The sequence below is a fragment of the Onychomys torridus genome, chromosome 23 (genome assembly GCF_903995425.1).
Source record: "Onychomys torridus chromosome 23, mOncTor1.1, whole genome shotgun sequence".
NCBI lineage: Eukaryota > Metazoa > Chordata > Mammalia > Rodentia > Cricetidae > Onychomys > Onychomys torridus.
The window spans coordinates 59,362,384-59,431,686 of record NC_050465.1 but is presented as its reverse complement, the minus strand read 5'-3'; the positions used below and the strand labels follow the sequence as shown (position 1 = coordinate 59,431,686).

At 49.0% G+C, this 69,303-nt stretch overlaps 3 protein-coding genes across 9 annotated transcripts; 2 read left to right on the top strand and 1 right to left on the bottom strand.

The window, feature by feature from the left end:
* Window positions 1–19,585: 19,585 nt before the first annotated feature.
* On the top strand, window positions 19,586–25,264 carry Resp18 (regulated endocrine specific protein 18). The gene is made up of 6 exons (XM_036173693.1): window positions 19,586–19,819; window positions 22,130–22,234; window positions 23,572–23,704; window positions 23,886–23,925; window positions 24,048–24,137; window positions 25,103–25,264. Exons 1-6 carry the CDS (start codon window positions 19,714–19,716, stop codon window positions 25,151–25,153), a joined length of 525 nt encoding a protein of 174 aa, XP_036029586.1. The 5' UTR covers window positions 19,586–19,713; the 3' UTR covers window positions 25,154–25,264.
* Window positions 25,265–33,498: 8,234 nt separating this feature from the next.
* Window positions 33,499–49,931, top strand: Ptprn (protein tyrosine phosphatase receptor type N). Of its 4 annotated transcripts, none has more exons than XM_036173133.1 (23): window positions 33,499–33,763; window positions 35,526–35,576; window positions 35,760–35,873; window positions 37,548–37,644; window positions 39,434–39,692; window positions 39,776–40,130; window positions 40,809–40,940; window positions 41,730–41,764; window positions 42,398–42,672; window positions 42,874–42,960; window positions 43,256–43,335; window positions 43,475–43,539; window positions 43,989–44,207; window positions 44,672–44,872; window positions 44,972–45,119; window positions 45,241–45,314; window positions 45,538–45,615; window positions 45,714–45,833; window positions 46,168–46,334; window positions 48,239–48,292; window positions 48,785–48,849; window positions 49,038–49,111; window positions 49,331–49,931. In XM_036173133.1, exons 1-23 carry the CDS (start codon window positions 33,631–33,633, stop codon window positions 49,400–49,402), a joined length of 2,955 nt encoding a protein of 984 aa, XP_036029026.1. In that variant the 5' UTR covers window positions 33,499–33,630; the 3' UTR covers window positions 49,403–49,931. The 4 variants fall into 4 exon arrangements, with proteins under 4 accessions (XP_036029026.1, XP_036029025.1, XP_036029023.1 ...); XM_036173132.1 differs by having other exon boundaries at window positions 40,806–40,940; window positions 42,350–42,672; XM_036173130.1 differs by having other exon boundaries at window positions 33,558–33,763; window positions 42,350–42,672.
* Window positions 49,932–51,494: 1,563 nt separating this feature from the next.
* Dnajb2 (DnaJ heat shock protein family (Hsp40) member B2) lies at window positions 51,495–60,312 on the bottom strand. 4 transcript variants are annotated; one of them, XM_036173492.1, is made up of 10 exons: window positions 59,486–59,698; window positions 59,087–59,196; window positions 57,265–57,318; window positions 56,976–57,098; window positions 55,828–55,920; window positions 55,549–55,651; window positions 55,322–55,392; window positions 53,558–53,761; window positions 52,617–52,644; window positions 51,495–52,413 (listed from the first exon to the last, which is right to left on the bottom strand). In XM_036173492.1, the coding sequence occupies exons 1-10, from the start codon at window positions 59,626–59,628 to the stop codon at window positions 52,338–52,340; spliced, it is 1,005 nt and encodes a 334-aa protein (XP_036029385.1). In that variant the 5' UTR covers window positions 59,629–59,698; the 3' UTR covers window positions 51,495–52,337. The 4 variants fall into 4 exon arrangements, with proteins under 4 accessions (XP_036029385.1, XP_036029387.1, XP_036029384.1 ...); XM_036173494.1 differs by lacking the exon at window positions 59,486–59,698 and adding exons at window positions 59,762–59,859; window positions 60,115–60,312 and having other exon boundaries at window positions 52,346–53,761; XM_036173495.1 differs by lacking the exon at window positions 52,617–52,644 and having other exon boundaries at window positions 52,353–52,413; window positions 59,486–59,695.
* Between the last annotated feature and the right edge of the window lie 8,991 nt (window positions 60,313–69,303).

Here is a 69,303-nt window from a genome sequence, read left to right as displayed (position 1 = left end):
GCTAGAAACTGAGGATGGGACAATAAAAGAAACATTCATGTCCTCTGCTCTCTTGGAATTTAGACTCCAGCCAGGAGACACAAATAAATCAACAAGGGCATAAGTCAGTACTAATCGTGATAGCAGGAATTATGATATGATAGTGATTGGTAAAGTGGAATTTGTTGCTGTACAGGTGTGGGTTCACGTGGGTCCGTGGAAAGAAGACAGCACACTTTCAGGATGTCTCTAGTCTTTCCAGCTGCAGGGGTAAGCAGCCTCTGCAGGACTGAGACACCTTCCCTTAGCCAAGGGCATTTTTATTCTCCAAATTTACACTTTCAGCAAATTGACTTTCCCCATATCCCCAAAACGCCCTAATGAAACTTCCAAAGGGATCAATGCCAAATACAAGTTCTTGATTAAGGAATATCACAGTTTGCTGGATTTTTCCCATTCAAGTTTTGCACAGGCTTTGTACCCTTGGGAAACTCTCAGAGAAGATTCACAGAGGGAAACAAGAGAAACAGAAAAATGGATTAAGGCTAGGTGCTAGCAGCCTGGAGCCAGACCAGGTGTAGTCCAGTGGGAATTCTCCCACAGGACTTGTTGGTGATGCAGAGATGGTACTGGAAGGCAGAGAGAGAACAGGGAAGGCTGGAATGGAAAGCAAGATGACTGTGTGTTGAGTCTTTCAGGTCAAGGTCAGGTGGTGTCTTAGTCACTATTCTGTTGCTGTGGAGAGACACCACAGCCAAGGAAACTTATAGAAGAAAGTATTCAGTTGGGGGCTTGCTTACAGTTTCAGAGGGTAGTTCAGAATCACCATAGTGGAGAGTATGGTGGCATGCAGGCAGGCATGGAGCTGGAGAAGTAGCTGAGAGCTTTACATCCTGATCCACAGGTAGGCAGAGAGAAAAACACTGGGCTCATCTGGTAATACACCTCTTCCACCAAGGCCACACCTCCTAATCCTCTCCACATGGTTCCACTAACTGGAGACCAAGCATTCAAACATATGAGTGAGTCTATGGGGTCCATTCTCATCCAAACCACCACAGGGGGTTAACAGTTAGTGGAGTGTTAAAAAAATTCTTGAAGAGTGTTAAGCAAGGAAATAACGTGCTTGGATTGATAGTTTAGAAAGCTTCCCCCTGGTGCTTGTGAAATCATAAGGAGGCAAGGGTTGAACAACAAACAATAAATATTTTAGGCCCCAACAGTGAGCCAAAAACTATTCTAGGCTCCTGGCACAAGTTAGTAGCTGTTCCAAGTGTTTCAGTAGATGCAATCTCAGCAACAGGTAGAAGATGGTGGGTGAGGGCTGGAGAGATGGTTCAGCGGTTAAGAGCACTGGCTGTTCTTCCAGAGGTCCTGAGTTCAATTCCCAGCACCCACATGGTGGCTCACAACCATCTGTAAAGAGATCTGGTGCCCTCTTCTGGTCTGCAGGCTGAACACTCACTGAATACATAATAAATAAATCTTTAAAAAGGGGGGGGGGCTGGGGATTTAGCTCAGTGGTAGAGCGCTTGCCTAGCAAGCACAAGGCCCTGGGTTCGATCCTTAGCTAAAAAAAAAATGCTTTGCCGGCGGCGGTGGTGGCGGCACATGCCTTTAAACCCAGCACTCAGGAGGCAGAGGCAGGCAGATCTCTGTGAGTTCAAGGCCAGCCTGGTCTACAGAGTGAGTTCCAGGAAAGGCGCAAAGCTACACAGAGAAACCCTGTCTCGAAAAAGAAAAAAAAAAACAAAAACAACAACAAAAAAAAAGATGGTGGGTGAGACGAGGACGGTAGTACTGAGTCTGGAAAAATATGGACTGATAGGAGGAAATTTTTCAGGAAGAAATAATAACAATCTGTAGGAAATGCCAATAGCCGCAAAGAATTGGAGAAAGTAGACATACCTAGTCACTAATGTTGAGTGCTTACCATGTGTCAGTCTGTTGTGACAGACGTTATCAGTCTTATCTTATAGATATGGAACTTGGGCACAGAGATGCTCCAATGCTGTTGATAAGTATGTTCTTAATTGCACATGATCTCACCCCAGCACACCCTACTATTGTAAAACAGTATCCTCAGAGTTGCATTTCATCTCCGAGGGAAGTCCATTAAGACTCAGGAAGTTCTAATGGGAGGCTCCTTAAGACTCAAGATCTAAAGGAGTCTAGTTAAGACTCAGGAAGCAACCAACTCAGAAGCCTCAGGAAGTCCTGGAAACTTAGCAGATCACAAGGCCCTCCTTTGTGTTAGTAAAGCTGTGAGGACTATTTAGGAAAGGCATCTAGCCCGTGGAGCTGCCTGCAGGTTGAGCACAGGGCTCCAGAGTTGCAGCTCTCACAAGTTGTTGGGTGGCTTTAGTGATGCCACTGTCTCTTGAGTCATCCCTGCTCCTGCCACCTAACCCTTCACCCACTCTCCTGTAAGAAAACCCGATAAAAGTCACTGATTCGTCACGTTGGATTTCTGTGGTGTGGTTGCTTTGGTCTGTTGTCAGCTCCTAACCCAGGATGAGTAGATGTTTGTTCATGTGTCCCCAAAAATAGTGTCACACAACACCCCCTCAACAAGTGAGTGACTCTGAACACTGACAGCAGGAGCCATCACTGATATGGAGCTATGGATTTTATCAAGGACTTCCCTCACATTTTATGCTTGGTGATATAAGCAATTGTGGCAGAGAGCATTGTCTTCAGCAGCCTAAAGAGTTCTTTTCCTCTCTCCCACTCAGGTACAGCCAGATCCCTGACTTCATTATGTAACACAAATTGCTAAATGGTCTTATTAATTTAAAAACAAAAACAAAAACCAGAGCCAGTTATTGGGGTGAAAGCTAAAGATCAGAGAGACAGAACAAGCCACAGCTAACCTCACCTCGCTAACTCCTCAGACTCTGAGTCCTCACCAGGAAGGGATCTCAGTCAAACTGCTTAAAAGCCTCTAGTTCCTGGTCCTCATGCCTTATATACCTTTCTGCTTTCTGCCATCACTTCCTGGGATTAAAGGCATGTGTCCTTCCCAAGCAAATACATGAGATCTCAAGTGCTGGGATTAAAGGTGTGTGCCACCATGCCTGGCTCTGTTCCCAGTGTGGCCTTAAACTCACAGAGATTCAGACGATCTCTGCCTCCCAAGAGATAGGATTAAAGGTGTGTGCTACCATTGCCTGGCCTCCATGTCTCATCTAGTGGTTCTGTTCTCTGACCCCAGATAATTTTATTAAGGTACACAATATATCAACCACATCATTACAAAAAAGAATTTCAGGACAAACCAGACTGAAGGCAAGTTAGCATGTTCATTGTGATAAAGAGTGCCCACTTTTCAAGCTGAAGTCATGTTTTAGAGAGAGGGATGTGTAGGAAAGGAGAACACACAATCTCAAGACATCAGTGGGCTTCTCACAGGGGAGAATTGAAGTTAGGTATCTGTGGCTTTCTTTTTACATTTTCATTACATTTTTGGTGTGTGTGTTTGCATGTGCATGATATATTCATGGAGGTCAGAGGACGACATATGGGAATTGGTTCTCTCTTTCCACCTTCCATCTCAAAGATGCAAACGTGTTGGTCCTAGGGAAGTATAATGCATTCATTGCTTTTAACATGGAGTTGCAGGCAGTTGTAAGCTGTCATGTGGGTGCTGGGAATTGAACCCAGGTCCTCTGGAAGAGCAGCCAGTACTGTTAACCACAGAGCCTCTCTCCAGTTCCCAGTGCTGTATTTCTTAACAAAGTTGCTTGCATAAGTCATCAGCTTGTGCAAGACTTCCAGATCCCAACTTCCCTAACGTCTTATCTTCTCATCCTCTGGCCATCATTCCCCTTAGGTCCCTGTCACTGAAGGATGAATGACCTGCTGGTCCAGATCAGACCCACATTCAGGCAAAACACCCATACACACATAAAATAAAAATAAACCTTTAAAAAAAAAAAAGAAGCTGATTTCAGGCTGGATGTGGTAGCACTCAACTTTAATCCCAGCACTTGGGAGATAAAGGCAGTTGGATCTCTGTGAATCTGAGGCTAGCCTGGTCTACAAAGAGTAGCAGTCTAAACCTTAACAACAAAATAAATAAACCTGTGCTCTGACAGGTAGGCAGAAGAGCAGGTATTCCCAACCTGCTTACTACTGCCATTGATGGGACCCACTGTGGGGTGGGGGAGGTGGCCTTCCTTGGGGAGGTCCAGGTCCTGGAACTACTGCTCCCAGGAAGACTGGAATAATGCATCTGATTCTCTTAACTCCTGTCAAGCTCCTGGACATGTGGAGGCGACTGGGATTTTCCCTGCTCCCGCCATGAGAAGGGGTCCTGAGTGGAGGACACGGAGCTATCTCCAGGGATGTTTGGCAGGATGGTGGGTGTCCTTAACTCTGAAGCTCTGGGAAAGGAAAGCTAGTGGGTGTTGTGTAGGCCAAGGTTTAAAATAGGAAGATGAGTGTGGGAACTAAGAGAAGTGAGTTCAGGTGATGATGAGGGGTTCAGCAGGAAGGGTAGAGGAAGGTGAGACAAGGGACTTGGAACCAGACCCCAAGGCCTTGGAAGGAGACAGAAGAGTCGCTGAGGCCAAGGCGAGATCGAAAGGAGCAGGAAGCCCTGAGTCCAGTCCGTTTCAGGAAGGTCCAGGTTGCAGACTCTTCGAAGGGATGGGCCCTTAGTGAGGACACAGCATCGGTGAGAGTTCTAACCATCCCCACCCCTCCCCATCCATCCTGATGGGCTCGCAGGATGTAGATGACAGAGCATGCATACAGAAGAGGGTCCGTTCATCTCCTACGGGAGCCACTTTCAGACTGACACCCATCCTTCTGGAGTTTTTCTCTGCTGGTGAGGAAGGGGTGGTGCCTCGGATCATCAGGCTCATTTGCTTCGTGGACCATTGTCTTAGGGACTTGGCTTCCTCCCAAAGCCCTATGCCTTATTGCAAGTTGCTGGGAATACACTGTTTCTTATGATGTTAACTTTTAGCTTCCATTCATGTTAAGAGACACTGGGTTTTCTATGTGCACTGGCAAAACTGTCTTTAAAATAGTTTCACTAGGCCACGCTAAGGCTATCTCTCCACAGCGTGCCTCTGCCCCATGGCTGTTCTTCTCCACAAGTCTAGACCCAAGCAGTGTGAGGGCCAGGGAATCAAGACACAAAGGGTGGACAGGAAGGAAGAGAGAGGAGAGCTCCTGGATGGGAAGTGAGAGAGGAGACTGGGATCAGCAGGACAGCGAGGCTTGCTGGTCCAGGAGCCATAGTCAAGAGCATGCAGCTCCTCAATAGCCAGGACTTTTTAAAGGCTTTTGGCCCAAGTTTCTGCTAGGACAATTCATATACTCTTTTTTTTGTTTGTTTGTTTGTTTTTGTTTTTTAAATTTATTTTTTTCAAGACAAGGTTTCTCTGTGTAGTATTTTTGGAGCCTGTCCTGGATCTTGCTCTGTAGACCAGGCTGGCCTCAAACTCACAAGAGACCCACCTGCCTCTGCCTCCCGAGTGCTAGGATTAAAGGCGTGCGCCACCACCGCTCAGCTGTATAATGCACCCGGAAGTTCTTGTACTCTTAGAGGACAGACCCAGTCCTGGGACCTGAGCATAGCCCACCCCTCCAAGAGGTCGTGAACTCTATCTTTCACATACCTGGTGAAGTGTGTGCCTGCATTTATACCTCAGGGTAAGTGATGCCTGGGAGAGCCAGAGGAGAGGGGAGACTGACTTTAGTCTGATACAAATAAAAGGGACTGTTAGCTTGTCCTTGAAAGTTCCTTCCTAAAACCTCTCTGCCTGTAACTACCTGATCACCCCCACCTCTGGAGCCTCACCTGCCAGGGCCAGCCAGAGCAGGACAAGACAGAGGCCACTGTACTACCTCAGTGGAATGTTATTCTCACTTGAGTTAGTAGAGGCTGTGAGAGGTGATGGGGAGCCTCGGTTGTAAAAACAGGATTCCTATGGGATTATACAGTTGACCTTGCTCAACCATCTTTAGTCAGCCTGCCATCTCCAGGGAGCAAACAGTCTCAGGAAGGAGGACCACAGGCTGGCACATAGCCCCTGAAGATGCATCAACTCCCTTAGTTCCAAGCTCCTTACCTGACTCTATAAAAGGTCCCAGCTAGCTTTCTGCAGGACCTCCAACCTGAAGGAGAATGCCCATCCTTTGCTGTTTGAAATGAGCATTCTCCTCTGTTGAGGCCAGATTCTGTCTCTTTCCTCTCTCTCTCTCTCTCTCTCTCTCTCTCTCTCTCTCTCTCTCTCTCTCCCTCCCTCCCTCCTTCCCTCCTTTCCTCCTTCCCTCTCTCTCCTCTGCACTTGAAATAACAAAATCTATCTGCTTAGGGAAAACCCATCCCTGGTGTCATCTGGCTGACCAAGAGCCAAGAGTCATGGAGTTTTCAAATCAGACACCCCCCCTACACACACACACACACACACACACACACACACACACACAGAGAGAGAGAGACAGAGAGAGACAGAGAGAGACAGAGAGAGACAGAGAGAGACAGAGAACTCTGAGTTGGAGAAACTGGGCCACTCAGAGTATGGCAAGTTGCATATCTTCATGACAAAGTTGGGGAGCAAGAGGTGATGTCCTCAAGCTTATGTGCCTCTCAGCACACTCAGCAGCAGTATTCAAAACCGTGTTTAATTGCTTAGAACCAAGTGTGAAGCTAATAAACACCTACACATTTCATTTCCTTATATTCTCTCCATGATGCCACGAAGCTTAATAATCATCACACGGGTAAGAAAACTGACACTCTGCAAATTTAAGTTTCCTGGGTTCACAGAGCTTTCAAGAGCAGGGACTCAAATCCAGAGCAGAAGGGGAGCTCTGGTGCCCCAACTAGTCTCTCTGATGGTGCCAAATGCCCCAACAGTGCGGGACCGCAGTTTGGGGAAGGGAAAATTCCATCTCTCTCTCTCTCTCTCTCTCTCTCTCTCTCTCTCTCTCTCTCTCTCTCTCTCCCTCTCTCTTTCTCTCTTTTCTTCCCTCCCTCCTTGTTGTTGAAACAAGGTCTCTCTGGCTGTTCTAGAACTCTCTATGTAGACCAGGCTGGCTTAGGATTCACAGAACTCCTTGCCTGTCCCTCCCAAGTGCTGGGTGTGTGCCACCATGCCTACAGGGGGAGGAGAAATTATAATCCCACTCTAGTTTCTGGCACGAACCTAGCAGATTTCGACAAGTATCAGTTCTTCCCACCCTTTCATCCTGCAGGACCCTTCTGGAAAGACATCACTCAGAAGTGCAAACCCAGATAAGTACATGCCCTGGTTTCAGCCCCAGAGGGATGGGATTCAGGGATCCACAGGCCCCTTTCCCCCACAGAACCACCTGGGTGAGTTCTGAGGTCTCTGGTTGGTCCATGCTGCACATTCCCTGACAGGGGATTGGAAGGAAGGTGGGCATTGCTGATAGGTACTTCCAGGAGCTCAGTGACTAGACCAATGATGGTGTCTCATTTTAACCAGGAGCCTTTGGTCCATTCATGATATGGACTGGAGGAGTGGGCTGAGAGGTATAGCTCCTGTTGGCTGCTTTTGTCCTCTAGGGACAATCACAAAAAGAAACCTGAGCTCTGGTGTCCTAAGGGGAGATTACCTATCAAGTTTGAGAGCCTTCATTCAGGCCCAGCCCTTACTTTTTGAACTCAAAAACCCTCTCAAAGCCCTGTCAGTGGGTGACATCTGGGCCTTGCCTGTTTAAAAATGGATGCAGAGAGCCGGGTGGTGGTGGCGCATGCCTTTAATCCCAGCACTCAGGAGGCAGAACCAGGCAGATCTCTGTGAGTTCGAGGCCAGCCTGGTCTACAGAGTGAGTTCCAGGAAAGGCGCAAAGCTACACAGAGAAACCCTGTCTCGAGAGAAAAAAAAAAAAAAAGAAGAAGGACACAGAATGAGGGAAGAGATTTGATTTTGGCTCAGGAAAGAGTGATAGGTACTCACTGAAGGCACAGCATAGTGGAGAACCTTCTGGAAAGGGGGGGTGGTGCCTGGTAGGTAGGCTCTATATTTCCACCCAGAGGGAGGCCATTCTGGCTCTGCTGAGACCATGGACATAAGACTCCAGCTTTTCAAGTCCTCCTCCACAGTAAAGTGGATACAATTGCCTACCCTGGCAGGATTAAAGATACTATACAAAAAATGCCTGTCTCTTGTTGACTGGTTCTGGGCGGAAGGAAAATTCCTCATTTTCTGGGCGGAAGGAAAATTCTTCATTTCCCCACTGGAGGGCTCCCTACTTCCTCTGCCTCTGCGTAACTTGCAATGGTCTCTTTGGGAAGAGGAGCGCAGGCTCTGACTTTGGAGAGACCACGGAAATCAGCCTCTGAGGTGCAGATTGAAAATGTAGTTAGGCCTACTATGGTTACGTTTATGCTGAACACACAGATTTTCTTACCATTATCCCCTAAACAATACAGTACGACAACTATTTACACTGTATTGTCTATTATAAGCACCTAGAGATGATTTACATATAAAGGGAGAATGTGTAAAACTTATATACTTACATACAAATGCTGTGATTCATGTAAAGCATTTGAATATCCTTGGACTTTGAGCTCTGTGGGAAGTCCTGGTGTGTGGGTGGAGCTGATAAAATGCTATCAGTTTGGTACCTTCAGCCCTCTTTATAGAAGGGAACTGATGGCAGGCTGGCCGAGGGTAGAACTGGATCATGTTTCTTGTCTTCTGATGCCCTGCTTCTTCTCAGCACAGCCACATCCTCCTCTCAAGGAGCCCCAGTAAGAGCAGGCTGGTTTACACAGTGGACTCTTCCACACTTGCGGAGGCTTGAGACGTGACATCTGAATTTAGGCAGCCAGGGGAAGATCCAGAGCAGGAACCCCCAAGGGAATAAATTTCAATGTAGTTGTTTAGGTGAAATTCTAGGCCGTGTTTACTGACCTGACAGAGAGCTGGTGTGGGAAACGGGCTTGCAGACCCCCCGCCCAGTTCTGTTTAGGTCTGGTCTTTTGGGGGATCTTTTTGGGTGTGTTATTTTTATTTATTCATTTTTAACTTTGTTTTTGTTATTGCTGTTGTTTTGGGGGGACTGAATTTTTTTTATTCAAAGAACTCTGGCCAATCCTTGGTGGGTATTTAAGGGACGATATAAAATATTATATGAAGATACAGTGAGGCAGCCAGATAATGGGCTACAAAGCGTAAACAGTATAAATAAGTAGACATATAGGAGGCTCTGGAGTTATCCAGGAGGAACCTGCTGGATCCTGGTCTAAGATGAGAAGGACACAGCTGGAGAGCCAGCTGGGCTCTGTCCAGGTCAGCCTGCTCCTCAGAGGCACTCCCACCCCCACTTCAGAGAACCAGTCCCCAGCCTTGTCACCATGGCAGCTGGTCTCCTCTGCTGGGATTGGTTGCTGGGTCACATCATCAGTCCTGTGACTGACCCTGTGGTGGGAAATGGTTGCCATGGTACCGTCAAGAATGCAAACAAGCAGCTGCCGTTCTCCAGGCTCAAGAGACATGACCGGAGTCCAGCATAGCTAATGGAAAATCCTGGAAGAGTTGGAGAGGCCTGAGTTATTTGTCTCTGGGCTCATTTGCCTGTGACTGATACTTGTTCTATAGGGGATGGAAGAGGAGGGGAGGGCTGACAGTCCTGCCTCTCCATGCATTAGGTGCCTTGTTTCTTTTTTGTCCCGAGCTGGAGAGATGGCTTGGTGGCTTAAGAGCACTTGCTGCTGCTCCAGAGGACCCAGCTTTTGTTCTCAGAACCCACGTAGAAGATAGTAACCATATATAACTCAAGTTCCAGAAGATTGAGGACCCTTTCCTGTCCTCTGAGGGCCAGAAGACATACACATACACACATAGACTTCCGTGCAGACAAAACATCATTACACATAAAATAAAAATAAATCTTAAAAGAAGAAACTTCCTTGCTTCTTCCCATTTTAGGACTTCTATGGTTACTCTAAGTCACAACCTCAGTTGATGAAGGCTGCAATGGAAGCCTCTTCCTCCTCCTCCTCCTCTCCCTCCTCCTCCTCTCCCTCCTCCTCCTCTCCCTCCTCCTCCTCTCCCTCCTCCTCTTCTCCCTCCTCCTCCTCCTCCTCTCCCTCCTCCTCCTCTTCCTCCTCCTCCTCCCATTCTCTACTTTCCTGATACTTTAGTGTTGGTGTTGATTGTGTGTCCATCTCTCTGTTGGTTTTTGAGACAAAGACTCATGTAGCCCAGGCTAGCCTTGAACCCTATTCCTCCTGCTTCAGCCTCCCAAATGCTAGGATTGATTACAAGCATCAGCCACCACAGCCAGCTGAGGTTAGTTTTCAAGCTCGCTCTTTCACAGATGTCTCTGGAGGCAGCATGGGTGATCTCTGGGCCTAGCCAGAGTCTCTGAGAGGCAGGAGAAAAGACGAGGAAGACGGGACAGGGACCCTGAGAGCACTATCATGGCAGCCCAAAGACCTGTGTCATATGCCCTTTCCTCCCTGGTGTCTTTGCTAAGATGGTGAATGGCAAGATAGACTCACAGCTGGCATGAAAGAACCCTCTGCCGCTTTCAGAGGTGCATTTTGCTCTTCTCTTTGTAGAAGGCAGTCCTTCCTTTCAGATCCTAGGTCACATTCGCTCTGCCTTCTGAGATTCACAGTCCCTCATCATTAATGTTCTCTGCAGGACAATCATTCTGGCCCTGCCCCTAAGCATGTACCAAGAGAATTACGCACTAAAGACTATGGAAACTTTTATATTTGGTAACTACGAACAGCTGCCCATGCAAAAGGAGGCATCCAGCTATCGATGCACAAACCCAACCAAATTCCAGCATGTTCTGGGCTTCTAATTTCATGTTGCTCAGAGCACCTCCACACTCAGCTCAGCTTGTCCTCAAAAACCAGAGCACACAGACATGTGCCCGGCCCACCTACTCAGGAAACAGAAAAAACCAAAGCTAGGATTCTCTCGTGGGCAGATACGATCACTACACATCCTCTCCCCTGATACTTGCTTGTAAGGACACAGGTAAAGATAACAGTCAGGAGTCACATTTATTTACATCTGGTTCTTAGCAGCTACATCGACCACTAACACCCACCTTCCTCTTCACATGTTCTCCTCCGTTATTCAGCATGCTTGGTAGAGACCCATGCTTTACTCTGTCTGGCCACTGCAATGCATGGCTCCTGCCTCAAGGCAACTGAAAGCTCACCACGGAAGTTGAAAACACACACGGTGAACATAAAACACATGAACTCAACAGGTATTAAGCACCTTTGCGGCAGACTCCAGAGGTGCCTGCCTCATGTGCCTTGGCTGACTCTCAAGTCGCCTGCAGTAACAAATGGACCCTCTCAGTACAGGTCATGAGTTTCCCATGCAAGTCTTGGGAACACTCCACTGTCATCTTGCCCACTTTCTGGAATATCAGACAGCCCTGCATTACCTGGGATTTAGTGTCCTTTGTGGTGGTGTTGGGGTGGGAGGAGACAGTCCTTGACGAGTTAAAGGCTAGGTGAATGAGGAATACATTTTCCATATTTTCCTCCCTTGGTAGGCAGGTTTTGCTGGTTTGTTTTTGAGACAGGGGCTCCCTATGTAGCTCTGACTTGTTATGTAGATCAAACTCACAGAGATCCACCTGCCTCTGCCTGCTGAGTGCTGGGATTAAGGGTGTAAATCATCACACCCAGCCACCAGGAAGATTGATTCTCAAATGCACACAGCAGGGCCCCTTACCAACGTGCCCCTCACTGGCTTTCCTTTCCCTCCCCTTTCTTCACCTGCAGCCAATCCTTACTTCAGAACTCCTGCTGGAGGCTGGGGAGGTGGCTCGGTGGATAGAGCTCTTGTCATACAAACATGGCATGCTGTTGAGAGCTCAGGGCCCCAGCACCAACATAAAGACTGGGTGGATGGTTGTCTCCTAATGCTCAGGAAGTGGAGAGTGGATCCCCCAGGGAAAGCTGGCTAGCTAGACTAGCCCAAACCGCAGAAATCCAGTTTTAGCAAGAGACCTGCCTCAGTCAATAAAGTGGAGGGTGACTTCTTAATAAGATGCTTTTTTGTTTCCCTCAAGACAGGGTTTCTCTGTGTAGCTCTGAACCTTTCCTGGAACTCACTTGGTAGCCCAGGCTGGCCTCGAACTCACAGAGATCTGCCTGGCTCTGCCTCCCGAGTGCTGGGGTTAAAGGTATACACCACCGCTGTAGCTAGAGTTATTACCTTTTAACTATGTGGAGTGGCCTTAATAATTTCACCAATACCACCACCACCCAGCTCAATAAGACACTTTTAAGGGGTGTGTGTGTCTCATAGCTGACGTGGAAAGGCACCTGGTGGCAGGTGATGACGTAACTGCTGCCACCGCCAAGGCTTCGGGGGAGCTAACACTATCTATCCAGTTTTTTGAGGCAGGGTCTCAGGTAGCCCAGGTCAGACTTGAACTCACTAAGGAGCCGAGGATGGCCTTGAACTCTTGATCCTCCTGACTGCACTTCATAACTGCTGGCATTCTAGGCAGGTGCTGTAAGGGCCCAAAGTTGGACAGAACGAGAGAGCAAGTGGAAAGGAGAGAGGTGAAGTGTGAGCTGATAAAATGTGGCAACTGCCTGCATTCCCATGGAGACAGAAGGAAGGGGAGCTGGACCTGAGCTTAGAGAACTGTTGGCTTCAGAGAGAACTGTACCACCGGCAGAAACAGAAGACTGGAGAGATCTGGGAAAGGTTGTTTACTGCTAAGAAGCAAGGCCACAAGCAAATTCAGGGCCACAGCTCTAGCAATCCTCTCCTCTCTACGATGCTTTCCTGAGTTGTTATCTTCCTATTGGCACCCACAGCCTCCATAGTGTGCAAACACATTAGAACAGTTCCCATATTAAAAAACGAAAGAACAAAAGGCTTAGCTTTGCAAGCGGTAAACTTGGTCATTTTATAGCAGCCCTCTTGCTGAAGACTTGCCTCCCCTTGTGTTTAATTTCCCTGCTTCCCGGAGGGTTAGCTTTGAACACAGGTAGTTTATTGGGGGCTAGTACCCTAAAGCATAGGTGCAGAGGCCAGCACGCAGCTTTCAAGAGCCCCAGTAACCATCGCTGGCCACGGGGTAAGTCTTTGAGTGCCTGCTCTTGGGTTGCTTTTCTGTACTTTTTCAGGCTTTGATTTTTCCAGTTCTGTTGTTTCTTCTGCTCCTCATGCACATGGTCTCACGTACTCTCGTGAACCAACTTTAAAAGCCACAGACGAGGGCTGGAGAGATGGTTGAGAGCATGGGCTGCTCTGCCACAGGTCCTGAGTTCAATTCCCAGAACCCACATGGTGGCTCACAACCATCTAGAATGAGATCTGGCGCCCTCTTCTGGCATGCAGGCATACATCAGACAAACACTATATAATAAATAAATGAATCTTTAAAAAAAAAAGCCACAAACAGCGAACACTCACCCATGATAAAAATAAACAACTTACTCCTAACTACTAAAGACATGGAATTCATATTAAACTAGTCTCCAGGCCAGGATGGTTCTGTTGGCAAATGCTACCAAATATTTGAAGAAGACGTAACGTAGGGGGTTGGAAAGAAGGCTTGATGGTTGTAAGCATGAAAACCTGAGTTCGAATCCCAGCACCTGCATAAAAATCCCAGCATGACTAGATGTGCCTGTAATGCCACATCACTGGAGGCAAAGACAGTCAGATCCCAAGAGCTCACTGGCCAGCCAAGCTAGCCAGAATGACAAGCTTCCGGTTCAATAAGAGACATTGTCCTAAGACAATAAAGCAGAGCAATGGGACACTGACGGCTTTCTCTGGCCTCCATGTGTGGGCACAGGCATATACACCTTTACACTCATGTGCATGTATCACACACACATACAAAATAACAACAACAATAAACACGCATTTTAAAAGAAGAAATGATGCATCTGTACAGTCTCCTCCAGTAGAAGAGGGGAGAATATTTTCCAGCTCATTCACTGAAGTCATCAGTCTTGACCCTACACCAGAAAAGGCCAGCACAGGGATACGAACCACAGAGGGACATCTTCCATGAACACGGAGGTGCACAAAGATCCTCTCAAATAAACCACTTTGCGTTTCAGCGATTCTTCTCTATTTTTCCATTTCTGGTTTTATTGATTTATGCTTTTATCATTCATTTGAAATAGAGTGTCTTTTATTTAGTCTTTGACAATTTCATATGCGTAAACAATGTACTTTGATCACGTATACCCCACCTCTCCCATCCCCAGGAGTCCCCACCTCTCCCTCCAGGTAAGCTTTTCTCTAACTGCTCCTGATGACTTTTCCTATACAACCACTAATGCCACGGGCTTCACTCCGGGCACTCCTTTACGTGGTCCCACAGGTTCTGACATGCTTTTATTGTTGTTCTGTTTAAAAGACTTTTAATTGCCTTTAAGACTTCCTCTCTGACCCATGGATTATTTAGAAGTTGTTTATTATTATTATTATTATTATTATTATTATTATTATTAGTGGCTAAATGTTTGGAGACTTCACTGCTATGGATTTTTTTTTGCAGTGTTATGGTCATAGATCATTTTGTATGGTTTGCTTTATAATACAGGATAAGGATAAAATTTTGTTGTGCACTTCTAATGAATTTATACTCGCTGTTGTTAGGTGGAAAGCTCTACAAACGCCAATTACACACTTCGATGGTATGACTCAGTTGCCCGCATCTGCAGGGTTTGTGTCTAGTACTGTCTCTTGGCTTCTGAGAGGAAAATGATTTGGGCTCCAAACAGACTGCGGTTTGTCTACTTCTCTTCAGCAGTGTTCATTTTGTGTCATGCCCTTCAAGGCCCTGGTAGGAACAAATACATTAAGGGAGCATGTCTTCTTAATGAGCTGATTCTTTTTTATTTTATTTTATGTGCGTTGGTGTATGTCTGCATGTGTGTCTGTGTGAGGGTGTCAGATCTTGGAGTTCCAGACAGTAATGAGCTGCCATATGGGTGCTGGGATTTGAACCCAGGTCCTCTGGAAGAGCAGCCAGTGTTCTTAACCACTGAGCCATCTCTCCAGCCCCCTGGTTCTTTTATTATTAAGCAGTATTCTTCTTTATCCTTCTGATTTTCTCTGTGTTGAAGTCAATTCATCTAAAATGAATATGAATGCCTCAGTTTTATTTTGTTTTGTGTGAGCATGATCTTTTCCTATTCACGTATGAGTTTTTGGTTTATTTGTTTTGCTTTTCTGAGAAATGCTGGAATTACAGGCCTGCACCACTGCTTCCAGTTATGAGGCACTGGAAGTCAAAGCCAGGGCTTTGCTCATGCTAGGCAGGCACTCTACCAGCTGAGCCACATCAGCAGCTCCTCACTTGTGTATCAATTGTTTCTCTCACTGTTCTGACCAAGAAGCAACTTAAGGCGTGGGAGGGTTTACTTGGTGCATGATTTGAGAGTACATTCCACCATTGGCAGAGAAGGCATGGCAGCAGCAATCTGTGACTGCTTGCTCACATCTGGTGAGATCAGGAATCAGTGTGAAGACAAGAGGTAGGGCCAGGCAATGGCAAACCTCAATGTTTGCCCCTAGTAAGCCACTTTCTACTGTGAGGCTTCATTTCCTAATCCTCCTAAACCTTCTAAACACTGGCACCAAACCAGGTGTGGTGGTACATGTCTTTAATACCAGGACTTGGGAGGCAGGAGCAGACAAATATCTGTAAACTTGAGGCAGCCTAGTCTACACTGTGAGTTTTAGACCATCGAGAATGACGTAGTGAAACTATCTTTAAAAACTAAAAGAGAGCAGGGCGGTGGTGGTGCACGACTTTAATCCCAGAACTCAGGAGGCAGAGCCAGGCGGATCTCTGTGAGTTCAAGGCCAGCCTGGGCTACAGAGTGTGTTTCAGGACAGGCTCCAAAGCTACGCAGAGAAACCCTGTCCTGAAAAACAAACAAACAAACAACAACAACAAAAAGAAACATGACCACCATCTGGTCACCAATTATTCAAGCATATGAGCCTAGGAGCATGTTTCATATTCAAACCACAGAAAGGTATTTTTTTCTTTATTATATGTGTATGTGCATTTTACCTACATGTATGTGTGTACACCATGTGTGAGAAATGCCTGCAGAGACCAGAAAAGGGCACTGGGTCCTCTGGAACTGGAGTTACAGGTGGTTGTGAGACACCAGGTTGGAGCTAAGAACCAAACCCTCGTCCTCTGTAAGAGAAAGTGCTTTTAACCACGGAGCCATCTCTCCAGCCCCTATTTTTCCGTTCTTAAATGGCCCCTGAGAAGAACAGACAGACCAACTAGTGGGGAGACAGAATTTGGGAAATAAACCCAAAATGACCATAGAGGTCCTTGTAGGGAATAGCAAAGTGCATAAGAAAGCCACTGGGGACCTGAGGGGAAAGAACAGAATGCCATAAACAATTTCAAGGCTATCTTAGCATTGTTGGAGAACGCACCAGTAAAGGCAAGAGTGGATAGATCTGTTAGAGGGCATTGCCTTGGCCAGAAGATGACTGTGTGGCTTGGAGTATCAGTGTGGGTGCAGCTGAGCACCGTGTGCTTTACTCAAAACATCCTCAGTTTCCAGGGAGGGGATCCAGACCCTCCCGAGTTCAAGAAAATTGCTTCTGGCTTCTGTCACCATGGCAGATAGGCTGCTTCTGCCTGGATTGGTTGCTGGGGAGATATTAACAGCACTGAGTGACTGATTTCCACAATGATAACTGGTTGTCATGGAGCTACGAAGTATGTTAATAAGAATCTGCCAGGTTCCAGTTTCGCATCTAACTCTGCACAGGAAATCAGGAAGGATGAGAGGATCAGGGCGTGAGAAACATGGGAGGCATGCTGAGTCACTGTGCCTCCAGACCTGCCCAAATCAGTACTCTGTGATGTGGAGTGGGAGAGGGAAGCCCAGCACAGATTCACAGAAATTCCAAATCCCATTTTCCTCTCATTTTAAAGCTTCTTTGAACCATTTTCTTCTCTGAACAAAACCCTATAGCAGACTAAGGCTTCTCTACCCTTCCCACCCTCTCCAAATCAGTCATAAGGTAACCTGCTGCTAGATATTTTTTAAAAAGAAGTTTTCAGCAAGGCGGTGGTGGTGCACGCCTGTAATCCCAGCACTCGGGAGGCAGAGGCAGGTGGATCTCTGTGAGTTCGAGGCCAGCCTGGTCTACAAAGCGAGTTCCAGGACAGGCTCCAAAGCTACAGAGAAACCCTGTCTCGAAAAAAACAACAACAACAAAAAAAAGTTTCCAGAACCTCTGAAGTGAAAAACCTTAAGGTCAGTGAAGGGGGGCTAGGGGAGGGGCAATCTGAGGAGAGGACAAGTGTGCCGTTCCCTGGTACAGATGGAGACCAGGTTTCTGAGCGCTACCTCCTTCCAGACATCATTCCTAACAAGGATGCAGGACAAGGAAGGGACCAATGGCTTGTAACCTTCTCTCGCCTGCTGCCCACAGTCAAGTGTTATGATACCTTTCTTTTCCCCTTGGGGAAGAAAGTTCACCCCTGTGAGCTCCAGGTTCAGTAGGCTTGAGCTCCTATGGGTCTAGGGGCATTATTCTCAGCAGTAAGATCCGGAACAAACAGTGAAAAGAAGTGTGCATGCTTATGCACATCTCTCTTTATTTAGATACAGAGCTTCACTATATTGCCCTGGTGGGCCTAGAACTTGCTATGTCAACTAGGTTTGTCTCAAACTCACAGAGGTCACCTACTTCTCCTCCCAAGTTCTGTGATAAAAGGCATGTGCCACCACACATGTCATTTTTATAGCAAGTCCCAGGGAGACGGGAATCTTCAAAGGGAGAAGAACACACCCACTAGTGCTCAGACTAACAGGTACCCTTTTTCCTGTGTGTTATACCTCTCAAAACAGGCTCACATTCATGTGGTCCTATGCCTAAAGCTGTTTTATTTTTAATTACATTTGTTTGGTATGTGTGCACACATAGATGAATGTGGGTCAGAGGACAATTTGCCAGAGGCAATTTCCCCCTTCTGCCACGTGGGTATGAGCAGCTCCTCAGTTGTCTCTATTGATTATTTAACCTCAGAGAAGGAGGGGCCTTGTGCATTTGGTCATTTTCAGGGACTTCCTGGAGTTTTTAAGTTGTTTATTCCCTGAGTCTTAAAAAGCCCTAACTCTCTGAGTCTTGTGAATGTGATTGATGGTGCACGCCTTTAATCCCAGCACTCATGGGGCAGAGGCAGGCAGATTTCTGAGGTCAAGGCTAGCCCAGTCTACATAATGAGTTTCAGGACAGCCAAGGGCTGTCCTACAAAACTCTGTCTCAAAAAATTTAAAAAACAAAACAAAATAGAAACCAACAATCGAGCTCTCTGAATCTTAACAAGCTTCCTTTTACTATTTCCTGAGTCTCATAAGGTTCTCTCCAGGATGGAATATAGCAATTCACTGTTTGATGACATCCCTCCAATTGCTTCTATAAATCTTTTGAGAATAAAATGTCCAGCACATAATCACAGATAACAAGATAAACTTTCAGGTCCTGGTATGGTAAAAAAACAACAACAACAACAAAAAAAAACCAAAAAAACAAAAAACAACTTGTGCCAGACCATCCTGTTATCACTGACTATACATTACAAAGAAATGTGGAGTCCAAGCAAAAGGAAGAAAAATGAGTGGGATCGTCATCCTTGAAGAATAAAAGCCGGGCCAGGTGAGTTCCACATTCAACTGGCGTTTTCCAAGTCACTTCACCATTTCCTGCAGCACAGAGGGAAAGTAGGCTTGGACGGGAAGTGATGGTATCACTAATGTAAACTGTGCGATCCGGGATGGCAAGACAGCCAGAAATTGAAGGAGAAATCTGGGGAATGGGTGGTCTACCGAGAGGGAACCTAAAATCTAAATACAATCTGCTCAAATTCTTAGCTAACTTCTAAACGGCACATGCACAGGGTAAGGTCTCAAAGAGCCTAAAGGGTTAGGCAAATATCTGAACAAGGATTTCGGCCACTGCCACGGTTCTAGGGAGGCAAAGCCTGGAGTTTAGAACCCACAAAACTAGAGGGCCTACCTCCACTGAAATCCCCAAAGAACCTCAGCAGTAATTACTAAAGAAAGATAATGTAATCCAGAGAATCCACAGGGCACCAACCCAAAACATCCAGTTTACAACAACACTCATACCGCAGCTTAGAAACGTGCCACACTGTCCGATTACAAGAAGCAGTGGATCAGGTGGTTAGTTATTGAAACGATCTATTTTGAAGAGTACCGTGGTTTGGATTAGGGCAACCGCAGTGGCTGTGGGAAAATGAGGATGGGCGTGCAATATTTTGCGGGTTGAACCCATATGGTTGCTAAAAGATTTTAAAAGGACGGGGATAAAGCGAGTGTCAAAGGCAATAAACATTCATCACGCTGAGTGCTCACTCTTCCCTCGCAGAAAGTATTTAAACATCACAAGCAAACCCATGAAGTTGGTTCCGTTCCCACCCCCATCTTATAAGCAATCAGTTTCTCCCTCCCTGGGGACTGAGGGCGGGTGTGTAGAGGGTGAGAGCAAAAACTCCAAAAGGTCAAACGGAGAGAGCCCTTAAGGGGACGGCGCACTTGAGTAGGCGGCTGCAGGGGCAGAGCCCGCTTGCGATTGGCCGAGTAGCAGAGGAGGGCTCTGCAGATCCCTAGTCAGGTCGCTAGCGGGTGGAAAGTGACATCCTGGCCCAGCCCCCTGGCTGTTGTTGCTACTTCCACAGCGACCGTGCCCGGGGGGAAGCGAGCGCTCGGATCCAGGGAAGATGCAGAGCTTGTTCAGGCTCGCGAGCTCCGGGGGTCTTCAGCTCCTGGTCTGCTTCCTTCTCCTTTACAGTCGTCCAGGCAGCTGCAGCGGCATACGTGCCCACGGTCAGGAGGAAACCCGGGGGGTGCGAGCAGGGCCACAGAGCAATTCTGAGAGCAGAGGCTCTGGCCTTCAAGGCTGAAACTCAGGAGGAAAACCGTTTGGGATGAGAGAGGAGAGAGATGCAGAGAGTCTCAAAGACAGGTCTCTAGACATAGAAGGAGCGGACGCAGGGAAAGGTTGGGGCTTCAGAAAGAGTGGGGGAAGACAGATGAGCCAAGGGTGGCTGCGGTACTCGCCAGACGCTCCTGAAGGGCCAGGAAAGAGATGAACAGGGCTCGGTATAGGAACAGGAGTACTTGTATTTGGGTATCTAGTCCGGGATCAAGGTGGGTGGGGTTGAGAGAAATCAAGGCTCAGTCGTAAGTCCGCAGAGCCTAGGGGCTGGCATCCGGTTTCAGGACCGGGGTAGGGGTGGGGGTAGCTAGGTTGGAAGGGGAAGAAGACCATTCTCCTTCCTCCGGCTCCGTTCTGCACCATCCTGGATGGACCTGACGCGCACTCACTTCGCAACAGTCGGGGACAGACTGCGCAGTCTCAGAACACCCTGCATACAGTCCTAGGCTGATGTCCAGTCTCCCGGAGGGATTCTTGGGTTTGGAAGCCAATGCAAGGCATTCGCAAAGCACTGTGGGAGGAGGCCTGGTGTCAGAGAGGTGGGGTGGGGGAAGACTGAGGCGGCGTGGGGGATGGGGTAAATGGAGGTGGGGTGTGAAATGCAGAAACTGAGGTGTCTCTCATTACCGCCCACTGTGACTGCTCCTGGCCCTCAGCACCATGGATAGCTCCATCCATTCTCTGGATTCTGGTGTAGCTTCACGCCTCCACACCCCATTACCGCCCTGGGGAGGCTGTCTCAGACAACACCGCCTCTCCCCTGGAAGTTCTCTTTTTCACCAGGGCACTAGAAAGTTCCACTTCTTTCTGGGGTCGAGAAATTGTATTGGGCATCTATCTGAATGGAGTGAGGGGGGAATTGCTCTTTCTTGGAAGACCTATGATTCTAGTGAAGAGGCTGAATCAGGATTGAGACTTCCAGGCCAGCCTGAGAAGCATAGCAAAACTCTGTCTTTCTTTTATTTTCCTTCTTATTCTTTTTAATTGGCTCAAGTGGGGTAGGGAGATTTTTCTTTAGCTCTACTCATTTATCTGGAACAGGACCAGGAGTTTCTTCACCCCTGCCCTTCTCTTACTCACAGTTGGACAAACGGGGTTTTAGGAAAAGATCCCAACCTTCAGACCTTACAGACAAGAACACAGTCAGCCCTCCCTGCCCACACATTCCTCATCATGGAATTCTGCGCCCTCGATTCTACCAACTGTGGACTGAATGCAGAGTTTCCCCTGTCATTATTCTCCGAACAATGCATAAAACAACTCTTTGCATTATATAGGAACTATTATAAATAACTGGGAGATTATTTAGACTGGATGGAGGATGCAGCAGGTGAAGACATTTGCCACCAAGTCTGACAACCTGAGTTGACTCCTTAGGGCCCACACAGTAGAAGGAGATAATTGACTTTGGAAGTTGTCCTCAGATCTCCAAACTCATGCTGTGGCACATACTTTTATGTGCACATGTGCATGTGTGTGAATGCACACACACACATACACACACAAAGTGCAATTGAAAATAAAGTGTGTGGGAGGATAGTTGTAAGCAACATACAAATTACAAACCATTAGGGTCTTGAAGATCTACAGATTTTGGTATGGAGGGTAGTCTGAGACCCAACCCTCTGAAGACACTAAGGGAGATGGTATTTTCTCTTTCTATGGATTGCAGTTCTTTTCCCTAATCCCTCCTGCCTTCAGAATTTTCCTTAAGGTGCAGCTTCTCAGCTTCTTCAGACTCCACCTGTCCATCTGATGGCCCACCACATGTGGGTAGCACTTCAAGATTCTTTGCACTTGCACCTTCACAGGATTTTTTTTTTTGCCTGTGTTCTTGGTTCTTGCCTAAATATTGATGCCAAGAGTGAAAGGAAGCCAGGTGTGGTGGCACACACCTTTAATTCTAGAGCTCTGGAGGCAGAGGCAGGTGGATCTCTGAGTTTCAGGCCAGCCTGGTCTACAGAGTGAGTTCCAAGACATCTAGGGCTATTTAATAAGGCCCTATTTGAAACAATAATAGAAAAAGTGAACGGAGTTCAGGGGCTGGTGATAATGAAGGAGAAAATGACAAAGGGGACTCTGATGGGGAAAGGACCTGGCTTTGTGTTCACAATGGGGAAAGGTAGTGGCTTCTCTTCAGCTGGGATCTGGAGTGATGCAGACCAAGGTATTTGCTGACAGCACTATTTTGCCTTTAGATGGTCAGGCCCAAGCAGCATCGGGGCAATCCTGGTCATTCCAAGGATTTATTGGTACAGTCTTCCAGTACTTACAAGTTATACTTCACCAGATTGTACCCCAAGGTAAGTAAAAGTCAGAGAACAGAGGCGGGGGCCCAGTCAGATATGGGGGAGAGCAGTGAGGGACTATTGACCGGAAGGTAAGGCTTCTCTTGCTTGTATGATTCTACTTTCTTATCACCTTAGCGGGGAAGGGAACAAGAAAAGAGTGAGGTAGACTCTAGATGGAGAGGCTGTGAGCACTTGAACACCCTGAAAGAGGACAGCATACAAGTCCTTAGGACTAGTCCCAACCTCCAGCACTACCTGGATTTTTCTAGAGGCAGGATTCCTTAAGTGCTCAGCCAAGAGACCAGCAGCACACCTCAGTCTCTGAGTAGGAAGCAGGGAAACTATGTAATAGAGGAGACAGATATGCAGCCCACTAGAGAGGGATGGCTGACCCTTCTGTAGAGTTTCACATGAGTGTAGGTGGGCTAGAAAATCTGCCTTGAGTCCACATTACTATAACCAATTCTCTAAAAAGTTCCTAGACCAGCAACACATGTATCATCATCAGGGAATCTGTCAGAAATATTAAATCTTAGGTCTGGGGAGGTGGCTCAGTTGGAAAATGTCTGCCATCCAATTATGAGGATGTATCCCCATCATCCACATAGAAGCCAGGAGCATGTAAACCTGTGCTTTTACATAGAGAGGTGGGGACATAGAGACAGGGAGCTAGCCTAAGAAATTCAATAAAAGACTATCTCAAAAATAAGGTGGGGAACCAATGGGATAGCTAGTGGGTAAAGGCACTTGCCACTAACCTGGATGAACTGAATTCAAGTTTCAGAACCCATGTAAAGGTAAAAGGAGAAAACCAACTCCATAAATTTTACTCTGACTACCAACAACCATATGCATACATGCACACACTCGTTTGGACACACACTCACTCACTCACAATGATGATGATGATGGTGATGTTGATAATGATGAATGGAATGAGATGAAAAGTCAAGAAAAAAATCACAGTCTCAAAAAAAAAATATGTGGGAAGTGGCTGAGGAAGATACTCTGGTGTACACATGCCTGCTGGATGTGGATGTGGAAAACAGCAATCTGGTACTAATGAGCCTAGCAAGATACTCTGATGCACACCAAAGTTTGCATGACTGCATTGGAGGGTTTTTGGTTGTTGTTTGGTTTGGTTTGTTTTAGGTGTTGGCTTCGCTGTATCCTACTGTATCAACAAGTGAATCAGTAGCTTCATTAGACATCACGTGCCAGGGCTGTGCTCAGCAGCCTCTCTACACCACCTCACTTAACTTTCCCCATTCAATATGGTCTTACACATACTTGAGGGAGAGTCCCCTCTAGTCTCCGGTGTCAATTCACTTCGTCCTTTCACCCTACAGGCCTGTTCTGGACAGATGACTTAGCCCAAGAAGTACTGAACAGAAAGGTGGAGCACCTCAACAGACTCCACCTCCAAAACCCATGCCGGAAGGAAGGGAAGGCAGTTTTCTCCACCGCAACCACTGGGGTGAGGTATGGAAACCTATGGTCAGCCCCTGCTATTTAGGGTACTAGAACCGTGCATAGAAGCTTCCAGAAGTACTGTGCTCTAGCACTCGTCTCTAGGATCAGTGAGGATAATAATTGTACTTGAAAAATGGAGGGGGAGATATTGGCAAGCCTAGGTTCTACCTGGCATCCCTTTGCCTTCTAGGGATAAGCAAGCGGAGAAACTTGGACTCTTATACCCCAAGGTGAGACCATTTATCTTCCCTCAAACTGTGAAGCCCTGGCTTTGGATTCCTCTGGCTTTCCCACTCAGATCATCTCATCCTTCCTGCCTCCTTCCTGACTCCTCCCTTCTCTCTCCCATTAGACTCCAGCAGTCAAGGTGAGCAGGGACCGATGCTTGGCCACCAAAGTAGTTCCAAAGGCCCCCAAACAAGAAGCAACCCACCCCACCAAGGTGAGGGGCTCAGTTCTCCTAAGGACACTAGAAACATCAAGGACGTGTTTAAATGGGGGGTGGGCAGGTATAAAAGAGGGATGAAACAAACTCTTGCACCCAAAGGTTAGTCCTGCTTGCTTATAGACTACTCTCTAGTTGTTCAGATGAGAGAGGAGGGGTGGGGCACCACACAGCTTCTGGGAGCTCCTAAAGAGGACAAAAGCTGAAAGATCGTGCATCAGGTTTGAGTCTAAAACAGGAACATTGAGGTTTGAAAAGGCCACCAGAGCTGTGAGGCATGGAGGCTGAGGTGGCAAGACTATAAGTTCAAGGCTACAGAGCAAAACCCTGCCCCTCATTAGAAACAACAGTATACCTGCTACAGTGATGTTGGGTCATGGGACAGTAAGGAGCAAGAACGAAAATGGAGGCGTGAGAAAGGGACCACTGTGGTCCAGGGAGGTGGGAAGGGCTTGGATTTGGGTAGTAGCGATGGAGTTGACGATTGTCCCCTCCTGCTTTCCCCTATACACACCCTCCATCTCCATTGAGAGACAGCCTGTGAGAAGTGGGTCCCCAGCCCCCCCCCCCATGCTTTCCAGGAAAACAGGCTCCCATGCCTGCAGCATGGCGGCCAGGGTTTCTAAACCCGGGTTAGTTGCTGGGGTAACATAATATGAGCTAAATGACAGAGACCCACCTGTGTGGAACTGGTTGCTGTGGTGTTTCCAGGAACACGAACAAAGCTTTGTCATTCTTCTCCAGCACCCCCCCCCAACTAAAAGGGGAAAATCACAGTGGTGGGGGGAGGAGCTGTATGTGGGGGCCAGGGGCTTACTTAGCCTATCAGCTCTTGGGCTGAGTCACCATGAGGAAAGCTTAGTCAAACCGAGCAGTTATTACATATTTGAGGAAGGAGGGCAGGCACAGAGGCACCGTTGTCTTTCCAGCCTGACTTCAATTCCCTGTTTCTTCTCTTTTAGGGCTTCTTTGGGCCATTCCCCACTGTGGGCCTCAACCTTGTTGCTGACTGAGATCTCATTGTAGCAGGTCCCTTTCCCCAGGACCCTCCTCACTGCCCTCAAAGGGGCAATTCTTGGATGACCCAAATATGGATAATTAAAGTTGACTTTTATGCAAACACATTCTGTGAGCCTGTCTTGAGGCAGGGCCCATGGGACATGAATCGACCAGAAGTTTGCAGGGGAGAGAGTGGCGGGGGGGGCGGGGGGCAGGGGGGGACACGGGACTCTGAAGACTTGGTCGGAGGTTGGTTTCTGTCTTGTGTTCCTTCCTTTCTGAAGTAGAGAGTGTGGGGGGTGACCACAGCTGCCATGGTAGCCTTTTCCATGCCCCCCCCCAGCCATGTTGTATGATCTGGTTACCCAGTCTTTCATGTTATGAGGAAACAGAATCCATATTTGCCTCCAGTCTCCTCTTTCATTTGTCCCTGGCATTCATCAAACCAATTAACCCTTGCTGTTCTTCCAACCCTTCCTATACCTTTCTTCATGTTTAACCCTGAGAACCATTGTACCAAGCTCCTGTGACTGTAGGTAGTTGGTTCTCTGTGAATATATTTTATAATCTCAGAAACCCCGAAAAGTAGTCAGGGAAAGGACAGATTCATTCAAATGTCTGAAGGAAGCAAGCACGGTGGGCATCCCATCCCTCAGCTCCTGGACCACATCTTCACCCAGCCACTGTGAGTGGATAGTTCCCGTCTCTGCTAACATCTTCCCATCCCAAGCCCTGGAGTTTTCTGCTTCTCATCTGGAAATGCATAGAATGTGCCTTCTAGTGCTTTAGATTGTCCTGAAGGACCTGGGATTTAACGTTCCTGAGGCAACCCCCAAGGAGAGAAGGATTTTATTAGTTTAGTACAAACATATCTGATTCTTCCATCCTTATGGACAGTTCTAAAGAATATTCAATATTCCTCAGAGGATGCCCAGTGACTGTCAACCCAGTGGCCACCAGCCCCCAGTGGTAAACTGTTCAACACCATGCTTCATACCATAGACCTTTTCTTTTCTTTTCTTTTTGTGACAGGGTTTCTCTGTGTAGCCCTGGCTGACCTAGAACTTGATCTGTAAAACCAGGCTGGCCTTGAACTCAAGAGATCTGCCTGCCTCTGCCTCCTGAGTGCTGGAATTAAAGGCATGTGCCACTACTGCCCAGATTAGACTTCTTTAATATGATTGAGTTTTCCAGTTCTAATTTGTGATTTCCAGGATTATTATTATTATTATTATTATTATTATTATTATTATTATTTTAGCTGAGGATCGAACTTGGGGCCTTGTGCTTACTAGGCAAGTGCTTTACCACTGAGATAAATCCCCAACCCCTCAGGATTATCTTATACACAAACTATGCACCCAACTTCTTGTCTCTTTTGAGTCAGCTCCTACCAAGTCTACTGTGTGCTACACATTCCTCCAGGCCTTGATGGGCCAGTTGTGAATGAAACGAAGTATTCACTATTGGAGAGTTTGGTTATAAATAATTGTCTAGGGAAAATCTAAGCCATTTATCTGGCCCACGGCGTAGTTAGAGTCTTGCCAATCCCTAAGGCCAGCTCCTCTTTCCTTAGATGTACCATCCTATGTGCTCTAGCAACTTGGCCCTAATTGTGATGAGCAAAACGTGCCCAGGACCCATGCTTCCAGATCCTTGTATGTGCCATTATTTTTACATATAGGAGCCTCACTCTCAACACACCTTCTCCATCATGTCCTAAAAACCAAAGTTGCCTTCTGTGGTCCATTCCCTGTCCCTTCTAATAGTTCCACTCCCAGGAAAAAGTGGCAGAGGTTAGAAAAAAAAAAACAGCAGTGGAAGTTTGAACATCTGGTAACTATGAGACAGAAATATGTGGGAAAGGTGGGAACTTTTCAAGATTTATATATTTTTATTTTATGTATATGAGTGTTTGCCTGTATGTATGTATATGCACCACATGCATGCCTGGTGCCTTTGGAAACCAGGAAAGGGTGTTGGGTCTCCTGGAACTGAAATTACAGATAGGTGTAAACCACTGTGGGAGCTAGGAACCAAATCCCAGCTCTTTGCCATCTCTTCAGCCCCACAAAGAAACTTTCTTTTCTTTTGTTTGCTTGTTTTGACTGAGACAAGGTTTCTCTGTGTAGCCCTGGCTGTCCTGGAACTGCCTTGTAGACCAGGCTGACCTTCAACTCACAGAGATCCTCCTGCCTCTGCCTCCCAAGTGGTGGGATTAAAGGCGTGCGCCACCATGTCCAGCTCAGATAGAAGCTTTTCAAGGGTGGTAGGCCCGATTTCTGTTGCAGAGGATCAGAACACAGCTTGGATCACACCTGACAGACAGGAATCACTGCAGGTTTCTGAAAGAGGGCAGGGCAGTGAAAGTTGTAGGAAAGTGAGTCTCAGGTTTCTGCAGAATGGTGGGTTAGGGCCCAGGAAGAGCATGAACTACTTCTGACTGAAATATAACCCACAAGAAAGGGAGCGAGAACGGACAATTCTAGAGATCCTAAAGATGAGTTCATGGACCTGACAACTGCTATGGTTTGAATTTTGTCTCCTCCAAACTCATCTTCAAATCCGAATCTCAAGAACCTCCAGACACCTTATTTGTAAATAAAGCTGTCAAGTTAAAATGAGGTCATCAGAATGAACTTTAGCCCCAAATGGCTGCTGTCCTCACAAAAAGAGAATTTTGAAGACAGACAGACACAGAGAAAAGATATTAACAGTTACTAACCCGCAAAAAGTAATAATAATAATAACAATAAACGAGGAGGAGGAGAAGGAGGAGGAGGAGAAAACAAACAACTGACCGATATTTCCACATATGCAAAGAGGGGGAGGAAGCAGATAAAAATCAGGTAACGGGTGAATCTTCTCTGCTACTACAAATGTCCCTTCATTAGTCTCACCTCCCTTTCTGCCCCAGGGGCGTGCTGTGAATGACTATCTCTTCCTCTGGAATCTCATTAGGTTAGCAGAATGGGAATCCTGGAAGAAGATTACAGGGGAGTGGAGAGGAGAGGCTAGGGTATTCACTTCCCCAGTTCCCCACCTCCCCGTGAGGTTGTTTGAGACTTCCTCTGATACAAGTGCAATAGCAAACGTGCACAGGGCATACACAGTCACTCAGTTCATAACCCAAGGCCACCCCCAACCCACCGGCAGTTCGTGCTGCCATGCTTAGCTTTAAGCCATACGTGAAAGCAAAGGTACACAGTCACTAAGGGAGTGCCAGTAGTTAGCTTTGGGAAAAGGTAATGCCTGGGGCTCAGAAAGCCTTCTGGGATGCTGGAAATGCTTTACTTCTGGAACTGGGTTTCCTAGATGTTCATGAAATCAAGATATTTTCTTTTGTTTTACATGTTTACCTGTGACATTTAACAATTTATAAACTTCAGAAGGGGAAACAAATGGAATAAAATGAAAGGTGGCTGGGGTATGGTAGAAGTCAGTAGAAGAGTTCTTCAGGTACATCTTCTTACCTTACATAGGTTTGCAAAAGGCTCAAAATAAAATTGTATAAAGACTATAAGGCACCACCCTAAAACTAAAAATAAACTGAAACAAACAAACAAACAAACAAAAACTAATTATACCGGGAGGTGGTGGCGCACGCCTTTAATCTCAGCACTCAGGAGGCAGAGCCAGGCAGATCTCTGTGAGTTCGAGGCCAGCCTGGTCTGCAGAGCGAGATCCAGGACAGGCACCAAAACTACACAGAGAAACCCTGTCTCCAAAAACAAACAAAAACCACAAAAAACAACCAACCAACCAAACAAACAAACAAAAAGACCAATCTAATTATATGTCAAATTGCCAACCATAATTATGCAAACAGAAGAGCTGCTTGAAATAATCCTAGGACATAGTGTTCTGATTATGTATCCTTAGAAGTTACATTTAAAGGCAAAGTTTAGTCAGGTGTGTATGACAGTGCATGCCTTTAATCCAGCACTTGGGAGACGGAGGCAGCAGGTCTCTGAGTTCGAGACCAATCTTGTCTACATAAGAGCTCTATGCCAGCCAAGGCAAGATGCTATCTCAAAAACATGTACTCATTGTTTCATTATTTTAGTGTATGAGTGTTTTGCCTGAATGCACCACATGCATGCCTGGTGCCTGAACCCTCTGGAAATGGAGGTACGGTACAGATGGTTGTGAGTCTCTTAGGGGTGCTGGGAACTGAACCCTAGTCCTCTGCAAGTACAGTAGGTCCTCTTAACCCCTGAGCCAACTCTCCAGCCTTCAGTGTTGTATTAGTAGGATAATATTTGTATTATTCTATGTGCATTGTTGGATGTTTACTGGATTAATCATACAAATGGTTGGTTATATTAGTGTCCCCAGGAGCCCATTCAGCATAAGAATAAAGAAGTGTAAGTGTAGAGAGCTCAGTAAAAATTCATTATGAAATACTAGTTGGAGGGCTAAGCATGACTCAGTGGTTAAGAACACTGGCTACTCTCCAGCACCTGAGTTCAATTCCTAGCAACCACATGGAGGCTCATAACCATCTATAATAGGATCTGATGACCTCTTCTGTTGTGTAGGCATACATGCAAATAGAGCACTCATATACATAAAATACATAAACAAATGAATCTGTAAATACTAGTTGGTGTGTGTGTGTGTGTGTGTGTGTGTGTGTGTGTGTGTGTGTGTGTGTTGTATCTTAATATCCTGGTTCTGCTCATAGACAAGGTCTAGAGTCAGGGCCTTCCTCAGTAGCCATTATCACCCCTAACATCCAGATTATGTCTAAAATCAGCCCTGACTAAAAGCTACCTCATCTCTTTAGATGAATGGCTGCTTCCATATCAGCAGAGAGAATAAAAAATGAAAAACCTGGTACATCTTGGAGTGACAAAAAACAAGAGCAATTTAGCGGTTTATGGGATGTTTCAAAAGGACATTGGAATCTAATTCAAGGACCTGTCACTGGCTTGTTTGGGGATAATTTGAATTTCAAAAAGTAATTATCGTGGCTAATTAATGCACATTGAATATATAAATAGTAATATTCAAAAAAAGAAAAATCACAAAAATACTCTAATAAAACTCACAAACCACTATTGAGGTAACTATTACAATGACTCCTTAAGTCTGCACATAGGTAAAAACAAAGGTTAAGAATATATTCTAGGGATTGGGGGTTTAGCTCAGTGGTAGAGTGCTTGCCTAGCATGTGCAAGGCCCTGGGTTCGGTCCTCAGCTCTGAAAAAAAAAAGAGGAAAAAAAAAAAAGAATATATTCTAAGCTGGGCAGTGGTGGCACACGCCTTTAATCCCAACACTCGGGAGGCAGAGTCAGGTAGATCTCTGTGAGTGGGAGGCAGAGTCAGGTAGATCTCTGTGAGTTCGAGGCCAGCCTGGTCTACAAAGAGAAACCCTATCTCGAAAAACAAAAACAGAGAGAGAGAGAGACAGACAGACAGACTATATTCTACTTTCAGTTGTCATTGTATTTCAGAGTAAAGACAGAAAGCTGATAAATGCCAAAAGAATGAGGAAAAAAAAAAACAACCACATTTTGCAAACTGGGATGAAATACTTTAGTCAATAATCACCCTGGGGACTAGAGACAGCTCAAGTCTCTACATAGTTGGTATAGAGCTCCACTTTGACTACATTACTCTTTTGCTTTCTAGTTGTTTTTGTTTGTTTATTTGTTTTGTTTTTAAGACAACAGGGGTCTGGTGAGATGGCTCAGCCATACTACAAACAATGGTATAGCTGCCTTGCATGTCAGAGGGCCTGAGTTTCATTCCAAGCATATACAAAGAGGAGGAGGAGGAGTAAGATGAAACTAGATGAAAAAGTTGATGGTTGATGGGGAGCTAAATGTTCCCATAGTGCCAACATGTCCCATGGATTTCATGTTCATGCTCATCACATTAGGAACGATTCGGCTGCCTCTACTTTAGACCAGTTATCAGTTTTAGCAGCTGGATGGTGGTAGCACATGCCTTTGATCCCCGCACTTGGGAGGCAGAGGCAGGTGAATTTCTGTGAGTTCGAGGCCAGCCTGGTCTACAAAGTGAGTTCCAAGAAAGGCTCAAAGTTGGTCCATGTACATGACTTACCATTCAGTTTTAGCATCCCCATGTAGTAGTATAACCAGATGTTATGCATCTCCTGGAATGAAGCAATTGAAGGTATTATGTAGTGGGTAGCCATCCCAGCATTGGCCTGGAAGTTCCAACCCCCATTGAGGCTTCGGTAATGGTCACGCCCATGCTGGGATGGCTATCCACTACAGTATTATTCTGTTTACATAAAAAAAAACACAGTCCAACTAACACTTCAAGTATAATTTCTACTTTACAGAAGGAAATACAGAGGATATATGTGAGATACATAACAATGCAGGGAAATCCACCGTAAGAAAAATCTAGAAGATGAGGAGTTCAGAGAAAAAATGACCTGCTTTCTATCCTACATGACAATGTTAAAAATGGAGGAAGGGTGATGGCTGCATATCTATGCTCAGCTAAAAAGAATTAATAACGTAAGTATATTCTGTCAGGCAGGGTGGTGCATGCTTTTAATCCCAGCACTCAGGAGGCAGAGGGCAGGTTGATCTCTGAGTTTGAGGCCAGCCTGGTCTATAGAGTGATTTCCAGGACAGCCAGAGCTACACAGAGAATCCCTATCTTGAAAAACAAAACAAAAAGAAAGAAAGAAAGAAAGATTATAATTAAATGCAATAGTGATCCTTGATTGACTCCTGTTTGAACAAACAGCTGAAAAGACAAGTTGGAAACAATTTGAGATATTTGAATATGAATTGAGCTCTAAATAACATTATTGTACAAAAGTGTCCTTATTTCCTAGAGATGCATGTTGAAATATTTATAAGAGAAATTTCATGTCTATCATTTCTATTTAAATATTAAAAAGGAACAAACACACCCCAAATGTCAATAACTGTGAAATTTAGATAAGTGTTTTTTCACCAAACCATTTTGTCTTCTTAATTCGTTTTATAAAAAACTCCTCTCTCTCTCTCTCTCTCTCTCTCTCTCTCTCTCTCTCTCTCTCTCTCTCTCTTTCTCTTTCTGTGTGCGTGTGTGATGAGGGAAGCTTGCAGAGGTCAGAAGACCACATCATTAGAGTCGGTTCTCTCCTTCTATCTTTAGATTCAAAGGATCAAGCTCAGGTCATCAGATTTGGATAGTGAATGTCTTTACTGGCTTAGCCATCTCACCAGATCCACATTGTCTTAAAAACAAAACAAATAAACAAACAAAAACAACTAGAAAGCAAAAGAGTAATGTAGTCAAAGTGGAACTTTGGAAAGCTCACTCTATAGCTTACTGAGTAAATCAGAGTAGTATCAAAATGTCATGGAGGAAATTCCTTTGACAGGCTTGAGAAAATGGTCTAACCAGAGCAGTGAGGGTGGAGAGAAGTGGTCTGATGTGATGTGTACCTTATGGTAGGAACCATGAGATCATTGATAAGCTTGAGACGGGAGAGGCTAAGGGACAGTCAAAGCTAATAACAAATGTCAGTGCTTATGGGGTGCAACAGCTGATATTTTGTAACACAGTGGGATAACCATAGGTGGCCACATTGAATTGACCATTTCAAATTAGCTGATAGAGAAGATTCTGGGTGTTCCCAGCACAAAGAAATTATGAATGTCTGAGGTAATAGTTAAGCCAGAGATGTGGATCTGATCATTACACATTACATACATGCATGTGCATATACTGAAATGTCACACTGTACGTATGTGAATGGTTGCTATATATCAACTGAAAGAAAACAAATACTAAAGAAAGAATAAAATTCAAAAGACAGATGAGTAGATTGCAAGAGGAAAAGAAGTTAATGCATAAGAGTGTTTGTGGTGTGCAAGTCCAGGTCTTGCCCCAGGGATGAGTTAATGTATAAATTCTCACCACCACCTGGGGGGCAGGGGTTTTTGCCCCTCCGCTTTACCAAACAAGGTATGCCACTAGCTCAAGGCTGTGCCAGCATGCATGCCTAACCATCCCTGCTCTTCGGGATGACGCCAGTAGCTGTAATGGAGATGCATTGTGAGTTTCTATTCTGGTCTCTTACGCTTCTTGTCTCAGGGTGTATACTCGCTGGCCCACGTATCTTTCCTGTTTCCCACAGAACTGGAGTCCCTTCTCACCAACCCTGAGCCAGAGAGACAGAGGCGGTGGACCTGAAAAATACAGGTCAGGCGTGGGTGGACCCAGTGGGAATTCTAGTGAGGAAAACTACTATATGGAGGAAGAGGTATAGGTTGAGTAGGTCCGCGGCTGAGAGGGGGCTCTTACGTCAGTGTGACGCAAATAGGCATAAAAGCCGGGGGTGGAGATGTCGTCACTGCACGCCTGCAGTTGGCCAAGTCGCCTCAAGAGGGGCATGTAGACCCCGCCTCGGAGGTGGGTGGGGAGCGGCAGGCTCCGCCTAGGCTCCTCGGCCGACTCCCGCCAGCGTCCCTGAGACTCTGGCTGGGGAGCGAGCGCACGGAGCCGGGAAGGATGCGGCGGCCGCGGCGGCCCGGGGGTCCCGGGGGTCCCGGGGGTCCCGGGGGCTCCGGGGGCCTCCGGCTGCTGGTCTGCCTGCTGCTGCTGAGCGGCCGCCCCGGGGGCTGCAGCGCCGTCAGTGCCCACGGTCAGGAGGAAACTTGATTTGGGGGGTGGAGTGGGGGGGGAAGAGCAAGGGCCAAGAGCAGTAGTGGAGGGTGGAGGGGAGCGTTGCAAAGGCGAGAAGCTCAGGGAGACCCAATGGAGCGGAGAGTCGGGGGGAGCGGGGGAGGGGGAGCGGTTGCGGGGTGAGGAAGATGAGGGGAGATGAAGGGAGATGAAGATGAGGGCGGCTGCGAGGAAAGAAAGGGGCGTAGGCCGGGAGGTGGAGCTGGGATACGCAGGCGGGACCTGGGAGAAGTGGGCTCCAGGGAAGACGAGGATCCGGAGGAGGGATGGGGGTACTCGCGAGACGAAGGGTTTAGAGGGACCACAGGACCGTGGGAGAAGCCAGAGACGTCGAGGTGGAGACCCGAACTGGAGAATCGGAAGCCGGGAAGGAGGAAGAGGCGACCACACGGAGGCAGGAGCCTGGCCTCGTCGGTCACCCGGCTCCAGCTTCGGAAGAAGCTAGAGAGACAGCGAGCAAGGCTTGTCTTTCAAGTCTAGAGAGGCCATTTGCTGCTAGTTGGTCAGCTCTAAGAAGGGGACACGTGGGGGTGGGGGGGGGGAGCGGAAGAGGACGAAAAGGGGAGGGTCCTCTCCCTGGCCCCCTCCCCACAGCCAGGCCTGGTGCTGACTCACATCGAAGCGGACAGAGTCAGCGCTGACTCACGAGCCCGGGATGGGGGTGGGAAGGTGGCGCGTGGGGGGGAAAGGGGCGCAGCCTCTCCATCTGGCGCCCTCTTTCCCCACCCTGGCTTGGAGGCCAGTGTACGGTACTTCCTGTGAGGCCGAGAGTTAACAAGATAGAGCGGAAGGGTGGCATCCTGTGGCGACCCCCGGTCCTGAGTCACTCCCCCCTCCCGACGTGCCCTTGGCGCCTGGCTTCTTCAGCACCACGGACAGCGGCTCAAGCCTGGAACAGGCTGCCACAGAATCAAGCACCTGCACCCTTTCCCTGTCACGCGCGGGGGGTGGGGGGTGGGGTGCTGGAGTTTCCGCCTCTTCCGAGTTCCAGGCCACTAGAGTTAGGATGCTTTGCAAGATTTGGGGGACTACGATTTCCTTTTGAATTTGGCCTCAAATTCTCCCACAATGCTCCATACGTGATCTACACTCCCTCCCATTGCTTCAACTCCGTGTTAAGCGAATTGAGCCTCTAAAGGACTGAAATAAAGATCTTTAAAATCCAAAACTAGACCCCATACCTCCTCAAGAGTTCTAGGTCGTGGGGTTGGAGGGACGGCTCAGTCAGTGAAGTGCTTGTGTAAGTGTGAGGACCTGAGTTCAGATCTTCAGCACACATAAAAAGCCATGCAACATGACTGATGTCTAACCCCAGTGCTGGAAAATGGAGACAGATAAATCCCTGGGATATGCAGGGTAAACTCCAGGTTCAGTGAGAGACCCAGTTTTGAAGCTATGAAGTGGGCAACGAGTGTGGAAGATACCCAACATTGACCTCTGGCCTACACACACACACACACACACACACACACACACACAGACACACACACAGACACACACACACACAGACACACACACGCACGCACGCATGATGCGCGCGCGTATATAAATTTGTATGTATACATATGCCAGAGAGAGAGAGAATTCTAGGCCTCTTCCCTGCTGTCCTCCCAACTTAAAGCCTTCCTTAGAATGAAATAATGGGCCATATCTGCTTCCTTGTTGCCCAGCCACCTAACCCTTCTCTGTGTTCTGAGCACCCATCTACTGTACTTCTACAGGCTGTCTGTTTGACCGCAGACTCTGCTCGCACCTGGAAGTCTGTATTCAGGGTGAGTAGGGCCCTGGCATAGGATTCAAAAGACAAAGATGGGGAGGGAAAGCTCAGATGTGAGGAGGGCAGAGGAGCAGCACTCTAAAGCCGGAGAAGGTGGAGAGAGCATTGTCCATGTGCAGCCTGAACTTTGGAAGGTCTCCTGCAAAACCCATGACCACAGCACGTTTTGTGCTTTCAGATGGCTTGTTTGGACAATGCCAGTCAGGAGTCGGGCAGGCACGGCCCCTTTTGCAAGTCACCTCTCCTGTTCTCCAGCGTTTGCAAGGTGTGCTCCGGCAACTCATGTCCCAAGGTGAGGTCTGAGTGCACTGGAACACAGAGATTGGAACTTGGTTGGTGGGGAAGTAAGGGGCCACTTTATCCAAAATTTCTCTTCATGCAACTTAATAATTACATCTACTTATGAAACCCCATTCTCTTAGATCTTGCTGGATAAGGGGGCAAAACAAAGGTAATGTTAGGACCCTAGAGATGGGATGTTCACATATGAATTATCTAGGGTTACACACAGGAGACCTGCAGCTGAAGCTGGAAATTATTTATTAGGTTTTTTAGGATGTTGTTTGTTTGTTTTGAGGCAAGCTCTCTCTGTGTAGCCCAGGCTAGCTCCAAATTTATTATGTAGCTCAGGCTGGTCTGGAACTTATAGTGATCCTTCTGCCTTAGCCTTACAAGTATAGGCATGCACCACTGCATCCATCTTAAGACATATAAGTCTTAAGAAGTTTGCTCCAACAAGGGTGGGTGGTGCTGCACACCTTTAATCCCAGCACTTGGGAGGCAGAAACAGGTGGATCTCTGTGAGTTCAAGACCAGCCTGGTCTACAAAGTGAGGTCCAGGACATCCAGGACGGTTACACAGAGAAACCCTGTCTCAGAAAAAAAAAATTGCTACAATGAAATGTAGTGACAGATGCAAGAGGACACAGATGAAATAGTATTGCTATACAACAGGAGAAATAACATATTTTTGTGCTAAGAGGAATAATTCAGTGGAGAGGAAAGGATAGAGATAGGAGAAAAATATGGGGAGAATGTTCTTGAGTAAGAAAGAGAGGCTGAAATCTAGTAGTCAGTTGGAGGAGTTGATTGTAATAGGAACACAGAGAGTTCTAATGCATGGAATAGATGTTTGCAGGTCATGAGTAACCTTGATTATAAACCCAGAGCAGGATCTGGGCATGGTGACACACAGCTGTGAGCCCAGCACTTGGGAAGCTGAAACAGAAGGATCACCATGAGTTCTAGGCCAGCCTGTGCTACATAGTGATACTCTGACTCTAAATAAATAAACTCATAGAAGGAAGACTGGAGAAGAGTGAGATGTGATCCCTCTAGAGTGAATGAATGAATGAATGAATGAATGAATGAGAGATCTTTTCTGAGAGCAGAGCTTCCGGATAAGGTGATGCTGACCGGAGACATGTGGAGAATTACAGCAGAGATGGTCCAAGTGTGTGAAATAGGCATATGGAGCATTTCACTTTCCTGACAAGACTTCATTTTCATGGCAGCCCACAAAATGTGTATTATTCCCACTCTACCAAAGACTGGGGCTTAGAATGAAGAAATGCAGTGGATGAGAGTGGAGGTAGCATTTGTTAGAGTTCTTCGTGTGACAGACCAGTTCCCCATGGTGTGTTGCTTTACCTATCACAATAGTCTTTAGGAGATACATATCCCCAGATGAGAGAACTGAGATGAGAGGACAGAGGTTTAACAACTTGCCCAAGGCCCCCAGCTCTTCAGGAACCAAAGCTGGATTCCAGCCCAGGCAGTTTGACTCCAAAAGTTGTTCCTGAGGGTAGGGATGGGGAGGCAGCTCCGCTCACCACTGTCTCCAATGGCACATCCCCTGCTCTTCGAAACCCAGCTCACTGCAGGGAATGGGGTATACTCCTGACCTCCACTCTGGTACTAGGTCCCTAGTCTCAAGCCAACTTTGCCCTGTCCTTTCTCCTGACAGGATTGTCTTGGCACGATGACCTCACCCAGCATGTGATTTCCCAGGAGATGGAACGCATTCCCAGGCTTCGTCCCCCAGAGCCTTATCCAAGGGACAGGTAGGTAGCCTTTCTCAACAGCCTTAGACTGTTGGTGTCAGTGATCTGTAACCTTCTTTATAGATAGGAGGGTGGAGGTGCCAAGGTCAGCAGACGGGGGCACAGGCAAAACAGAATCGATAATGGTCCCTCTGACACATTGACGTGGCTCAGGAAGAGCTGAGCTTATCCTAGAAATCCAGCAAAACAGGACAATAAATACATACTTTGAAAAGAAATGTTGATATTTTGAAAGAACTATTAAAGTACTTGTTGAAGACAAACTATAGGAGCTAGAGAGATGGATGGCTCAGAGGTTAAGAGCACTGTCTGCTCTTCCAGAGGTCCTGAGTTCAATTCCCAGCAACCACACGGTGGCTCACAATTATCTATAATGAGATCTGGTGCCCTCTTCTGGCATGTAGGTGTACATGCAGGTAGAACACTATGCATAATAAATAAACCTTAAAAGAGAGAGAGAGAGAGACAGAGAGAGAGAGAGAGAGAAAAAGAAAGAAAGAGAGAGGAAAGAGAGAGAGAGAGAGAGAGAGACAGAGAGAGACAGAGAGAGACAGAGAGAGAGAGAGAGAGAGAGAGACAGAGAGAGAGAGAGACAGAGAGACAGAGAGAGAGAGAGAGAAAGAAAGAAAGAAAGAAAGACAGACTAGAATTTTCATGGACCCAAGTTGTGTATGACAGAAAACAGCGTTGTCTCTCTATGGTTAGAGCCTCTAAATCAGTCACTCTCAACCTTCCTAATGCTGTGACACTTCAATACAGTTCCTCGTGTTGCAGTGACCCTCAACCATACAGTTATTTTCATTGCTACTTCATAACTGTAATTTTGCTACTCTTATGAATCATAATGTAAACATCTGTGTTTTCCAATGGTCTTAGGTGACCCCTGTGAAAGGGTCGTTCAACCCGCAGGGGGTCGCAGCCCAGAGGTTGAGAACCTCTGCTCTAAAGGCAATTCTCTGACCGTGTGGCACTCAGGTATTGATACCTGGACCAAGAAGGCCACAGCAGTGAGGCCAGGGCAGTCTTAGTTGTTTGAACACATACTTAGAAAGCTGGAGTCAGGGGGCACAGCAGTGCAGGAGCATTCCACAGTCACCGTGTGTCTCGTGTGTGTGTGTGTGTGTGTGTGTGTGTGTGTGTGTGTGTGTGCGCGTACGCCTGCCTTCCCCTGCTCCCAATCTCCCTTTCGTCATCCCCTTGAGCTTTCTTAGCCTGTGCAGCTGTGTTTCAAAGACATATACATGCTTGGGGATGTAGCTCAGTGGTAGAGTGCTTGTCTTACATACACAAGGTCCTGGGTTTGATCCCTAGCTGAGCACGCACACACACACACACACACACACACACACACACACACACACCACCTATTTTTTTGTTGTTGTTGTTTTGAGATAAGATTTCTCTGTGTAGTTTTGCACTTTTCCTGAAACTCACTCTGTAGCCCAGGCTGGCCTCGAACTCACAGAGATCCGCCTGGCTCTGCCTCCCGAGTGCTGGGATTAAAGGCATGCGCCACCGCCGCCCAGCTCTTTTTTTTTTTTTTAATCAAAGTGAGAGGCATGTTTACCAATCCAGAGGGTCCACTATCATCTCCATGCCCTCTAGCCCATCTCTCCTCTTCATTTCTTAAGAGGACAAGGCTATTCTAAACAGTGGACTCTGTCCAGTCTCAACCTTGTAAACTCTCCACACCCTGTCCTATACGAACATAGAAATAAATCTCTCTCTTTCCCCCTCTCTCTCCCCCCTCCCTCTCTCCCACTCCTTATCTCTCTCCTTTCCTCCCCAGGTCTGGTTTGATGCCCAGGAGGCCAGGCCCTGCTGGGGAGCTGCTTTCTCAGGGCAATCCCACCGGCTCATCTCCTGCTGCCCAGGGGCTCCCTCGGCCTCCAGGGGGTGGGAATGGAGCTGGGGCGGGCTCCCCACTGTCCTCTCTGCAGGCTGAGCTGTTGCCCCCTCTCTTGGAGCATCTCCTAATGCCCCCACAGCCCCCCCACACTGCTCTGACTTATGAACCCGCATTGCTACAGCCTTACCTGTTCCACCAGGTGAGCCCTCGACTCTGGTCATGACTCAGTCCCAGGACCCAACCCTGACTTCTGTTCTTAACCACATCTCTGGTTTCCCACAGTTTGGCTCCCGCGATGGCTCCCGGAGCTCAGAGAGCTCCACGGGGGTGGTTAGTGTTGGCCACTTGCCCAAGGCTGAAGCTCCTGCCCTCTTCAGCAGAAGTGCCTCCAAGGCCATTTTGGGGACTCACTCTGGCCACTCCTTTGAGGACCTTCCAGGTCCCTCACCGGCTCAGCTTTTCCAGGACTCAGGGATGCTCTACATGGCCCAAGAGTTGCCAGTGCCTAGCAGGGCCAGGGTACCAAGGCTGCCAGAGCAAGGGGGCAGCAGCCGGGCAGAGGACTCCTCAGAGGGTTATGAGGAGGAAGTACTAGGGGGTCGTGGGGAGAAGCCCTCTTCCCAAGCAGTACAGCCAGGTAAGAGGATCTTGGCACCCACCTCTCTGTCTATGGGGGCTCCTTCCTGACTGTCCTAGAAGAAGTTCATTTATGCATTTGTTTATTTGGTTTTATTTTTATTTTATTTATTTTTTAAAGATTTATTTATTGTGTATTATGTATACGGTGTTCTGCCTGTGTGCCAGATCTCATTACAGATGGTTGTGAGCCACCATGTGGTTGCTGGGAATTGAACTCAGGACCCCTGGAAGAGCAGCCAGTGCTCTCAACCGCTGAGCCATCTCTCCAGCCCATATTTTATTTATTTTTAAGGGAATATCTTGCTGTTTTCCCAGGCTATTCTTGAACTCATTTTTAGCTCAGGTTGGACTCAAACCTGCTGCAATCCTCCTGCCTCACACTCCTGAGTACTAAGATCACAGGCAAGAATTTCATTTAATGGTGATTCTGCCTTTCATTCACATGTGTAACTGTCTACTGACAGGCTGATGTACGAGGCACTAACTTCAATGCAGAGACCATGGGGTGTGCATCTAGCATACCTCGAGTATGTTCAAGGTCTGGGAATGGGAGGGCATCAGCCTCCCAGCATTTAAAGAATTCTTAAGTGTGCTTGTCCTTCCCACAAGCACCTATCTGCATCCCATCAGTTTATCCTACCCTTTGGCCCTAAGCTCTGTGTCTGGCTCTCAGCAGATACAAGCTTGCAGAGATTGGCTGCTGTGCTGGCTGGCTATGGAGTAGAGCTGCGTCAGCTGACCCCAGAGCAGCTTTCTACCCTTCTGACCCTGCTGCAGTTACTGCCCAAGAGCACAGGAAGAAATCTTGGTGCGTATCCAGGCAGGGAGGGTGGCAACTTCCTGCTCCACAAAGGCTTAACTGTCCCACTTCTCCTCAAGACTGCACGGAGTTACCTGGAAAGTCACAAGGAGAGAGGTTGAACGCCTTTGATCCTAGCACTCGGGAGGTAGAGGCAGGCAGATCTCTGAGTTTGAGGCCAACCTGGACTACAGAGAGTTCCAAGACAGCCAGGGCTGTACAAAGAAACTCTGTCTCAGAAAACAAAAGCAAAAGCAAAAAATATGCCGGGCACTGGTGGCGCATGCCTTTAATCCCAGCACTTGGGAGACAGAGGAAGGCAGATCTCTGTGAGTTTGAGGCCAGCCTGGGCTACCAAGTGAGTTCCAGGAAAGGCGCAATGCTACACAAAGGAACCCTGTCTTGAAAAAAACAAAAAAAATAAAATAAAATAAAAAATAAACAGGAAAAAAAAAAAAAGAACTCACAATGGATCCTTCTACCCCTGCCTCTAGAATATAGAGATTACAGGCATGGTTCAGCATGCCTGACTAAAAGAGAGTTCTTTTGAGGACAGGGCTATTACCACCACTCCCAGGGAGCAAGAGGGTAAGATGGTAAACATAGCCTCAGACCAAGAAAAGACTAGAGGGTGGGAAGCTCAACGGGATGGGGAGAAGGAGAGTGGGAGCGGGGAAGGCATCTGGGACTATTGACAGGACAGGGTCTCACAGACTGAACAGGTCCCCAGTCACTGGTCCTTTCTCACCTTGGCCCTGATACTCTTTCCCAAGACTCTCGCCTTTCCTGTCTCTACAGGAGTGGCTGGAAATGTCAGAGCTGATGTCAAGAAGGTGAGTTCCCGGCCCCTTCCTGCCTTTGGCTAACATCTGAATCCTTGGGGTCATGGCTCAGAATCTGTCCTCTGTGCCCTCATTCTGAGGCCCAGGGACTTCAAATCACTACCTGTGGCCTCACTTCAAGTTGATATGACTAAAAGCCAGGATTCTTAATCCGCTGCTCTTTTTACCACAATCCTTTCGGACTCTGATGAGTCCAACAGCAGAGACTTTGGTGGAGGCTCATCCTGCTGTAGCTGGCTGCTTTTTCCTTCTCTGTTTTAAATGTTGGAGTCTAATGTTGCCACTGAACAAAAGTCTAAAAACCACTGCCTTTCTGTCTATCTTTTCAGGCTTGATCCCGCATCACGCATTCCAGCCCCACCCTGTGAATTTACAGACCACATTTCACTCATTCAACCCTTCATTCATTCATTTATTTGTCCATTTGATTCACCTTCGCTGGATGTGCTTTCTGTACCCATTTATGGGGTTTGGGATGGGGGTGGGGGGGAGTAGAAAGTTAAACAATTAAGTTCCTAAATTCCACCGTAAAGAGTTTAGAGCCCAAAGTGTGGCCCTTCCGTCCCCAACCCCCAGCCCTTCCACTCTCGAGGTCACACCAGCCAGCATCCTGTCTTGTCACAGACGGAAGAACAAGTGCCGAGAGGAGACACAGCAGAACCTCGGCCCCCAACACCCTTGCTTCCTGGACACCCCACTGCCGGCCCCACCTCCAATGAAGTCCAGCAGATGCTAAGCCCTGGCATCCCTGGGCCTCCCCAAACATCCAGTCCTCCTGGAGTCTCACCTGTCCTACTGGAGAAGAAAAGTCCCTTGAGCCAGAGCCAGCCCACGGTGTTGGGACAGCCTTCAGCTCGACCATCAGCCGAGGAGTATGGCTACATAGTCACTGACCAGAAGTAAGCAGTGCAGCCCCGGGAAGCCTTCCTGTCCCTGAGGGGAGGGGTTGGCCTCTCTGGCAGGAAGCAGAGAGCAAGGATCCAGCTCTCAATAAAAGGACAGAGAGGCAATGGGGGTCTCCGGGCCTCTGGAGGTGGCCCATTTCAAGAAAGCCTCTGAGAATCCCCTCTCCCCTCCCTCTGCCTGCTCCCCTCCCGCAGACCCTTGAGTTTGGTAGCTGGAGTGAAGCTCCTGGAGATCCTGGCGGAGCATGTGCATATGTCCTCAGGCAGCTTCATCAACATCAGGTGGGGCTGCCACCTCGGCAGGACTGCACAGGGGTCCAGAAAATAGCCTGAGTGAGGTGGTGCTGAAGGGGCCAGGGAGGAAGGGAAGACATCTCTGAGGTCAGAGATGCCACCAACTTGTCAAAGCAGGACAGTCACGTGTAGTGAGCGAGCAAGTCACTGCAGCCAGCCCTCTCCTGAATCTGCCTGTTGTCAGACACACTCACGGGAATCCCTGATCCCCAGTGATGGCCTCTTTATTTTAGTCTGGAATCTCAGGTGGGTAAGTTAGTAAAACATACCTCCTATTTGGTAGTGTGGTGGGACCGGCTGTCACCTTCCGAATCCGGCACAATGAACAGAACCTGTCTTTGGCGGATGTGACCCAGCAAGCTGGTAAATACTATCCTACCGTTAGGCCCAGGCTAAGCTTGACCCCGGCCCTGATTCCCAAGCCTGTGATGATGCTCCCTTAAAATATTTCCAGCCTGCATGGGGCTGGAAAGAGCCTGACCTGCATGCACCCTTCCTGCAGGACTGGTGAAGTCTGAACTGGAAGCGCAGACAGGGCTCCAGATTTTGCAGACAGGGGTGGGACAGGTAAGCATTAACTGTAGTCCCTGTCAAAGCCCCATAGGCCTGACTCTGCACACAAGAGAGGAGGTGAAGGACTGCAGAATTTAAAGGGTTGGAATTGCATTTGGCTCTCCAACCTCCTTTCCCAAGCAGCCCCTCTCTGTGCAGTTCTCATTTTTGACCAGGAGATGGCGCAGTGGCTCTTTCCTGGAGGACCATTCTTGATGGCTAGACCATCATTTTTCATACTCTGACGTCTCCTTTTCTGTTTATACAAAAATCCTTCTGGTGGGATCACCCAAAGTGTCTGGCACTTGAGTTGGTCCAATGTGGATTGGAAAGGAGGCTGTATGTCCTGCTCGTTACCTCCATACCCCTGCCTTCACAGCTTTGTTCCTGGAGGTGGCCTAAGAAGGAGTCAGGGCCCGGTCTCCCCTGCCACCGTGCCCCTGATTCTGGCTTTGTTCCCACAGAGGGAGGAGGCAGCTGCAGTCCTTCCCCGACAAGCCCATGGCACATCTCCCATGCGCTCAGTGCTGCTTACTCTGGTGGCCCTGGCAGGTGTCGCTGGGCTGCTAGTGGCTTTGGCAGTGGCCCTGTGTATGCGCCATCATTCGAGACAGCGGGAGAAGGAGCGCCTGGCAGGGCTGGGGCCCGAGGGGGCCCATGGTGACACTACTTTCGAGTACCAGGTGTGCAGGTTCATGGAGGGAAGGAAGGACAGGGGGCGTGAGGGACTCGGCCTTGTGTGGAGTGAGTGTGGGAGCAGAATTGGAAGGGGCGTTGCGATGCACTTTTTGAATGAACGTGGGCTGGGAATAGCTGGTACCTGAGACTCCTCGCAGGGTTACGATCCTGGGGTTCTGCTTTGTGATATCTGACACTGGTCATAAGCACCAACCAAGCACAAAAGAATGAAGGCCAAAGACAGATCTTACCCGTCCCATCGATCAGAGACAAGCCTAAGGCTCCAGACTTGAATCCGAGGCCTTGTTTGTTTGTTTTTCTGTTTGTTTTGAGCACTGAGAACTGAGCTCTGGGCCTCAAGCATGCTATGCAAACATTCCACCCACACTACCCCTGGGCTGCAGCCCTGTGACCCTGTTGCAGGACCTCTAGGGGACCCTGGCCTCACTCATACCTCCTCCCTTTGCAGGACCTGTGTCGCCAACACATGGCCACAAAGTCCCTGTTCAACCGGGCAGAGGGTCAGCCAGAGCCTTCAAGGGTGAGCAGTGTGTCCTCCCAGTTCAGTGATGCAGCCCAGGCCAGCCCCAGCTCCCACAGCAGCACGCCATCCTGGTGTGAGGAGCCCGCCCAGGCCAACATGGACATCTCCACGGGACACATGATTCTGGTCAGGAAAGGGCCCAGGCCCCAAGTGGGGAGGGGCCAGGATGGCAGGAGAGGCAGGATGGGCAGTGTGCGCCAGAGCCAGGCTGTGGTACCCCTACAGGCATACATGGAGGATCACCTTCGGAACCAGGACCGGTTGGCCAAGGAGTGGCAGGCCCTGTGTGCCTACCAAGCAGAGCCAAACACCTGTGCCACAGCACAGGGCGAGGGCAACATCAAGAAGAACCGCCATCCTGACTTCCTGCCTTGTAAGTGAGCCGTGGGCTAGCCCGGCCCCACCCTCTCCTGGGAGCAATTTGAGGCTGTGGGGAAGTGGCGGGGCTCCCGGTTCAGGCTGAGTGGCAGAGGCCATTTGGGGGTTCTCTGCAGATGACCATGCCCGCATCAAACTGAAAGTGGAGAGTAACCCTTCTCGAAGTGATTACATCAATGCCAGCCCTATCGTAAGTGGCTCTGACTTCCATCCTCACCTTGTCCCTCTTCACTCCATCCCCTGTGGTCATTTCTTACACCTGTCAAACCCTGAAATTGTGGAGCCTTTGTCCTTGCAATAAAGTATAGGGTTCCCAGCCCCCCCCCCCCAGCCCCTGGAGCACTCCTGACCCACCCTCTGTCCGAGCTGCACCTTCCCATTCTTGGTTCACAACCTATCCTCCATACCCTCAGATCGAGCATGACCCTCGGATGCCAGCCTACATAGCCACACAGGGGCCGCTGTCGCATACCATCTCGGACTTCTGGCAGGTGCATTCTTGGAGGGGGGCTTTTCTAGGAACCGAGGCCCTTGGGGCAACCAGGGCCAGGGAGGCTAGAGGGCCACTTACCTGGGTCTCTGTCCCTAGATGGTGTGGGAGAGTGGCTGTACTGTCATCGTCATGCTGACCCCACTGGTGGAGGACGGTGTCAAGCAGTGTGACCGATACTGGCCAGACGAAGGATCCTCCCTCTACCACGTCTATGAGGTCAGCAGGACCCCCACAGTTAGAGGACATTGAGGGTGGTGGCCTAGTATTTTATATACAAGTGTGTGTGTGTAGATGCATATATACATACACACATAGCATACAGACATGAGCATTTGTGTGTTCTGTCTAGCATCAAAAGGCATTTGTAGGGACTTTGATAAAACTCAGAGCCAAGAGTATGTAAGACAGAGAAAACAGATATCCCAAGACTGAAATGAAGACCGCCTTTGATGCCCTGAAGGATTCAGCATTTGGGCTGCTTGGGAGGCAGGAGGGTGGGCCCGGGGGAGGGGAGCGCGTGCTGCGCTCAGACTGGTCGGGCACGTGACAGGTGAACCTGGTGTCGGAGCACATCTGGTGCGAGGACTTCCTGGTGCGGAGCTTCTACCTTAAGAACGTGCAGACCCAGGAGACGCGCACGCTCACTCAGTTCCACTTCCTCAGCTGGCCGGCAGAGGGCACTCCGGCCTCCACCCGGCCGCTGCTGGACTTCCGCAGGTGAGCAGGCTGCAAGCGCCGCCCAGCTCTCCCTGGGGCCCCGGAGTCTGACCTGGAGCCTCGCCCTTGACCTCTGTCCCTCCTGCCTTTCATCTCCAAGCCAATACTGACAGTCTGGTCATGCCACCCCAGCCTAGTGCCCTTCTCACACCTACTTTCTCCCAGAGCATCTCCACCATCAGGTTCCTTTGCGGGCTTCCCTGGGGGCTTTCTAGTTCCCCTCTCCTGCCGGGTCCTTCTGGTCCTCAACCCTGCTCATTTGCTCTTTCTCTCCTGTCCAGCTTCCTTCCCGTCTTTTAGCCTGTCTTCGTCTCTCCCTCCCTGCTTCACAGCTGCCAACCGTGTGGGTGTGTGTGTGTGTGTGTGTGTGTGTGCGCGCGCGCGTGTGTGCGCGCGCGCGCGCAACAGTCACGAAAGTGGCCATTAGCAGGTGTGGCAACCGCATAGAGCGAAGAAACAGGCAGGCAGGTCTGAGAAGAGACTATGCGGAGGCTGCTTGGGGAACTGGGACAGGAATTTAAAAAGAGACCAAGATTATCCGGCAGGAAGTTCCTGGGACTGGGAGGGGCTGAGACAGACGCTAACAGAGGGATTTAACCTGTTGTAACACCCAGACCAGGCCAGGCACCCAGCATCCCCTGCCTTTCCCCGCCACACAGGTGGCGGAGGAGCCTCTCTCTAGGGACAGAGGACCCACTGCACTGAAGCCTCTGTCTTGTGCCAAGCTGGCCCGGGTCTCCAGTGCCAGGAAGGTGGGCAGAGTTGAGGTGGGGACAATGGTAGTTTCTGAACTCTAGGACTACAGTGATTTCAGACTGAGTCCCTGCAGCCTGAGACACACCTTGAAAATGAAGCCATAGTATTAAATTATTTCCCTTTTTTTCTACATTTAAAAATTCCTGGTCAGGTGAGATGGCATACACCTGTCATCCCAGCTGTGCAGGAGGCTGAGGCAGGTCTGCAAGTTCAAAGCCAGTCTAGGCAGTTTAGGGAGCCCTGGTCTCGTAAATAAAAGAATGAAAAAAGGTCTAAGGATGTAACTCAGTGGTTGGGAACTTTCCGAGCACACAAAAAAACCCTGGGTTCATTCCTTATTACTGAATAATAATAATAATAATAATAATAATAATAATAATACTTTATAAAATAAAAGTTTTGATTGGGTTCAGGCATAGAGCATAAGTGAGGCCTTGGTTTGACCCCCAGATCTACAAAAGAACAAACTAGCAAAGTCCCCAACAGAGCCACTGTAGGATCACTCACTGCATAGAACTTTTTAAGTCCACACGGGTAAGATAAACAGTCCCTGGGGCTTACACTAGAATTCTACCAATTCAGCTGGCATGAGGTAGCTAGATCAAAGCCGTTGTTGCAAATGAACACATTTCGGTGACCTGACATCAGGGCTAGTGTGGACTTTGAACCTGAGTGGTAAGGACCGGCTTTCGTGGCTGTGGAGTAACCAAGCTCAACACTCCCAGGAAGCCTTGGATTTGAACAGATCCACTTGTCGATACTACTCCATCATTACTAACTACCACTTATGGAGTGAGCCTGTGGTGTGCAAGTTTTATCTCGTGGCATTCTGTAAGAATTCTTAGGGGGGAAAAAGGGTTCCTATTTATTAACTATCATCTTCCACTTCGTAGTACGAAAACTGGAGGTTAAAATCCGTTGCTCCAGGTTCACAACTTGGGCACGTGGCTCCCAAGTGACAAAGCAAGCCCAGTGCCATCCACACCAGCTCTGGTCCCTTCTCCACCTCACTTCCTGCTCTGTGCTTGCCACAAGGCAGGAGAGGAAGACAGCCATCATGTGAGCACACAGTGATGTGCAATTAGCGTCATTTTCTTCTGGCTGGCTGGCTGGTGGCTTCTGGCCTTCACACCCTCTTCTCGTTGCAGGAAAGTGAACAAGTGCTACCGAGGCCGGTCCTGCCCCATCATAGTGCACTGCAGGTGGGTGGGGACCTGCCACACACAGGCCCTGGGCTGGGCCTTCCTGATCCTTCTCTCTGGTCCTTTTCCTTCTGCACAAACCATGAGCACATCCTGTCTTTAGTGAGTAAAAATAGCCCCCCCCCACACACACACACTCAGCCACTCACACACTCACCCAGAAGAATGTCAGCCCACAGCTGGAAACATTTACTCTTCAGCGCTTTCTGTGGAGAGCTGACTGAACAAAAGCTGGGCCCCAGGCTGGAGAGGGCCATTCCCGTTCTATCCTGCTGCCTCCGCTGGAAACTGAGCCAGGACTCCCAGGCCGGCCACTCAGGCCTCTGTCTTCTCACCTATGGCTTACTAATGCTTTTCCCAGACCGACTCTAATAATCAGCCAACATCCTCACCCGCACCCACACCCACACCCACACCCACCCTGTGTCCCCATGTCTGCTCCCTTCCTGCCCTGTCAGGGCTAAACCTGTCTGTCACCAACTCCTCTTTCAGTGATGGCGCAGGAAGGACAGGCACCTATGTCCTTATTGACATGGTACTGAACCGCATGGCAAAAGGTAAGGTCTGTTCCCACAGGACCCACAGCCCCTGGCCCCTCATGGCTCCTTGGTACCCAGTGGGTCTGAGAACCCACTGGGGAGCATGTGGCCACATCTCCAAGATTTGCCAAAGATGTCCAAACTTTATGGGGCTCGTGCTCCCCTGGCCACGCCCTTCAGCATCCCCTACTCCACCCTATCCCCAGGAGTGAAGGAGATTGACATCGCCGCCACCCTGGAGCATGTCCGTGACCAGCGACCTGGCCTTGTCCGCTCTAAGGTGACAGTGCCTCCCTGCCCATCCCTAGTCGCTTCCCTTCCCAAGCACCCTCTTCATGGATGGCCACCACAAAGAGACCAATAGCAGCCTTCCCGTCCTGCATCCTCCAGGAGGCCTCCCCTCCTTCCAAATGCCCAGCACCCTCCATCCTGTAATGTCCCCTTGGGCAGAGGCAGAGGCTAGGTTTCTCCTGACCCTCCTGTCACTGACCTTGCGCAGGACCAGTTTGAGTTTGCGCTGACAGCCGTGGCGGAGGAGGTGAATGCCATCCTCAAGGCCCTGCCCCAGTGAGTCCCCTGGGCACCTCAGTGGACATCCTGGCCTCCGCTCCTTCTGCCTGCGTGAACGTTTGTGCACCTGCTCTTCAGCTCCTACCCACCCGCCATCTTGGCCCGTCTTGGGCATGGTAGCCCTTCCCAGCCCAGTGTGGGGAGAGAGAAGGGGCAGATCCATCCAGCTTCTTTCATGTTAGACCCAAGGCAGCCCATGGGAAACAGACAGCAGGTGGGGGAGGAGTGGACCCCAGCAGCAAGTGTGCCCAAGCCCCGCCCTACCTGAGTCTCTGTCTCCCTCTCCCCGTGGTTCTCCATGTCCCTAGCTAGTCTGCATACCCCCCCACTCCCGCCAGCCTGCAGTGTATAGACAGAGCAGGATGAAAGGGCCCCAGCTCCCCAGCCCTGCTACCACTGGCCTGCCGCCTTGATCCTGCTCAGCCTTCTCCTTCTAGCACAAGAGAACGTTTCTAGAAAAAAAAAAAAAAATCTACTTTTGTATCAATGTGAATAAAGCTAGTGTGTTGTCTGTGCAGCTGCAACATGGACACCTTTGTGGTTCGGTTTGTTAAGCTTCCAGGCTCCGGCTGGAGCTTGGGTCTGAGCTGGCCTGCCCTGTGTCCCTGGAGACACTAAAAGCAGAGAGCCACAGGTAATACAGGCTGCAGAGGCACCATGGCTGTCCTTGGTTTGGGAAGTGCCTGAAAGCATGGCTTCTAGGTGGCTAGTGGGTTCCAAGGTGCCATGCATGTATTCATTTTATCTTCATGAAACTGACCAATGATGCCTCATAAACAGAGAGTACAGTGGGGCCCGAGCCCAGGCTGTGAAACTTGAAGTGGTGGAGTCAGGATTCAAACCTGGGCAGCTGGGCCTTCACATAGCCTTTCCTCCCGGGTCTCAGAATGCTGCTCTTCAGCCTCAGGAATGACATTTTGTCACATAGGGCAGAGCTTGGGGACCATCTACCCACTGCCCGCTACATCTCAGGTGACAGATACCACAGCCAACCCTGCCAGTGTGGGGCTGAGGCAAGCCTCCTGGGAGGAACACTTTCCCTTTCATCCTCTCCTCCCCTCACTCCAGGAACCTTCACCTGTATATCTTAAGAAACCCCAGATGGTGATTACGCACATACACACACACACACACACACACACACACACACACACACACACACACACACACACAAATGAGCTGAGCTGAGCCTAGGGCCTGGAGCCGTTCACTCTGCTGGAGTTCTAATGCAAACATGAATTCTGGAGCCCAGCCCACTGTCTGCTCTGCTGAGGCTCAGCTCCAATGTCCTACATGGTAAAGGCTCCTCGGGGACAAAGCATCATTCTGCAAGTCCCAGAAGGGGCTCGGGATGGGGGCCTGGAATTCCCCCTTCAGGGTAGGCTCTAGCTTCGAGAAGTTGGCTAGGTCCTTTGACTCCTGAAGGTGATTTCTGGGGTGAGGGAGCCAGGCCCACATCTTCTTGTAGACAGCACAGATGGTCTGGTCCTGTGGCTGGAGACAGTAAGGGGGCTTCTGGTTCCTTCATCCCTGGGCCTGGACACTGGGTGGGATGGCATTCTACATGCTACTGGCTCACACCCCCTGCAGGGGCTTAGTCTAATGCCCCTGGGTGCTGCTTAAAATCCTCAGTGGTGGTTTAAAAAATGTTTAAAAACAGTGGTAGTGCCTTACACCTTTGGCGGATCCCCATGGATTTTGAGCTATACAGAGAAACTGTCTTGGAAACACACACACACACACACACACACACACACACACACCAGGCGTCATCATCTATTGGTTGTGAGTCCCCATGCTTTCAATCACGTCTTAACTTAGTCTGTGCCTGGCTGTACTAACCGAGGACTGGGAACGAGGTCCTCTTATAAGAGGGAACTTTAGGGTGAAGCTAGTTGTGGTGCCCTGGAAGTGAGGACCAAGAATTTAAGCATTTCTTGGGGTCACACAACATACTTGGGGAGGGCAACCCAACCAAGGCTTGGGCCTCCAGCTCTTTGGCATACAGCAGATGTGAGGCCCGAAATGTCATCTTGTCATCCCAAAGGTCCCTCTTAGGCCATCTTGGAAAGGAGGTACACAGGACACTAAGCTCTCAAAACTCAGCTTTATTGACTTCCATTTTCCCTGAGCCCAAGCTCAGTTCGTCTGGCTTTGATGGGTCTCAGAGGCTCAGCATTACGGAAGCTGGCCACAGCCCGTTCCACCAATCCCTCACTGGCTTGGCTCCCCAGGCAGGAGGAGGGCAGGTGGCTCATGGAGGATGAATGATGGTAAGAAAGAATGGGCAGCAAGGTCAGAGGCCAAAGAAAGCCATTCAAGCAATATGTCCAACACTCCCTCTGCATGCCAATCTTCGACATACACACTCCAGCCAAGGCAGCCCACATCCTGCCAGCCCACAGCCATCAGCCTTCCAGGGCCATGCTATCCCTACTCAGTCCACTGCCCCACTGGCTTAGTCCTTGGACCCCAAACTGCCCAAGCAAAACAACCTCTCAGATGCTACAGGGACTCTGGTGTGCTCACTCCAGCCTGGGTCTAGCAAGAAGTGTCAGAGGAACTAAGGTCTTTAGTGGTCTTTCTGGTCCTTTCTCCTTCATCCACAATTCTCACCACCTCTGCCAGGGACAAGATAAAAGACAAGGTCTCCCCAGTCAGAGAAGAGTGACAGACTGGCTAGGTTGGAACTACACATCCCAAGGAGCCCAGCTTTATAGCCAAGCACCACTTCCCCTGGGATTAGCGCTATCAGAAACGAGGCCACAGTGCATTGCACTCTGGGACTTGTAATCCACAAGAGACAGTGCTAAGCACCCAGGGGAGAGAGTTCAGAGGCTAAGACTATGGGTGCCTCCCCCTCAGTCCCCCACCCACCACCCAGGCCCCAGCCCTACACTCAGCATAAGTGAGGGAGAGGGATGGAGTGTTCCCTCCTAGTACACTGGGGAGGGCGCTGTCCTGTTGAAACTGCAGCAACTCTGTATCCAGGATATCCAGCTCAGAACACATCTGGGGAGAGAGCAGGGGGGGGGGATAGGAGAGAGGGTCAGCTGCAAGCACACGGAGGGCGGAGCTGAGCATGCACGCCTAGGCCAGGCCCTGTGGTCGGCCCCTGAGCTCTGATGTGTGATGGACAAGGACAGTCCCCACCTAGGCCCCCCCACTGGGTCACCCTGGCCCTATCCCACCTCTCCAAGGATAGCCAGCCTCACCTCTGCCTAGTCCTATGGCCAGGGCAGGCTGAGGCAGCAAGGAGGAGGGAAGAGAAGTTGATTCTGGTTGAGACCCTGGAGGGCCAAGAGGCTTCCACCCCACCTAGCTAGCCTCCCCAGAAGATCTCATGGCCCCACTGGACCCAGCATCTTCCTGGGCACACTGAGGCTTCAAAGAGGAGGAGGAGGAGGAGGAAGTCCTAGCCAAGCAGCAGTGAAAGCAAGCCACGCAGCCACAGGGAGTTGCAGAGAGCGGAGCGGGAAGGAGAGCAGCGCCAGGGGGAAAACAGAGACATCAATGGGTAAGAACTCAGTTCTGCACAGAAACCGGTGTGGGGGTGGGGGGGTGTCTGCAGCTGGACAAGGACAGCAGAGGCTCCACTCAGCCTCTGCTGCTCCCAGGGAGGCGGGGGGAGCTGCCAACTTGAGCTCAAAGCATGCCAGGCCAAGTCCTCCTTCCTTGAGAGCATCAGCAACACAGATGGCAGAAGAAGGCTTGGGCACAAAGGCCCATCCCAAACGACTAATGTCCCTCAGTAATGCCTGATCCAACCATGCGCCTCTGGGCTCCATGGGCCCTTCCCTGGCTCTGATGCCCCCAATCCTGGGCTTTACCCAGGGACTTATCAGTCCTGGACAGAACACAATAAATCCCTGGTCCAGCTGTAGGTTGGTGGGCCTGGGAGAGGAACTTGTGGAGGGACAGAGTTCAGGATCCTGCAACTCAGGCCACAGTGAGCTGCTGGACTCTGAGTCAGGACCTGAATCAGGTCAGGCTTGGCCCAGTTTTCAGAGAATGAGGCAGCGAGAGGCCTTCTCCTCTGAGGACGGGCTGGGTTTGGCTGCCTCGCCCCTCACCCCCTTATGCGTGCCTCCCACATCAAGGTCTTGGTGCTGGGCCTTGGACCGCCCCTGCCTCTGCCGCTGTGCCTCCCGCCCACCTGCTGGCTTCTGCCCAGCCGCTTCCATCTCTGACAGGCTGTAGGCCATGGCGAGCTGCAGGTCCTCATCCTCAGAAAGGTCGCTATCAGCGGGACGGAAGACAGAGGTTGGCTGGACCTGCGTGCCCCCCAACCTGGAGGTGACTGAAGGTTGCTGCTCACGACGGCTCAGCTCCAAGCCTAGCGCCAGGTCATCTGGGACACCTGCAAGAGTCACAGCCACCATCAGGTCCTAAACCCAAGCTAGAACATCATGCCAGACCACCTCACACAGCAGTGACCCTGCCCCCTCACACTGACACTCATGCATTAGGTGACAAGGTTATTTAGCAACCCAGGTGGTGGCTATGTCGCCGTGGCAGGCCCAGTATTCAGCATTCCTGCGCCTCCCTTGTCTATGACATGGGAATGAGGAGACTCATCTACACAAATAGTTATCACAGTGCTCAGCACTGGCAGGTAAATAGTTAGCCACAGTTAGTCTTTGTGGGAAGAGCTCCACTTCAGGAATCCTGAGTCCTGAGTTTGATTGCTGTATCCTAGTGTGCACAAGGCTCTGCCTTCATTCTCCAGTGCCTACATACACACACACACACACACACACACACACACACACACACACACCCCTGATTTTGATTCTTGACTTAATTTCTCCCTTTTGTATGGTAGGCAGTAGTTTTGAGTTAGAGCCTAGGACCATTTAGACATGCTTCGGCTCAGGCCCCTCAATAAAAACCGGATGAATATGATCTGTGCTGCTTTGCTCCCGTGTTGTGTTAAGAACATAGGGCCAGGGAGATGGCTCTCTGGGTAAAGTGCTTGCTGTGATCCCCAACATCCGGGGGGGGGGGGGAAGCTGGGTGTGGCAATAACTCCAGGGCAGAAGGGCAGAGACAGGAGGTTCCCTGGGGCTTGCTGGCCAGCCAGTTAAGCTGAATCAATGAGCTCCAAGTTCAAGGAGAGACTGTCTCAGAAAGCAGGGGTGGGGAAGGACATGAAGTGGGGAGGGATAAGGCAGGTGGGGCCTGGGAGGACCTGGAGGGTGGAGGTGGAGCCTGAGTATGATCAAAATACATTGGATGCATGTATGAAAGTCTCAAAAAGTAAATACAAAAATTGGGCTGGAGAGATGGCTCAGCAGTTGGGAGCAGGTGCTGCTCCCCCAGAGGACCCAAGTCCAGTTCCCAGCATCCACAACAGGAGGGTCACAATTGCCTGTAACTCCATCTCCAAGGGGACCTGGAGATGCCTTGGACCTGTGAGCACCGGTACAGACACAACACATATGCACACACAACTACACAGAACCAAAAATAAATCTTTATATATGTAAATTTTTAAAAACACAATAGAGGAAGGCAACAGATATTGACCTTTGGCCTCCACGGGTACACTCATAGGCACATGCACAGTGTGTATTTCTCTTACACACACACACACACACACACACACACACACACACACACACACACACGAGAGAGAGAGAGAGAGAGAGAGAGAGAGAGAGAGAGGAAAACAGAGAAAGAAAAGAAAGGGAAACAGAAGGAAAAGGCCCACAGTGGCCCTGTGCATGTCCTCTAGCTCAGTGGTAGAGTCTGCCCAGCATGCCTAAGGCTCTGGGTTCAATGCCCAGTGTCATTCACACAGAGAGAAGAGCCTTGCAAATGTAAGGCATCCCACCAATGATGGTGGTAATTAGCTAGCCCCACCCCAAGGGAGGCGGGAGCCACGTGGGTCCCCAGGCTTCCTGCCTTGCCCCCTCACCATTGATGGAGACTGACTTCAGCTGACCGTCCTCTTCCACCTCGACCCGCTCCTGCCCGTTCTCCATGATTCTGTGGAAGATGGCACAGCTCAGTCAACGAGCAGAGACTGGTCCAGGCTCTGACAATAACCGTGGGGGTCCGGGCAGACTGCATAACCACACAGCACTGGCTTTTGCACCTCCTCCCCAGAACCTCCACCTGTCCGGCCCCGGAAGGAGCGCTCACCTGCGTGTGGTGATGCGGTGTCCTTGGACAAAGGTGGTGGATGTCGAGACCGAGCGAAAAGCACCAGCCCCAGGACTGAAGGAGAAAGACGACGAGGAGAAATCTGGCATTGGGACAACGGAGGCAGTGAGAGGGAGGCTCCTGACGACTTAGCACCATCACCAAAAGCCAGGAGTCTTTGGGGGGCTCACTCAGACCTGCCCCGGCTAGCAAAAGCAAAGCCAATTCCAGCGACTCCAGAACTCACAATTTGCAAAAACAGAAGGGGACAGTGCTTACCAGATTGGCCAGGAGAGGAGGAAGAGAAGGTGAAGAAAGGGCCAGTGTGTCGGGCACCTCGGTTCTGAAGCTCTGAGAAAGGGCCCAAGTCATCTGCAAGAAGGAGATTAGACGCTGGTGAGGAGATCACCTCCAAAACCATGTGGCTGACGCTTTAAAGCCTAGAAATTAAGACCATAAGCAACCGCATACACTTCTGACTGTCCCTGGTTTGGGTTGTATAAATTTACAGATTTTTAAAACTTTTTTGGAAAAGGAGTCTCAGTCGTTCAGGCTAACCTCAAACTCAGTAGGCAGATAAGGATGACTTGGAACCCCTGAACACAGGCCTCCACCTCACAAGTGAAAAGGGTATGGTTTTTGGTTTTTGGTTTTGGGGACAAAGTCTCAACTGTGTAGCCCTGGCTGGCCTGGAAATTGCTATGCAGACCAGGCTAGCCTCGAACTCACAGAGTGCGTCTGCCTCCCAAGTTAGGGAATTAAATGTGTGCTCCACCATTTCCGGCTCTCAAGGGCTGAATTTTTTCCAGGCATGTGTAACCACGCTTGTGGAAGGAACCTCTTAATCACCACACTGACTGTTGTGTTTTGTCTTGTTTTGTTCCACGGTGCAGAACACTGAAATCAGTGCCTGGCACATGCTAGGCAGCCGTCTACCACTGAGCTCCCTCCTGGTCACCCACTGACTGTGTGACTCTAAGCTAACTAATATGTTTCTATGTCTTCTAATCTGCAAATGGGAGTTTAAATTATTCACCTCTCAGGATTTACCAGAAGTTTAGAGGATGCAGGATTCTTGACATACAGTATCCATTAAAAAAAAAAAAAAAAAAAAGGTGTCTGTTGTGATGTGTAATGCTGCTACAGCTGTCACATGATGCTTGGAGTCTTGTTCCCCTGGTGGCTGTTGTGGAGGTTTAACAATGTGTTCTTGTTGTCATCTAATAAGGCCAGCCTGTGAAGTGTCACTGGTGTGTCACGTGAGTCCTGGCATGTGTGAGGTTCTATCCTCGCTTTCACTGGACTCACGCCCACACAAGCTCAAATCGGCTGTCTGTGAAATTCCAATTCCCTCTCAGCCTGAGAGACGCCCAGAGGACAGACAGCAGGCCAGAGGAGGAGGGGGTTGAACTATGCCGTCTACATACCAAAGAGCTCCGAGAAAGGGTCTCCATTCCCAAAGAACTCCTGGAAGACTTCCTCTGGGCTCCGGAAGGTGAATGTGAAGCCAGGTCCCATACCACCAGCTTCTGGTTGAGAGGGCACAGTTCCTGGAAGGGAGTCAGGATGAGGAAGGGCTTAGAGGGTACATAAGGCCCTGAGCCAGGGGCCCCCTCGAAGACACGGCCAGGAGCCTTAGAAAGAGCATGCTGTGCAGGAACTGGCCTGCCCCTCCCCTGACCCACTTTCATCCTGGCACCCCATCGCTCCACCTACCTGCCCCCGTCAGCCCTTCCCGGCCGTAGCGGTCATAGATCTCCCGTTTGTGCTCTGGAAGAAGAAACCTGGTCACTCCTCCCTTTAGGGAATCGTCTCCCCTCCTGGGCCAGGACAAGCTTCAGAAAATGCAACTTGGGGGATGGCAGGGTGTCTGGGGGCATGATCAAAGCAGCTGCTTCATCTGTACAGCAGACACACTTAACAGCCACCGAGAAAACTAAATAAGATAACTCGGAAAAACTGCCTGGCGCAGTGCCCAGCACACAAAATGTAAGCTAGGGGCTGAGGTAGAGCTGGTGGTAGAGGCCCTGCCTAACGGGAACAAGACCCTGGGTTTAACACTGAGCTCCACACAAATTAAGTAAATAAATGTCAGCTAATTACTACCATATTATTATCAATGGGCTTAGCCTAATCCAGCCACTTCCACAGAGACCTTCTAAAACCACAACAAAAACCAGTGCCACCCTCCCCTGGTACAGCTGCTCTCCTCGGAAATGCTCTTCTCAGTGTGTTACCTGTCTTTTTGTTTTTGTTTTTGTTTTGTTTGTCTTGTTGTTTTTTGTTTTTGCTTTTGTGTCCGTCCCCCCCCCCCCCGCCCCGGGAGACAGGGTTTCTCTGTAGCTTTGGTGCCTGTCCTGGAACTTGCTCTACAGACCAGGCTGGCCTCGAACTTAGAGATCCTCCTACCTCTGCCTCCCGAGTGCTGGAATCAAAGGTGTGAGCCACCACGGCCCAATGCTGTCTTTGCATCTACCTCGTTATTGTCTGTCTTCCCTGACCAGAATATGACAGACCCCCATGAGGAGGACAGGGCCTGCTTGTCCCCCACTGTCTCCCTAGTACCCCACAATTCCTGGCAGGGTAAGTTTAGCAGATACTTTTTGGGATCCTTTAGGGGTTTGGTTTTGTTGTTTGGAGACAAGGCCTCACTCTGTATCCAGACTGTCTTCAGATTCTTGGTTATCATCTTCCCTCAGCCTCCTAAGTGCTGAGATCACAGGTGGGAACCACCACTCACAGCTCAGAGATACAGACTTTCTCAAGACACTGCTCAAGTAGCCTAGGCTGGTCTTGAACTTGAGAGACAGCCAAGAAAGATCTTGAACTTTTGATTCTCCTGCTTCCATACACCCCCCCTGCTAGGGTTACAGGTATGTACCACCATGCCTCGTTTATGTGGGGCTAGGGATCAAATCCAGGGCCTCCTGTGTGTTACCAAAGCACTCTACCAACAAAGCTACATCCTCAGCCCATTTGAGGTTTGTCCACTTATTTATAACCTTTGAACACAAGAGCCTCTTAAGTACTGGAATTATAGCCATGTCTAGTCAGAATATTTTCTGAATAAATGACAGGCCTGGATCTGGGATTGTGGCTTAACAGAACTCCTTCTTAACATGTACAATGTTCTAGGTACAATCTGCAGCACAGAAAATTTAAAAAAAATCATCTGTCAGACTTAGAATCATATTCTAGATCAAGAAATTGGCAAATTATTTCACCTCTCCCAGCCTCAGTTTACCTGCCTATAAAGTGGGTGGCGGAGGAGGTGGGTGGGTGAGTGGGTGGGTGGGTGGGGAGGGTTATAAGCCTGCTTGGTAGAAAGCTGTGTCCGTCCCTGGTCAGGATCCATACTGCTTTCCAGACCCTGGGAGGCAGACTTTGCCACGTAGGAGGAGGCACTTAAATGCTATCTTAAAGAAAAGCATGGAAGAGACGGGTGATGGAGGCTTGGCTTTAGGAAAGAGATGGGCATGATTGGAAACAGGGGGGGGGAGGGGAGACATGCTGGTCCCTGCAGGACCCCAAGCCTTACTGTCAGATAGAACTTCATAAGCTTCTGCCACCTCCTTAAATTTTTTCTCAGCAACCTCCTTATTATCTGGGTTCTTGTCGGGGTGCCACTGCAGAGCCTTCTTTCGGTACCTGCAGGAGAAGTGAGAGCCGCTGGAGGGTCAGGGGCCTGACGCGGGCTCTTCCCACCAGGCAACTGAACCCCCCTCTCTGCCTCGTCCACCACCCCTATCACTCACTGCTCCGATCCAAGGCCGCCCCGTGACTGCAGCCATGTTTCCAGGGGGTTCTCTCCCTACTCTGTCAGGGATATGAGCAGGGAGGGAGAGCGCCAGAAGGATGTCCCCACCCTAAGCCCTCTCTCGGGGGCTCCTTGGATAGAGCTATCTATAGCCACAGAGAGTGTGGGACACTGGCCTACCTCATAGAGCCTGGGCACTTTAGCACTGCAGCTTGGTCAAGCCCACATGTAGGAGCTGGAGGAGAGGGGAATCGGGCGGGAGAGTGTAGCGGGCCCCGAAGGAGGACAGCACTTCTTCGCTCGCTAGACTTGGTCCTCATCATTCCCAAGGGTCCCCTTCCTCCCTCCAGGCAGCCCTCAAAAGGATCCCTGGCTCTGGGGGGGCTGGGGGCCGGGGGGGGGGAGTGGGGAGCAAGGGCCAGAGGCTTTCTGCAGCACAGCCGAGGAGGCACTTACGCCTTCTTGATGTCATCAGCAGACGCACTCGGCGGTACGTCTAGAATCTCGTAGTAGGATGCCATGGCAACTCAGCCGTCAGGCGACCCTCCTCCGGGCTGCGGGGGGGGGAGAAGGGGTCAGGACGACCGAGGCACCGCGGCTCCCTGCGGCCGCAGCCCCCGGCGGGCCGGAGACACTGCGAGGTGGCAGCGGCGCCTGCAGCGGGTGACTAGGCTCCTTCACTGCCTGATCCGGTCCCGCAGGCCGGTGCCCAGGGTTATCTCGCCGCGGGGCCGAGAGAGCCCTACCCGAACCCCCTAACTCCAGCAGCCCGATCCCAGGCCCCCAACCGGACCCAGCCCGGGCCGCACCTCCTCTACCGGGAGTCCCGCCCCTGCCCCGCGCGGGGGAACCGCCTGGCACCCGCAGCCCGGCTCGCGGTGGCTGCGTACAACGCGCCAGGCTGGGTTGCGTGCGCAAGCATGCGTCAGCGCCGCGGAAACTACTAGAGACCTAGGGAGGGCCGGCTCGGCCGGTCACACTGGGGGAGGGAGAGGACGGGGGTGGGGTGGGGTGCTGCAGGGACTGCTGGGAAATGGGGGCGTGGCCACCTATTTTAGTTCTGCATCCTGGCGACGTCATTCCCAGGTGGGACTTGGGAGGCTGAAGTCTGGAACATCCTTCCAGCCATGACGCACTCCCTCCAACACAGGCAGAAAGGGCCGTCCGCAAACTAGGTGCGGGGCCCCTGTGTCCCTCTGTCGCTGTCTTCCAAACATGCTTCGTTGATCCCTGAGTACTCCCCCACACACACACACACCGGGCCATCACCTCCGGGGCTCACCGAGTCTCCCCTAGCCCCAACTCCTCTCCTTCTTCAGAGCCTAGCTGCAGCCTAATGTCTTCCAAAGAGGCTGCCCTGGCTCTCCTGAGTAGTAGGTCAGACCTGCTTTTTATAGCATCTCGTGGCATTTCCTTCTCCGCGCTTTCTGGGGCCTCAAATTAACATTTAATTGATGGCCCCTCTCCCTCCCCCACTAAAATGTAAATTCCCTAGAGTAAACATCTTGTCCTTGTCGTCCCCGCCTCTTTAGTCAAGAGCTGAAAAATATCAGTTGGATGGCTAAATAATCCTTGGAAGATGCTTACTAACAGTTTTAACACACAGAGGTGAGGTAAAAGGGAATTACTAGATTCAAGGTTCCTCTTCCACAGCTCATTCTGAATAGATGATCTATTTCACCTGAAAATGATTCCTGGGTTCAGACCTCATGAAAGAGGGAACCTTCTGCCGGGCAGTCGGGGTGCACGCCTGTAATCCCAGCACTCAGGAGGCAGAGGCAGGCGGATCTCTGTGAGTTCGAGGACAACCTGATCTACAAAGCGAGTTCCAGGACAGCCTCCAAAGCTACAGAGAAACCCTGTCTCGAACCCCCCCCCCAAAAAAAAGAGAACCTTCCAGAATTGGCTCTTGCTTTATTCCATCTGGCCGATTCCTGGGCATTAGTGGAGAATCCTCTATGCAGTGGGTGCTACCAGAATGTACTAAGAATGTGGGGCTATGGGCATCGCTCAGGGGTAGAGTACTTGCCTAGCAAACACCAGGCCTTACTAAGCCTCAATTCCCAGCACTGGGGGAGGGGCAAGGGGGGCACAGAATGTAACCCAGTCCCTGCTAAGACAGAAGCCTGTCAGCAAAGTCCACTGGGAGACTCGGGACTCTGAGAGAAGGGAGACCCGGTCTTGCAATCACTTGCTGCTATGTGACTTGAGAACTGTTTTCCTCCTTAAATATAGGTAGCACCTAGTTGTATGGAAGCCTTCATCTGAAGCATCGTTTTAGAAGGTGTTATTAGCACATTAGTTTCTGGTGTCACACTTGACCCAAGCAGTAAGGGTTGTATGAACTCAGTGTTTCAGGATGGGTGACATCGCATCGAAGCCACAGCGTGAGCAGGACCTGAGCGAAGGCGCAATCGCTCGTAAGGTTTTCCTGCCTGCCCTGCCCACCTTCTGAACTACCTGCGGGTTTGGAGAATTCCCACTTGCAGCTAGGGAGCTTTCTTTGTTTCAACCTAATAAGAGATGCGGCGTCCACCCCAGAACCTTGAGGCTCTCACACCCCCTCCCCGAGGGTGCAGGCACAAGTCATGAGCTCTGCCAATGAGGTGCCACTAGAAAGTGGGACTTCAAATCTGGAGCAAGGCGGGGGGTGGGGGTGGTGGTGGGGTGGTGGTGAAGGGGTGGCTAAGAATTTATTTCGGTGGTGCAGGTTGCCATGGGGCTTGCAGCGGCCTCTTGCGTCTGGAGGAGGAAGTGCAGCCTCCATGTTGCGGGCGGGATGATCTCCGCAGGGAAGGGAGGGGCCAAGCTGCCAGACCTCCTTTGGTGCGGCTGTTTGCTGAGGTTTGGCTGCCAGCCCTTGCATTGACTGAATCAATGTGAACTTCATAAGTTGCTAACTTGAGGATGATTCGAGAGAGGGAAATGGTTGGTTTACAATGGGTGTTTTTTATTTGTTTTATTTTGTTGTTGGTTTAATTTACTTGAGTTAGCTTCTGCTGTCTGTTATAGGAGCCCCAACTGACCCCAAGTGGTCAATGGCTTATATTTGGTTTAAAAAAGAGTAAGTACATTACTCCAAAATCTTCCAAGTTTTTTATTTTCTTCTTCTCTCGTCTCAACAGACAGTTGTCTAGCACCTACCTACCAGGTATGGGCAATTCAGAATAGAAAAGCCAGGGCCAGTGAAATGGCTCAGGGGTAAAGGTACTTGCCACTAAGCCTGATGACCTAAATTCAATCCCTAGGCCCCACAGGGGAGGAGAGAACCGGTTTCCACAAGTTGTCATCTGGTCTCCACTTGCGTGCTATGGCTCAGGTGTGCCCACACACCGAGACACATGCACACAATAAATGTGGTTTTCAGCGTTAAAGACTAGAAAAGCTGGGTATGGTAGATCGCACCTGCAGCCTCAGCCCCTTGGGAAGCTGGGGAGGGAGGACTGCCTCAGATCAAGGCCAGCCTAGACTAAATAGTGAGTTGCAGACCAGCCTGGACTGCAGAGTGAGCCCCTGTTTTAAAGAAGAAAATATAAAAAATAAATAAATAAATATAGAATGAGAATACAAGAAGGATATGTAGAATCCTAGAGTCTGAGACTGAAGGATAAAAAATTAGAGGCCAGCCTGGGCTATGTAACAAACAGGGAAACAGAGAGGTTTATTTTTAGAACATGTGCTCAAGGAGATTAGATTTTTGACAAGATATAGATAAATAAAAACCAAAGGAAAATTATAGAAGCAGATAAAGGCTTACTATTTCTTTGTTCACAAAGAAAGCCAATGAATTTGTAAGACAAATTTCTTTTTAAAAAATGTAATACTGGGGGCTGGAGAGATGGCTCAGAGGTTAAGAGCACTGGCTGCTCTTGCAGAGGACCTGGGTTCAATCCCCAGCACCCACATGGCAGCTCACACTTGCCTGTAACTCCAGTTCCAGGGGATCTGACACCTTCACACAGATACACATGCAGGCAAAACACCAATGTATTGTATTTTATTTGCAGATAAAATACAAATAAATAATTTTTAAAAATTTAACACTGGGGATTAAACCTGCCATAGCACACCTGCTAGGTGAGTGCCCTGTCCTTCTGGCACGCTGTAATTTTTACAATTATTTTTTTTCTGGGGTGGGGGGATTGTCAAAGTGTCCAAGAATGGAGTTGTGTGAGGAGATTTCTGGGTGCTTGTGAGAAAACAAGAAACCAAGCCAAGAGTCTTGTGACCTTACTTTCTTCATACTATAGAATTATTCTTAGGACTATGCTTTCGAGCAAGCCCCTGTCAGGCGTAGTGGATAGGAGTGAGTTTGTTTCAGATAATTCATTACAACTGGCCATTGTTAGTTGTTTATATGCCTCTGTGGAAAAACAGGTTTCCCGCTGAGTTCAGCTTGTCAGCCACAAGTGGCTTGTCCTGTCCTTGTGATTGGTCACTTTACTCATGTGGCCTCTTCACCCTCAGAGTATAAATTGTCTGATGCCCTGAATAAAGAGTTGGCTATTCCAGAACCTGGAAACAACCTAGATGCCCATCAACTGAAGAATGGATTTAGAAAATATGGTACATATACACAATGGAGTACTACTCAGCAGAGAAAAACAATGACAGCATGAAATTTGCAGGCAAATGGAACTAGAAAAAATCATCCTGAGTGAGGTAACCCAAACCCAGAAGAACAAACATGGTATGTACTCACTCATAAGTGGATTCTAGATATAAAGCAAAGAACAGTCAGACTGCCACCCACAGAACCAGGGAGGCTATATAGCAGGGGGAACCCTAGGATGCCTGTGGTTTACAATAAGTTTTAGTTTTACTCAATCACTGGGCAAGCCTCAATGAAACATTTCACTATTAGGATAAGAATGTCTACTGTATCAAGCTGATAACATAAAAATAAATAAATAAATAAAATGGAAAAAAAGAAAAAAGAGTTGGCTAGTGCATGAGATTTTAGTCCACCTCATTTATCGGCTCCATTCTCCCAGGTCCCACCAGCTCTAGAGCAGTAAAGGAGGGTGGGAAATGTTGAGGCAGGGTCTCTTGTAGCCGAGGCTGGCCTCAAACTTACTATGTAACTGAGGCAGGCCTTGAACTCTCATCCTCTTGCCTCCATCTCCCAAATGATGGGTTTGCAGGTGTGAGCCACCATGCCTGGAACCCCATGTAATTTTTTAAAAAAACGATAAAGGTTACAGACAGACAGCTCACAGAGGAAGAAATTCCGGCTTCTAATTCATGAAAAGCTCTTCAGCCCCATTATAAGGAAGCGTTATAAACAAAAGCTGCAGAAAAGCACTTTGCTCTTTGACAGTATTTGAATTTTGAATATTTGACAATATGCAAAAAGCCTAACACACTGAAGACAGTGTGGCGCAGCTGCAGTCAGGCATTTGTAGTGAGAGAGCCCATAAGTGGGATTTACCTAAGAACAGCCATATGGGACATAACAAATTAAACGTGTAGCATTTGATGCAGCCAAGCCAATTCTGCAGACTGTGGTTATACATATATGCAAATACATATGTCCAAGGGTTAATGCATTTTTCTTTTTCTTTTCTTTTTTTTAATTTATTTATTTTTTTATTTTCTTTTTAGCTTAGGATCGAACCCAGGACCTTGCACTTGCTAGGCAAGCGCTCTACCACTGAGCTAAATCCCCAACCCAAGACAGGGTTTCTTTATGTAGCCCTGGCTGTCCTGGAACTCGATTTGTAGACCAGGCTGGCTTCAAACTCAGAGACCTGCCTCTGCCTCCCAAGTACTGGGTTAAAGGCAAGCGCCACCATGGCAGGCTTTTAAAAATAAACCTTAAAAAAAAAAAAAAAAAGCAAACAAAAATTCAGGTGTGGTGGCACATGCCTATAATCCCAGGACCTAATGGAAGCTGGAGGATCATGAGTTGAAGGCCTAATTAGATAGATTACATAACAAGAACCTGTCTCAGAAGAAAAAAAAAAAAGGTAAACACAATGTTAGATATGGTAGCTGCCAAGAGGAGATGTATTATTGCAGTTCATAAGTTGTTGGTACCTTCTGAATCCTGAAGTCTGCACATAAACATTCAGATACACATAAGAAGTTAAAACTAGTTGGAGAACCAGGGCAATGTTAAGAAGCCACATGTATCACCCTAAAGTCCCAGATGTGGGCCAAATGAGTCACAGGGACTGATAGAAGATAGGACCCAGGGAAATCCAGGAAAGGGAGGGCTCCCAGGTTCTAGATGGTTCTGGATGACTGTGACCTAAGCTGGAAGGCATGGCAACAGCAACACCAAGCAAAGCAGGCAGAGGTGGCGTGTCAGAAGGAGACGACAAGAAATGCAGCTTTGGAGACAGACATATCCCTGACACAGCAGAGATGAGGTCGGAGGCTGGGAACCCGCCTCATGTGTCTACCTGCGAGAGGTAATTGTACCCTGGCTTTAGAAGCCCTAAGGATGAAAGCATTCCCTTGCATTTGAGGGAGTCCCCGGGAGCCAGGCTGGGTGGTGCTCATAGTTATCCCAAGGGAGCTGGGTTGCTTCCTTCCCATACCTACACCACATCCAACCCTGTCAGTGCATGCCAATGGGGGCATGGAGATGTGTGTACTAGCTAGGAGGTATAACTGGAAGGAGATAGCCACGTAGACAACCAGGGTGGACTGGCCAGTACACCAAGCAGAAAGGAACACTGTGCCTAACTATGTCTGGGCACCCAGCCAGCCCAGCAGATGGCTCTTTCCTCCTCATCCTCCCCAATGGCCTCTCCTGGGCCCTTACCACACCTCCATGAGGTACTATGAGACTCTTCCAAAGGACAGTGACAGCCCAAAGAGTGTCCCCAAAGAAGCCTCTGTCCTGGTTCAGGCCCTGCTTCATCTGGTGCCAGGACACCCTCTATCCCAGAGTCAGGGCAGAGGAGTTGTCAAGCATCACCCCCTTCCCTGCCCTCAAGGTGCCTGAGTCACTGTCTAGGCACTGGGCAGCTGACAGGCCAAAAGAGGTGGTGTCTGGCACCACCATGGACAAGAAGGGTGGTGATCTGAGCAAAGGGAGCCAGAGCACCAGCTTCTGTTCAGGCTTGTCTGGGTATGAATCCTAATCCCTCTATTTACTATCGAGGTAACCTTGGGGAAGACACATAGCTTCTTGAAGCCTAGTGTCCACATCTATAAAATAGACACTCAAGTAACACCCCCTTCAACAAATACAGACTAATATAGCAGGCCACATCTGGAGTGCCAATAATAGAGTGGTGAACAGGCCTTATCCCCATGGGGCTTGCGGTAGGTATGATGACTACACCCATTTTAGGTTTAAACAAGATAAGGGATCCTGGGGATGCTTATGCACAGCTGGAGCTTGTCCTGTGTGATGGTTGTTTTTTATTGCCAACTTTAAACAACCTAGAGTCACCTGGTGTGCTGGCTAGTCCTTTGTCAACTTGGCATAAGCTAGTCGACAGAGAAGAGAACGCCTCAACTGGGAAAAAGTCTCCATAAGATCGGGCTGTAGGGCATCTTCTTAATTAGTGATTAGTGTGGGAGGGTCCAGCCCATTGTGGGTAGGGTCCTGGGTTCTATAAGAAAGCAGGCTGAGCAAGCCATGAGGAGCAAGCCAGTAAGCAGCACTCCTCCATGGCCTCTGCACCAGTTCCTGCCTCCAGGTTCCTGTTTGAGTTCCAGTCTTGGCTTCCTGTGATGTGGAAGTGTAAGCCAAATAAACCTTTTCCTCCCCAACTTGCTTTTTGATCATGATGTTTCATCTCAGCAATAGAAACTCTTAACTAGGACACCTGGGAAGAGGGAACTTCAGTTGAGGAATTTCCCAGATTATATTGGCCTGTAGCCACATCTTGGAGAGATTGTCATGACTGATGATTGATGTACAAGTATCCATCCCACTGTGGGTGGCACCATCCCTAGGCAGGTAGATCTGGGCTGTACAAAATAAGTTAGCTGAGCATGAGCCAGCGAGCAACATCCTCCATGCATTGACTTCTGTCAATGATGTATTATGATCTGGGAATGTAAAATGAAATGAATTCTTCCCTCCCCAAGTTGTTTTTGGTCATGATGTAGTAATATTTGATGAGCTGCATCTAAGATATTGCTATAATCTTGCTTGGGCATGCTTTATACCAGCAGTTCTTAACCTATGGGTCACAACCCCTTTTGGGAGTCACATATCAGTTATCCTGCATATCAGATATTTACATTACAATTCATAAGAGTTACAAAATTGCAATTATGAAGTATCAATGAAATAATTTTATAGTTGGGGGTCACCATAACATGAGGAACTGTATTAAAGGGTCACAGCATTAGGAAGGTTGAGAACCACTGCTTTATACTGGTATGAAAAGGGATGTATCATGACTTTGGGACTCAGGCATTGTATAACAGTGATCTCTAGATCTGGAGTTGAAACTATTTGTAGAACCTGGAAGGCTGTGATAATTAACCCCAAAGCTCATCAGCAATGTAGTAGATCTACCGTATGCTTGGGGACAAGGCTGTAACGACTGATCACCACTCACCAACAACAGTGGTCTCCAGGCCCACAAACACTGCCTGGGGTACATGTTTTCCAGCCTCGCTCCCACTAAAATGGTGGTGGCGTCATCTCCTCCATTGATGGTTTTGTCACTGGGCATCAGCCCGTCTGATTGGATCCCATGTTCCAGGCAGTAGAGTTCCCAGGGGGCACTGGTCTTCTACACACTGGACTGCCCCAAGTGGACTGAGATGCGCTCACACTGAACAGGCAGAGGACAGCTTTGGAGAAACCTATGCCTTGCCTAGACACAAGGTCGGACCCCTCTCCTTCTGTGGTTCTCTAGTTAAATGTCAAGGGTCATGGACTTGGCACTCCTGTGTCTAAGCATTGCTGGGAGCGTTGAGGACCAGCAGGCACCGGCTGCTGGGGCAGTGCCAAAACTCTGGGGGAAGCAGATGTGGGTAGATCTAAGATTCCAGTGCCTCCCTCGGTGACTCAGCACCCCAATGAGGGACATGAGGAGACCCGATGGGTCTGGCAGAGTGCGATAGGAGCCCATCTAGGTTCAGAAAGAAATGGGAGCTGCAGTGAGGGAGAGAAAACAACAGAAATAACGACAGCAGGGAAGATGCGCACACCAAATTTGGGGAGAAGGAAGTGAGTTCAACTGGAGGCTTGGCAGCCAGTGCTCATTAGATTGTTCCTTGCACTTTCTTGCATTACTGTGCTTCGTGGCTTCCTTCGTTGTTTATTCCTCGTTGTTGTGGAACTCAGAGCCTCACCCAGGCTAACGAGTCCTCCATCGCTATAGCTTCATCCTCACACCTTAAGAAACATGGTTTTTGAGACAAGGTCACACTAAGTTGCCTAGGCTTGTCTCCAACTCGAGAGCTTCCTACTTCAGCCTCTCAAATAGCTGGAGTCACAGGCCCATGCCACCACGCTTGGCTAGTACTTTGAAACATTTAACGAGGATGTTTTATTCATAAACCTAACACACCATTGGCTTTTAAAATATGACCTACAGACCTTGATTTATGCTTTTTGAGTGAATGGAATTTACCCAGAGTGATCTGTATCTGAGATCTAGAATGTCTCTATTCCTCTTGTATAAGAATCTTAACCTTTTTATTGATGTCCTCCTTATTAAATGTGGGTGATAATAAGAGTCCTTTCCTGGGATGAACGACTAGGAGACATGAATGAAAGAATACTTAAGCCAGGCGGCGGTGGCGCTCGCCTTTAATCCCAGCACTCGGGGAGGCAGAGCCAGGCAGATCTCTGTGAGTTCAAGGCCAGCCTGGTCTACAGAGTGAGATCCAGGACAGGCACCAAAACTACACAGAGAAACCCTGTCTTGGAAAAAATAAAATAAAATAAATACTTAAAGTTGCCTATCCCATTGCCCTACATACACACTCGGGTGCTTAATACACATTGGAGCTCCCTACCAGTTTCTCGGCCCCCAATGTTATGATAAAAGAAGATAATGAGTTAATCTGTGAGA

Bases quoted from the DNA above. Each gene is read 5' to 3' on its own strand.
- Ptprn (XM_036173132.1), top strand. From the start codon at position 33,631: ATGCGGCGGCCGCGGCGGCCCGGGGGTCCCGGGGGTCCCGGGGGTCCC. The intron at 35,874-37,547 runs GTGAGGTCTGAG...TTCTCCTGACAG, and splicing joins CCGGCAACTCATGTCCCAAG to GATTGTCTTGGCACGATGAC. The intron at 45,616-45,713 runs GTGCATTCTTGG...CTCTGTCCCTAG, and splicing joins CCATCTCGGACTTCTGGCAG to ATGGTGTGGGAGAGTGGCTG.
- Resp18 (XM_036173693.1), top strand. From the start codon at position 19,714: ATGCAGAGCTTGTTCAGGCTCGCGAGCTCCGGGGGTCTTCAGCTCCTG. The intron at 19,820-22,129 runs GTCAGGAGGAAA...TTTTGCCTTTAG, and splicing joins CAGCGGCATACGTGCCCACG to ATGGTCAGGCCCAAGCAGCA. The intron at 23,705-23,885 runs GTATGGAAACCT...TTTGCCTTCTAG, and splicing joins ACCGCAACCACTGGGGTGAG to GGATAAGCAAGCGGAGAAAC.
- Dnajb2 (XM_036173491.1), bottom strand. From the start codon at position 59,628: ATGATGAGGACCAAGTCTAGCGAGCGAAGAAGTGCTGTCCTCCTTCGG. The intron at 55,652-55,827 runs GTAAGCACTGTC...TCCCAATGCCAG, and splicing joins CTCCTCTCCTGGCCAATCTG to ATTTCTCCTCGTCGTCTTTC. The intron at 55,393-55,548 runs GTGAGCGCTCCT...CATCTTCCACAG, and splicing joins CACCGCATCACCACACGCAG to AATCATGGAGAACGGGCAGG.